Here is a 72089-nt window from a genome sequence, read left to right as displayed (position 1 = left end):
ATTAGATTTAGTATATGATCCATGCATCTCACATGAAGATGTTTACCACTCATCATATTAGTTTTCCACATATCTAACTGTTTAGACAATTCTTTAACTGTGACATCATTTGAAGAAGCATTGTCCACGGTAATAGTGAAAACCTTGTCTAATTTCCATTCAAGAAACAATCCCTAACAGCTTTAGCTATCTCTTCACCCTCATGACTAGTGATAGGGCAAAAATTTAGTATTCTTTTATTCAACTTCCAATCCCTATCAATGAAGTGGGCTGTCAAACACATATAATTTATTCTTTGTAATGAAGTCTATGTGTCTGTTGTGAGGTAAATTTTTGGTTGTGATTATCTAAAAGACCTTCTTAAATTTTGCTTCAATTCACCGTAAACTTCATAACTATCCCTTGTTATTGTTCTACAAGAAGGAAGACGAAATTGTGATTGAGTTTTTCTCATCAACTTCATAAAGCCTTCATTTTCTACAAAGCTAAATGGTAGTTCATCAATAACTATCATCTCAATTAAGGCCCTCCTAACCATTTCTTGATCAAATTTCCAAAGTGATCCTTCATCATTTTGGTAAGATTGAAAATTTATCGTTGTTTGACTATTATCTTTAACAATGTTAAGTGGGTATTCTTTCCATCTAAGAAAATGATTCTTCAATCCTGTTGTTTCATTCTTAGAAAAACTAGCAGCATAAGCTTGCTTACAATATCTACATCGTGCTTTACCAATCCCTTTTACCTCAAATTTATCAAAATGGTTCCAAACGTCACACCTATGTTGCATGGCTTTCCTTTTCTTAGAATCTTTAGTATCAATGGTATTGGTATTGCTATCTACCGTAATAGGTAAACTTTCACTTGAACTAGCATCACTTACTCTATTTTCATCTGCCATCTATACAAAATTAAACAAATATAAACACAAATTAAGAATCAACAAGTTTTAGGTCTTGCGGCAGCTAAAAGCAAAGTTAGAGTATAACCATTTGAGCACTATTTTCCAAAGATGTGTAGATTACAAATGTATTGTTCTTACAAACTCATGACAATAAATTAGATTCGGACATATTTGAGTAAAGGAAATACTTATGTCAAGACTTGTTAAAGTATCAACTATTTTTTAATAAACAAAGCCAAAGGAGCAACACACAAGCAAACTAGCAAAGTCAAAATATTTCCAATGCCTCCCCTGCTGAGGTAATTTATGATGACAATCATTCAGCTATCATTCTGTGTACAACAAATGCAGCACTAGCAATGTCTTAACTAGATATGACACGATGTGTAAATCTAAAGATCACAAATTTATTGCTGGGAAACTCTTTTTAACAGCAACAAAAAAAAAAGAAACTCTTAAAGCGCGGACTTATAAGAAACGTTGTTCTAGCAATTAATTAATCACTAATGATAGGTTAAGGAAACATAATTACACCTCAGATACGAACAATAACAGGAAGTCAGGAATAGAAATATAAAACAGTAGCAACTGTAATTCTAGTCCGCACTGTAACAATTAACATTGTGTCAAGCATCAGAGAGATTCCCATCGACAAATCAAGGTGGGCATTTAGTATTTGAAAATTGAAAGTAGAAATCGCTAGAAAGTAGAAACATACCTTTGAAAATTGAAACTATCGCAAGTTCGCAACAGCAGCGTCTTTGTTTGCCCGGAATTTGTGAGGAGTGAGGACTCGGAGCTCGGAAATAGCCATATCGCAAATCGTCTAACGCATGTACTATGAGTCTGCGACTGCCTAATGCTAAAGCTAAATTGCTAAATGCTAATGGCAGGCGATGCCCTAATCTTTAGACTTTAGAATTTAGAGTGGGCTTGGCAGTTGGGTTGGGGCGATGGGCTGGGGCACTTGAATTTAAATAAAAAAGGTTTCAGCATCAGGCGTTGGGGCTGGGATGGGCATTAAGAAAAATAGAAAATGTTTTTAAAAATTTGGTATTTCTGTATACCGAAATTTCAAAATTCTAATACCAAGGACCATACCGAAATATCGAAATTGCAATACCGAATTAGACCGAAATACCGAAAAAACTGAAACTGAAATACTGAATTAATTAGGTCCGATTCAAAATTTGGTTTTTCGGATTTTATGCCCACCCCTACTAGCATGGTCCGGATATGAACCCGGCAAAGGGTTGGGAAAGAAACTCCAGGGTATCACCAAGACGATACGGCTGAAAAATCATGGTACCACCTTTGGGCTCGGATACCAGTATACATGGCAAGAGTACAGGGAGTGGTCACCTTCATGGCGTGGACCATACTACCCTCTTGAGCAACCGGTACCCCGTTTGGAACAAGCTTTCCATCAGGCTAACACAATATAGGGAACTGTAGAAGAAGAAGCATTAGTTGGGCTGAAGGATCTGTTCTTGGAAGACGAGGACATGGATTGTTGTTCCATAATTGAGGAGGAGGAGGAGGAGGAAGAAGAAGGCCTCACCATTCAGACTGCGGCAAAGGGAGTTGTTCTCAGAAACTGGACCGCCGCACCATCCGGAGCCCACCGAGTCCCTAGGTAGCTTGGCAGAATTTATAGCCATTGTAGGCATTTTAAATTTTCAGCAATTTTGTTTTAAGATTTCTTTATTTCAAAATAAATGCTCGATCCACTGAGCCAAACTTTATTTGAACAATTTTACCAGTTTTAATCAAATGCATTTATCCTTTATCATTATTCATTACTATTTTATACTTTTCCCTTCTACAGTGTTATTATTACTTTTCCTAATGAACCAGTGACTTTGACATGTAATGAGGCAACGCAACATGAGAATAGTGATTCAGAGGAAGAAGATGAGATACCCAAGAAAATTGTCAGAGAAGTTGAGAATTTTGAGAACAAGCCTAAATATAACTTGGACGAAACAGAAACAGTAAATTTGGGAGATGTCAAGACCGTCAAAGTGACTCGCATCAGCATTCACTTGTCGCCAATAGAGAAGGAAGACCACATCCATTTTCTAAAGGAATATGAGGATATCTTCACATGGTCGTATGACAATATGACCGGTTTGAGCACATCTATAGTAGCTCACAAGTTTCCTACCAATCCCATGTGTCCGCCAGTCAAGCAGAAACTCAGATAATTCAAATCAGACATGAGTTTGAAAATCAAGGAGGAAGTTACCAATAAGATCAAAGCCAAGGTTCTCAGGGTGGTTGAGCACCCAACATGGTTAGCTAACATTGTGCTAGTTCCGAAGAATGACGAGAATGTCAGGGAATGTAATGACCCGACTGGTTGTTTTGAGCTTTTTAACGTTGCTCGCCAGTTCTCGGTCATGAAAATCCCCGCGTGATGTATTATGACTTATGTAAATCATTGGTTTTGATTTTCAAGGTAATCGGAATAAATTTGGAAGAACAGTTCCCAATTTGAAACTTAAAATTTGAAAAGTTTGACCAAGATTTAACTTATTGGTATATGATCTCAGATCGTAATTTTTATGACTTGGTTAGCTCCGTTAGGTAATTTGGGACTTAGGAGCCTAATAGGAATGCATTTTGGAAGTCCGTGGAAGGTTTAGGCTTGAATTGGCGGAATTGAGATTTTGGTGATTTCCGGTTGATAGGTGAGATTTTGATATAGGGGTTGGAATGGAATTCCGGAAACTGCAGTAGCTTCGTTGTATCATTTGTGACATGTGTGCAAAATTTCAGGTCATTCCGATGTGGTTGGTTGGCTTTTTGATCAAAAGCGTAATTCGGAAGATTTTGGAATTCTTAGGCTTGAATTTGATGCAAATTTGGTGTTTTAATGTTGTTTTGAGCATTCCGAAGATTGGAACAAATTTGAATGATGTTATGGGATTTGTTGGCTTGTTTGGTTGAGGTCCCGAGGGCCACGGGTGAGTTTCGGGTGGTCCATCGGGACATTTCATGTTTTGAAAAGTTGTAGAAATTACTGATCAGTGTTGCAGAGAAAATGGCCTTCGCATTCGCGAAGGGTTAGCTGGTGAAGGCTGGAATTTTAGCCTTTGCGTTTGCGAGGCAGGCTCCACATTCGCGAAGGGGCTGTGTGATTGGTCATCGTGTTCGCCTGAAGTGGACCGCGTTCGCGTAAGAGGAATTGGGCAGCTGAGCTTTAGGGCGTTTACTCATCGTATTCGCGATAGAGGTTACGCGATCGCGAAAAGTTAGTCTATGGAAGCATCGCATTCACAAGTCGCAAGACGCGATCGCGAAGAAGGATTTTTGGTCAAGCTGGATTGTGCTTCGCGAACACGAGGTTTTGACCGCGTTCGCGATGAAGGGTTTTGATGCGTGGGCAGAATATTTAAATAGCCATTGTCCGCAATTTTGGGGCTAACTTTCACCATTTTTGGGAGATTTTGGAGCTTTTTGAGAGGATTTGAAGAGGGATTCAAGAGATAACACCTGGAGGTAAGATTTTTGAACTCAATACACAATTCATGTGTGAATTCTACCTAATTAATCATGGAAATTAAGCCTAAAATTAAGGAATTAGGGCTTGAATTTGGAGAGTGTAAATTGGAGATTTGAAGGGGTAATTGAGGTCCGATTTTGATGTTCCTGGTATGTATAGACTCGTGAGAGGATGAGGATTTTATTGATATGACTTTTATCGGATTCCGAGACGTGGGCCCGGGGCCCAGTTTGAGCAATTTCGGGATTTTTGATGTAAATTGGATATTTTTGAGTGGGCTTTGTTCCCTTAGCATATTTTAATAGTTATATACCGATTGTGGCTAGATTTGGAGTATCCAAAGTTCGATTCGTGGGGGCAAAGGCATCGCGGGCTAGAGTTTGGACAGGATCGGGGTAAGTAATGATTGTAAATGTTGTCCTGAGGGTTTGAAACCCCGGATTTCACATTGTTATGCTATTTTGAGGTGACACACACGCTAGATGACGAGCATGGAGTCGTGCACCATTGGGGATTGTGACTTGGTTTGTCCTGTACGGCTTTTAAGTCACGTATTTGATTTGAAATCTTATGATATTCCATATTTTAGAGATTGATATTACATCTTGGGTTGTATGCCATGTTTGGGGCCTTATGCCGACCTGTTGAGACCCTTAGAGGCATTTTCACTACTTTTCCTCACTTTATTTGTTTTTGAAAGAATATCCTCAATCATGTTTTACCTGTTATTTTTTAAATCTGGTTTTATCACTTTACTTCTTAAAATGTGAAAATTGTTTGGGCTGAGCTCCCTATTTTATTGATGGTCTGAGTGATTGTGAGGTTGATGACTGAGATAGACCAAGGGTCTGATAGTGAGGTTAATGACTGAGATAAACGGAGGGTCTGATAGTAAGGTTAATGACTAAGAGAAGTCGTAGGCCTGGTTGTGAGGATTATATATTTATGGATCGGGTTGCACACCGCAGCAATATATATATATATATATATATATATATATATGGATCGGGTTGCACGCCACAGCGATATGTTGGATCGGGCTGCACGCTGCAGCGATATAGCGCTTGGGCTGTAGGAGCCCCTATGGAGTCTGCACACCCCCAGTGAGCTTAGTCGACTATATATATGGATCGGGTTGGACGCCGTAGTGATATACGGGTTGGGTTGCACGCCGCAGCGGTTACTATATGGTACTTATTGAGTGTGAGTGCTGAATGTGAGCGTGGACTGATGAGAGTTGAGTCTCGAGTGACTGAGAGGCTTGCCCGAGGGGCTGTATACATATATGAGTGATGATTTTCCCGAGGGGCTTGTTTTGATGTAATTGTTGTTTTCACTCCTCTTTATACTGAGCCACTATTGAAAATGTTAAACAAATATTTTTAAACAACTTTCACTTAAGCTGGAGTTTTTATGATATATTCGGTATTTAATCACTGAGTTGGCTTTCTTATTTCCACTAAGAATTTTTATGTTATGAGGTGTTTATGATTCCTGTTTTGCCCGAGGGGCTGTTTACGAACTATGTTTTGCCCGAGGGGCCGACTATGGTTTTCATCTCTTTTATTATAAATGGTATTGAACCCCTACTGAAACTGCTGGAAAGCATTTGAAATGATTTTTAGCAAAGGCTGGATTTTAAATGAGACGATTGACTCGTATTCTGATTTGAAAGTCTGTTGTGCTTATTGAGTTTATCATAAATGTGGATTCATTATTGAGTACTCACATTACTCCCTGCACCTCGTGTGTAGATTTAGGTATTTCGGAACCCGATACCGGGTGTTGATTGCCCAGACGCGGAGTCATCAGAGTTAGCAAGGTGGTTGCACGACGTTCGCAGCACTACTTCCTTCCTCTTATTTTCATTATTGTACTTAATACATTTTTGACTGTTTTGTTGTATTCAGACCTTGGTAGATGATCATGACTAGTGACACCTCAATGTCGGGCTTGTGTAATTATTCCGCACTTTTCTTTTAAATTTTCATTATGAGATTATTGTTTATAAATGGTATAAAAACAACTTTTATTGAAAAAGGGTTTATTCGAGAGTTGTGTCGGCTGGCCTAGTTTCACGATAGGCGCCATCACGACAGGGTCGGTTTTGGATCGTGACAAGTTGGTATCAGAGCCTAGTTACATAGGTCTCACGAGTCATGTGCAGGTTTAGTAGAGTCTCGTGGATCGGTATGGAGACATCTGTATTTATCCTCGGGAGGCTGCAGAACCTTTAGGAAAAACTTCACATTCTTGAATTCTTATCGTGCGTCCTTGATTTAGCTTGAAAAGTAACTCTTTGAATTCTTTCCACGCATTCGTATGCGTGTATGAGCGGTCGGTATCATATGTGCATCGATGGATTGTGATTCCTCGATCAAGGGGCGAGATGTGATCTCTATGTGTTGATGTTGGGCCAGTCTGGAAGACTTGAGGCAGGATTTTTTCCTATAGCTCGAGCCCTGAGCTGTTGATTTTGTGAGTGCGTGCTTCTGGATTTATATGTTCTGTTATGTCCCTATTAAGGGGAGTAATGACTGGATAGCTACGTGATGAGTATGTTATGACTGCGAGTTGTATTCATATGATTTGGAAATGACGAGAAGGGTCTGTTGGAGGATAGAAGAACTATGAGGTACTTGATTTTCATCTCGATTTGAGGTATAGCCTCGAGTTATGGGTGTGTGAAGAATCTTTTCATGTCTTCTAGTTGGGAGTGAGTAAATTTCATGTATAGTATGAGTTTACCCTCAGGAAGATTAAGTGACTGCTAATGGTTTTGACGGTGGAAGGTATACTGAAATGTTAGTTTGAGGCAAAGCAGGTGGGGTTATCTCCAGCGGAGTGTTCTGAAGTGGTGTGATCCTTATGTTTTCTGTTAGAAGATCTCATTTACAAGTAAATTATATGTGTTGGAATTTAAATTTGAGTCGCTTAAGAGAGTGAGGTTCAACTGCTACGAGAGTGAATGCGTAACTTGCATAAGATTTAAAATACCAGGTGTTCTGTGTTTCACGAGTGTATGAAGGGTTGAGTTTAAATCTCACTATGGTATTATGGCAGCAATAGAGTATATGTATTACGAGTTATTGTGTGTTTTTTGGTCTATGGCTTCGAACCAAGTGGGGGAGTCTGCTATTGATTAATTGATTGCGCAGTTATATGCTATGTTGGTTCCAATTTGAGGCATATTGGTGAATCAGTTATGGCCTATGGAGATTGAGACCGAGGATGGCTCGAGTAAAGGAAAATTTTGACAAAGGTTGTAGTATGCTTCATAGGTTTGTGAGAATCACGGAATGTGTTTAGTTGTTATTGGTAAAGGATGCTCGGTGCATAGAGTAGGAAGTTTCTTGGTTGTATCGGGATGAGGTTGCATTCTGCAGTGTCTGAAGTGCTAATGAGGCATAGGTTGTTCGGTTCTTTTGATCGGGCTAATTGTGGTTTGTGTAGAGTGGATGACTCTCGAGAATGGTTCTAATATGTTCAAGATTTTCATGTAACAATTGGGTATTTTCAAGTTGTATATGTGGCTAGAAACTGAATTTTCATTGGAAGATATCAAGACTTGTGGTATTTTTTATATTTATTATGGGATTCTATGTATCAGTATCAGGAAGGTAAAGGTACCGAATTTAGATTCGCAGGAAGTCTCTTCAGAGTAAAGTATTTTGAATGTGGTGCTTTTGGGAATATTTAAGAGAGTATTCAGTGGCTTATGAGTCTTAGACGGTGTGGTTTTGTGCTTGGGTATCGTGTGGTGAGTCTGGGTTGAGGAATTGTGGTGTTGTAGCAAGAAGAAGTGTCAAGCTAACGGTAGGTCAGAAGGAAACTCGGATAGATGGGATAGTTTGGTAGTAGGCCGAGTCGGTATGGTAACGATATGATTAGTTCTTGGATGCTTACGAGGTAATGAGTTTCTAAAGGTATTTCGCGGCAATTCTTTTGGGTTCTAGTGAACTGCGTAACTCGGTTGAGTTAGAAGGATTCAATCCTGACAGTTTAGTGTTGTGTAAATGGAACTCGAAGAGTTCTAGATGGTTTCCACCACAATTAGAGAGGTATATTTTTCCTATTGGCATGAGAAGCATGGGATGTATAATGATCTTCTCCTAGATAGGATCGAATAGAAAAGTTCTTGGTTGGTTGAGTAAGTAGTTGCTTGTAGCTCGAAGTGGATTGCGAAGTTCTCATAATCTTCATTTAGGCGGTATAGTATATGCAGTATGTTATGTGGGGTTGAGGTTGGCATGTGTAAGGTCACGGTTCAGGTTTGAAAGAAAGATCATAAATTCTTAGATAGCATGGGAAGCTTCAGGTGACTAGATGAATGAAATCACTATTTAGTGTGGCTTGATAAGGGTATACATTTCAGATAGGGCGATGTGTTTGAGTTATGGATGCTTTATTGGTATTACGGCACTATCTTGTCCGATCGTCTGATGATATTCGAGTCTACTTGGTGGCACAGAAGAATTATAGGTGTACCTCTCATGAGATGATTGAGTACTAGAGGTGTGCTATATATGCGAGCGGCGGAATTGGGATCAGATATGGTAATTCGTGTGATTTATGGACTTGGAGACTAGAAGTTCTCATATACAGGTTAGCTCGTGGTTGTGTATGTCAAAGATGTGGGCAAGTTAGCCAGATGATAGTGTTTGCTATGATTCAGTCATTGTAAACCTTCGAAGGATTATTTATCTGTTGTGTGTGACTAGAGTTGATGTGTGGTTCATTGATAGACCTATATGGATGTGTGTTTTACATCGAGACGGCTTTGTTGACTTTGAGTTGCCATTGGTGAGGGATGTGTTGATTCGATTGTTATCGAGCTATTAGTAATCAGGGGGATCTATGAATTACCTTTCCGTGTTGCGAACTGTTAGAATTTGTTGATTATAGGCATATGTGGCACGGTGTTATTAGGGCCTCTCAGCAGAATTCGAGCGAAAGAGCACTGGGTATTGCTCGGTGGATGGCGTATCGGTTATGTCCTTTCGAGTCGTGTGGTGTTATGTAATTTCCTCGCGGTGGTTATGATGATTGATTTGGTTTTAGACATCATATTGCGCACGGTTGTCAATTTTGAGCATAGTAACTTAAGGTGTCTCATGTGGACCAGTGTTTGGATGAGGTCGTGCATTGGAGCGAAGTTATGTGGAGGTATGACTTTGCGGGTTAGATTCGTGTGTTCTATTTCTATGATGTGTGACGGGTTCTCAGCCTTGTGTTGTGGTGGTATTGGTGAGCTTGTGGTATAGCTCAGAAATTTGCTATGGTCTTTGCCAAAGGAGAAGTGGCTTCATGAATGGTTGATCTGAGAAAACGATTATGGCTTACTACGTGTTTCATTTATCATTGGCAGTATATGGAAGTGTTGGAATAAGACTCTAGTTGATAAGAGGTTTCCTATCGATATTCGGTTGTTGTGTGCAGCTGCTGTAATTAGAAGTTATCGCTGCAAGCGTTTGAGCTATGTGGTATATCACGTAATCGCACCGAGATTGCAGGGTATGGGTTATTACAGCTTGTTCGGGCTTAGTCAGAGTATAGATGTGAGATTTTGATCTTGTGGATGATTTCAGAAGTGGAAATATGCTTCTAAGGTTCATGGGCTAGGTTGGACTGTGAAATTTCAGTTATATTGTGTTATCGGACCTATACAAGATAGGGTGACGTGGGATCACCTCCGGGTATGTGCATGGTAAGGTTATTCAGCGATTGGTTGGCTTTTGGAATAACTCTGGGCACGTTCGAGGACGAACGTATGTTTAAGCGGGGGAGGATGTAACGACCTGACCGGTCGTTTTGAGCTTTTCAACTTTGATCGCCAGTTCTCGGGCATGACAAGCCCTGTGTGATATATTATGACTTATGCAAATCATTGGTTTTGGTTTTCAGGGTAATCGGAATGAATTTGGAAGAACACTTCCCAATTTGAAACTTAAAATTTGAAAAGTTTGACCAAGATTTGACTTGTTGGTATATGATCTCGGATCGGAATTTTTATAATTTGGTTAGCTCCGTTAGATTATTTGGGACTTAGAAGCGTGATCGGAATACATTTTGGAAGTCTGTGGAAGGTTTAAGCTTGAATTGGCGAAATTGAGATTTTGGCGTTTTCCGGTTGTTAGGTGACATTTTGATATAGAGGTCAGAATGGAATTCTGGAAGTTGCAGTAGCTTCCTTGTGTCATTTATGACATGTGCACAAAATTTCAGGTCATTCGGACGTGGTTTAGTTGGGTTTTTGATCAAAAGCGTAATTCGGAAGATTTTGGAATTCTAAGGCTTGAATTCGATGCAAATTTGGTGTTTTAATGTTGTTTTGAGTGTTCCGAAGATTGGAACAAGTTTGAATGATGTTATGGCATATGTTGGCATGTTTGGTTGAGGTCTCGAGGGCCTCGCGTGAGTTTTGGGTGGTCCATCAGGCCATTTCATGTTTTGAAAAGTTGCAGAAATCGCTGATCAGTGTTGCAGAGAAAATGGCCTTCGCGTTCGCGAGTAGGACCTCGCGTTCGCGTAGGGTTAGCTGGTGAAGGATGGAATTTTTGCTTTCGCGTTCGCGAGGCAGGCTCCGCGATCGTGAAGGGGCTATGTGATTGGTCATCGCATTCACGTGAAGTGGACCGCATTCGCATAAGAGGAATTGGGCAGCTGAGCTTCGGGGTGTTTATTCATTGCGTTCGCGATAGAGGTTACACGATCGCGAAGGGTTAGTCTGTGGAAGCATCGCGTTCGCCAGTGGCAAGACACAATTGCAAAGAAGGATTTTTGGTCAAGCTGGATTGTGCTTCGCGAACGCGAGGCTTTGACCGCGTTCGCGATGAAGGGTTTTGATGCCTGGGCAGAATGTTTAAATAGCCATTGTCTGCAATTTTGGGGCTAACTTTCACCATTTTTGGGCGATTTTGGAGCTTTTTGAGAGGATTTGAAGAGGGATTCAAGAGATAACACCTGGAGGTAAGATTTTTGAACTCAATACTCGATTCTTGTGTGAATTCTACCTAATTAATCATGGAAATTAAGCCTAAAATTGAGGAATTAGGGCTTGAATTTGGAGAGTGTAAATTGGGAATTTGAAGGGGCAATTGAGGTTCGATTTTGATATTCTTGGTATGTATAGACTCGTGAGAGGATGAGGATTCTATTGATGTGACTTTTATCGGATTCTGAGATGTGGGCCCGGGGCCGATTTTGAGCAATTTCGAGATTTTTGATGTAAATTGGATATTTTTGAGTGGGCTTTGTTCCCTTAGCATATTTTAATAGTTATATACTGATTGTGGCTAGATTTGGAGCATCCGAAGGTCGATTCGTGGGGGCAAAGGCATCGCGGGCTAGAGTTTGGACCGGATCGAGGTAAGTAATGATTGTAAATGTTGTCCTGAGGGTTTGAAACCCCGAATTTCACATCGTTATGCTATTTTGAGGTGACACACACGCTAGATACGAGTGTGGAGTCGTGCACCGTTGGGGATTTTGACTTGGTCGATCCCGTACGACTGTTAAGTCGCGTATTTGATTTAAAATATTATGATATTCCATATTTTAGAGATTGATATTACATCTTGGGATGTATGCCATGTTTGGGGCCTTGTGCCGACCTGTTGAGACCCTTAGAGGCATTTTCACTATTTTTCCTCACTCTATTTGTTTTGAAAGCATATCCTCAGTCATGTTTTACATGTTATTGTTTAAATATGGTTTATCACTTTACTTCTTAAACTGTGAAGACTATTTGGGCTGAGTTCCCTATTTTACTAATGGTCCGAGTGATTGCGAGGTTGATGACTTAGATAGACCGAGGGTCTGATAGTGAGGTTGATGACTGAAATAGACCGAGGGTCTGATAATGAGGTTAATGACCGAGATAGACCGAGGGTCTGATTGTGAGGTTAATGACTGAGATAGACCGAGGGTCATTAACCTCATTATCAGACCCTCGGTCTATCTCAGTCATTAACATCACAATCAGACCCTCGGTCTATCTCGGTCATTAATCTCATTATCAGACCCTCGGTCTATCTCAGTCATCAACCTCACTATCAGACCCTCGGTCTATCTCAGTCATCAACCTCACAATCACTCAGACCATTAGTAAAACAGGGAACTCAGCCCAAATAGTCTTCATATATAAACATGTATATATATAAACATGTATATATATATAAACATGTATATATGTACATATATATATATATGTGTGTATATATGTATACATATATATACGTATATATACATACATATATATATATATATATATATATAAAAGTGTATATATATATATAAACATGTATATATACATGTATATATGTACATATGTATATGTGTATATATGTATACATATATATACGTATATATACATATATACACACACACACACACATATATATATATATATATATATATATGGATTGGGCTGCATGCTGCAGCGATATGTTGGATTAGGCTGCACGCCGCAGCGATATAGTGCTTGGGCTGTAGGAGCCCCTCTAGAGTCTGCACACTCCCAGTGAGTGCAGTCGACTATATATATGGGTCGGGCTGCAGCGATATACGAGTCGGGCTGCATGCCGTAGTGGTTACTATATGGTACTATTGAGTGTGGGTGTGGACTGATGAGAGTTGAGTCTCGAGTGACTAAGAGGCTTGCCCGAGGGGCTTGTTTTGATTTAATTGTTGTTTTCACTCCTCTTTATACTGAGCCTCTGTTAAAAATGTTGAACAAATGTTTTTAAACAACTTTCATTTAAGCTAGAGTTTTTATGAGATATTCGGTATTTAATCACTGAGTTGGCTTTGTTATTTCCACTAAGATTTTTATGTTATGAGGTGTTTATGATTCCTATTTTGCCCGAGGGGCTGTTTATGAACTATGTTTTGCCCGAGGGGCCAATTATGGTTTTCATCTCTTTTATTATAAATGGTATTGAACCCCTACTGAAACTGTTGGAAAGTACTGTAAATGATTTTTACCAAAGGCTGGATTTTAAATGAGACGATTGACTCGTATTTTGATTTAAAAGCCTGCTGTGCTTATTGAGTTTATCATAAATATGGATTCATCATTTTCTACTGTTCAATCTTTATTTACTCTTATTGCCTACTGGGTTGGAGTACTCACATTGCTCCTTGCACCTCGTGTGAAGATTCAGGTATTTCGGAACCCCGTAGCGGGTGTTGATTGCCCAGACGCGGAGTCACCAGAGTTAGCAAGGTAGTTGCACGACGTTCGCAACACTGCTTCCTTCCTCTTATTTTCATTACTGTACTTATTACATTTTTGACTGTTTTGTTGTATTCAGACCTTGGTAGATGCTCATGACTAGTGACACCCCGATGTCGGGCTTGTGTAATTATTCCGCACTTTTCTTTTAAATTTTCATTATGAGATTATTGTTTTTAAATGGTATAAAAACAACTTTTATTGGAAAATGGTTGATTCGAGAGTTGTGTCGGCTGGCCTAGTTTCACGATAGGCGTCATCACGACCGGGTCGGTTTTGGGTCATGACAGGGTATATGTTGATTATCGAGATTTAAACAGAGCAAGTCCCAAAGACGATCTTCCACTGCCGAATATACACATCCTGATCGATAACTGCGCCAAACATGAACTCCAATCCTTTGTAGATTGCTTCGCAGGTTATCACTAGCTCTGGATGGATGAAGAGGATGCCGAGAAGACAGTTTTTATTATGCCATGGGGTGTATACTATTACAAGATGATGCCATTCGATCTGAAGAATGCTGGGGCCACTTAAATGAGAGCCATGACAACCATTTTCCATGATATGTTACACAAAGAAATAGAGGTGTATGTGGACGACGCCATTATCAAATCCAAGAGGGCTGCAAATTACATAGCATACTTGAGGAAATTCTTCGACAAGCTCAGGAGGTACAATTTGAAGTTGAACCCCGCAAAGCGTGCATTTGGGTTTCCCACAGGAACGTTATTGGGATTCATTGTCAGTCGCCAAGGGATCGAACTAGATCCGACTAAAGTCAAAGCTATTCAGGAGTTACCACCACCTAAAAGCAAAAAGGACGTGAAGAGCTTCCTGGGACGGCTGAACTACATCAGTCGATTCATAGCACAGTCCACAGTAATATGTGAACCCATCTTTAAGATGCTAAGGAAAGATGCCGAGACAAGTTGGACCGAGGATTGTCAGAAAGCTTTTGACAAGATCAAGGAGTACCTATCCACACCACCGGTTCTGGTCCCGCCAGAACCGGGAGGACCTTTGCTACTCTATCTATCTGTATTAGATGGAGCCTTCGGATGTGTTTTGGGACAACATGACGAGATAGGAAGAAAGGAGCAGGACATATATTATTTGAGCAAGAAGTTCACACCCTATGAAGCACGGTATTCTCTGCTTGAATGAACTTGTTGTGCTTTGACTTGGACAACCCAAAAATTAAGGCATTATTTCTGTGCCTATACTACATACCTCATATCCAGTATAGATCCTCTAAATTACATATTTCAGAAGCTCATGCCTACTGGAAAGTTGGCTAAATGGCAGATAGTACTAAGTGGATTCGACATGATCTATGTAACTCAAAAGGTAGTCAAGGGACAAGCATTGGTAGATCACCTCGCTGAATATCCGGTGGGAGGAGAATACAAACCCTTGAAAACATATTTTCCTGATGAGGAAGTATAATTCTTAGGAGAAGACATTACTAAAGCATATAACGGTTGGAGGATGTTCTTTGACGGAGCCGCAAATTTCAAAGGAGTAGGCATTGGAGTAGTTTTGGTATCAGAAATGGGTCAGCATTATCCCGTGTCTGCTAAACTCATATTTCCCTGCACCAACAATATGGCAGAGTACGAAGCATGTATACTAGGGCTCAACATGGCAATCGACATGAACATTCAGGAGTTTTTGGTGATCGGTGATTCAGATTTGCTTATGCACCAAGTACAAGGAGAGTGGGCCACCAAGAATTCCAAGATACTACCATATTTGCACCATGTGCAGGAATTGAAAAAGGAGGTTCAAAAAGATAGAATTCTGACATGTGCCCAGATTCAGAATGAGTTTGCCAACGCATTAGCCACTTTGTCATCCATGATACAACATCCAAATAAGAACTGTATCGATCCCATTCCTGTGAGGATCCATAATCAGTTTCATATTGTGCTTATGTCGAGGAAGAAGTAGATTGAAAGACTTGGTTCCATGACATCAAGGAGTACTTATCAAAATGAGAATACCTGGAGCAAGCAAATCACATTCAGAAACGCAAACTCTGGAGATTGTCAAATCATTTCTTCCACAGCAGAGGGAACTTGTACAGAAGAACTCCAAATTTGGGTTTACTAAAGTGATCGACACAAAGGAATCTTCTAAGCTACTTGAGGATGTGCATCCTGGGACCTGCAGTTCGCACATGAATGGCTTTGTTCTGGCTAAGAAGATACTCAGAGCAGGTTACTTTTGGATGACCGTGGAGACGGATTGTGTTCAGTATGTCCGCAAATGCTTTCAATGTCAAGTGCATGCCGATATGCTAAAGGTGACACCAAATGAGCTCAATGCAACAAGCTCACCTTGGCCATTCGACACTTGGGGAATGGATGTTATCGGTCCGATTGAGCCCACTGCTACGAACGGACATCGGTTTATTCTAGTAGCCATTTATTACTTCACAAAATGTGTAGAAGCTTCATCTTAAAAAGTTGTAACCAAGAAAGTCGTCGAAGATTTTGTCAAGGATCGTATTGTCTGCCGATTCGGAGTTCCTGAGTCCATTATTACTAACAATGCCGCCAATATCAATAGTGATCTGATTAAAGCTATATGTGAAACTTTCAAAATCAAGCACAAAAATTCCACCACCTACAGACCTCAGATGAATGGAGTAGTAGAAGCCGCCAACAAAAACATTAAGAAGATACTAAGGAAAATGATAGAGAATCATAAGCAGTGGCATGAGAAGTTACCCTTTGCTCTGTTAGGGTATCGCACCATAGTTTGCACATCAACTGGGGAAACTCCCTACATGTTGGTTTATGGTACCGAGGTTTTCATCCCAACCGAGGTAGAGATTCCTTCTTTAAGAGTCATACAGAAAGCAGAACTCAGCAATGTGGAATGGATAAGGAGCTGCTATGAACAATTGCCCTTATCGATGGAAAGAGGATGAATGCGGTATGCCACAGCCAACTTTACCAGAATAGAATGTCTAGAGCTCTCAACAAAAGAGTCAAACCAAGACAGTTCACACCAGGGCAGTTGGTATTGAAGAAAATCTTCTCGCATCAAGATGAAGCCAAAGGGAAATTCTCTCCCAACTGGCAAGGTCCGTACATGGTTCATAGGGTCCTGACAGGAGGAGCACTCATACTTGCAGAGATGGACGGAGAAATCTTGCCAAAACCAATCAATTCAGACGCAGTCAAGAGATACTATGCCTAGATTATTTCATATTTCTTTTCTGATGTAATTGAACGACGCTTGACCTGATTCCCATTTAAGAGGGGATACGTAGGCAGCCTTATGGGTTCGGTCATATCATAATAAAATTTTCATTTCCCCCAAAACCAAAAATTGGGGCAGAATTTTGAGGGGGGTCCTCAAAATTCCGAAGCAAGTCCAGCCAACGCCATCACATGCCAGGGAATCAATAATCAGTCAAGAACTGGGGCAGAATTTTGAGAAAAATTTCCGAAGAAGATTCAGCAGGGTCCGCCATCCGCAAACAGTTAAAAATCATCTACCAAACTGGGGCAGAATTATGAGGACGACCCTCAAAATTCCAACATAAGAGAGCTGTAATGCCTTTGAAATGTGTCACAGTCGCTAGTTCATCAAAATTACTTGATATATCAAAACGCTCCCAAAATGATTCTATTTTATCAATGAATGCATATTTTTTGAAAATTCTATTTTTTCATAACGGTCAGGTGCTACCTAGGGGAACTCGAAGGGGGCTTCCAAAGCGGAGCAGAGTAAGGTCGGCAGACTAAGCAAGAACCAACCTCCCCTCATAAAACTTACGATTTTTCTTTGAACGCAAGCACATTTGATGTAACGGTAGCATTTGCGAAACCTGTATACACAAATCAAATTCACCATCCATCCGGTCATCAAACACTGAATATATCTCTAGCTAAGACATACCCTACCCTTATCTGCTCTTCGCTCTTTGCATGAGTCTAATCTCTGACTCCACGTTTGCATGAGTATAATCCTTGACTCCATACTTGCATGAGTCTAATCTCTGACTCCATATTTGCATAAGGCTAAGCACTGCCTTCTCTCTGTATGAGACTAAGCCTTGACTCCATATTTACATGAGTCTAATCTCTGACTCCATATTTGCATGAGTCTAATCTTTGACTCCATATTTGCATGAGTCTAATCTCTGACTCCATATTTGCATGAGTCTAATCTTTGACTCCATATTTGCATGAGTCTAAACCTTGACTCCATATTTTCATGAGGCTAATCCTTGCCTCCATACTTGCATAAGTCTAAGCCCTGACTCCATATTTGCATAAGACTAAGCCCTTCCCCCCTTTTGCATGAGTCTAATCTCCGACTCCACGTTTGTATGAGTCTAATCCTTGACTTCATACTTGCATGAGTCTAAGCCCTGACTCCATATTTGCATGAGGCTAATCCTTGCCTCCATATTTGCATGAGTCTATTCCTTGACTCCATACTTGCATAAGGCTAATCCTTGCCTCCCCACTTGCACGCGACTAAGCATTGTCCCTCTTTGCATAGATATTACTCTATTTCTACTACTATCCACTTGCTTTTCAATCGGGCTAAGCTCTGCCCTCCATTTCACATGACTAAGCCTTGTCTTGTTACATAACATTATTGCATATCATGGGCTGAAACATCGTCAATCTATCCGAAGGCGTCATAGTCTAAAGGCATCATTCTCATAGCCAGAAGACACCATGTCATGGCCTGAGGATCTCTCGAACTTGCATATCATTATTCAAAGGCGTCATGGTTAGGAGGCACCATTTTCATGGACCGAAAACACCATTTCATGGCCTGCGAATCCCTCACTGAACAACTCATGGCCCAGGATGTCATGGTCCAAGGACGTCATCTTTAACCGTCCGAAGACAACCTTCATGGTCCCAAGGGAATTTGCATCATGTTTAAATTTTTGCAAATACATTTGTAGCATCTTTTATCTGTAGGTAACCAGCAAGAAACTCCTATCCTAGTTGGAGCGATCTCGCTACCAGTTCCCTCCAACTGTTCCAAGCTTTAACCGCTCATCATAGCCACTTCCATACCTCGTGTCCGTTCTTGCAATAATTTCATCAGCATACTCCACGGGTGAATCCAGAACTACACATGGCCTGATTCCTGTAAAGCCAGGGATATGTAGGCAACTCAAAAACTAGAGCTCGGCCTTTGTCATTCAAAACATTCCATCCGGTCAAAATTGGCCACCATTTCTTTACCCAAAAGCTCTTTCATCCTTCCCGGGTAAAGAGGGGCAGCTATTGATACCCAATATTTTTCTATATATTTTTAAATATGCATAAATTCTTCAAAATAGCATATATATTCATATATAATCATGCACAAGGTTTTTATAATTTTCCCCATAATTTCAAGGGTTTAAATTGATTTATTTTCTCCCCATTTATTCATAAAATACCCAATAGTTATTTCCAAAATTATTGTTATGATGACTTATTCATTTAATCTCTATAATTATGACAAAATATGTTTGATATATTTTTATGCATTTTTTATAATTGCATTTAGTATTTTTCAAGCTAAATTGCATATAATTGCAATATTAGCCCTTTTAACGTATAATTACATTTTATGTGCGTAAAATTGATCCCTATATTTTTAAAATGATAATTATATATTTTAAATCATATTTGCACATTAAATTATTTTTCAAAAATTACTTATTATTTATTAAAAATTAAATGGGGAAAAGTGGCTATTTAAATTATAGTCAGATTTGGCATTTCAATTGCAGCCTAAATTGAACCCAACCCCAGCCCAATTTCCTATTCAATAACCCGATCCAGGCCCCAAACACTTCCTATCCGACCCAAAACCCATCAGATCCTGGCAGTTGATCTTTTTAGATCAACGGCCCTCATTTGTTCTTTCCTTTTTAATTCCAAATGACCCCCTAACCCAAATCATTTCCAAACCTCCGCCGCCTTTGAATCCTCTGGTCTCCTCTCTTCTCTCAACCTAACCCTAATCCCTTTTCAATCGTCGCCTCCTTCTCCGGTGACCACCTTTCAACCCCAAGCCTCCTATGGTTCCTCCATCGCCTTGCTCATCATCTCTGAGGCATTCAAGGGCCCTGGGCCATGCCGACTTGTATCTAGGGTTGCTGTTTTGGCTGCTCATGGTTTCTCTGGTGTGATTTTGGGCAAAATCATTCTATATTTGTTACGATCTATGAAGTTCTAAGCAGGTTCTTCTATCTCTACTTGGGTTTCCTTTGAAACCCTAATTTTCGTTTGTATCTCTTAGATCTGAGCCATTTTTAAATGATTAAAGCCTGTTCTTTCTAAATTCTACACTGTTCTCAAACCTCTTTTGAAAAATCATCAACTTTAAGCGTTTTACTTTCTTTTAAAAAATTAGGATTTTTTCGGAACTTCTTCTACACTTTGTTTAAATTGATTCTTTATGTTTGAAACTTCTATCCTTGCATATCTTGACTGATTATATGTTCTTACTGCTTTTTCAACTCGCCTATGTTAAAAGCCCTAATATTTTAGATCTTCTTTGTTTTGGTTCTGTGTGTTAGCATGACTACTCGATTCTTGTTAAGTTTCTGTGGTTACCGTGCTTCGAATAGGTTTTACTGAGTCCTTAGCCTACTTATATCACCTCTATGTGATTCTATTCATCTTGATTGTTCAATACTTGGCTCTTTCTATCGATATTGCTGACCTTGCCTATTTGCTACATCTGTTTGTTCTTCTCTATTTATATGTTGAAGTATAGAATCATAACTCACTCTTGATTGATACTGATTTCCTTATTTGATGGTTTGATTGAAAGATTTTCTTTTAAAACTCCAAAGTTCTACCTCGTCTGTTTAAATTGACTAATCCCCGTACCTTATTTGCTTTGGTACTTTATTCTTACTGAATCATTTCCTTAGTTGGAGTTTTCTGAACTTAGTCCTAATTTACTACCCTATGCTTACTGAATTTTGATTCTGTCCTTATTAGTCATGTACTGATTTTTCTTGCCTTATATGTTGTTGGTTCTTACCGTTTGAATTATTTCCCTTAACTCAAGGGATTACTTGCCTTGATTTTCTAACTGACTGATTCTGAATTCCTTAGTTACCATGCTACTATGATTCTTACATTATTTACTACCTGTTTTCAAACTATAAATACTCTAGTTTTTCATTAGCACAACACACGAACTCTTGGGTTCAAAACTATCTCTCATACTAAAAAAATCTTTGCTCTCTCTCTCTTATGCTACTTGTTACTGTTCTAAGTTAGTCGGCTGCAAGTCAGGGCTAACCATTTGTGCTCTCTTGTTCTTTCATTCTACTTTCTCTCCTTTTCACTAGTGTGTCCTAGTTTCAATTCAAAGTTCCAAAAACAACATGATACTCTTATTGTTTCAGTTCCTCTTGTTTCTGGTTTGCTTCTATTTGTGGTTCTATTGTGAAACTTGTAGTTAAGAGTTACATTATCAGCATGTTATTATGCCTTTCCCTTACTTTAGATCAGTATATTACCCTTTATGTGTGTTTCTGAGCATGTCTTACCAATTATCTCTTGATTGTTGTGTACTTACCATCCTATATCCCATGAATCCCCAAATCCCTATCACCCCTCAATGTGGTTGTGTTCTTCATGTTTGGTTTTGTGACTATGCCAGTGTCAGCTGTTTGTGAGCATGTCTAAACCAGTCCTAGAGCTTTGCTAGGTTATGTGTTTGCAGTCAAATGTTCTATGTGTCCCAAACCCCTTGACCCCTGTGTGTGACTACTGAATTTACTTGGTTCTATAAATTAGCTGTGTATGAACCTATCCTAAGGTGTTTGGACTTTGTTAACTACTCCAATCTTTTTTTCAAACAATCTCTGTTGCTTTACTGAATTACTTTCAAAAAAGGCTTTTGTTAAATACAGTTTCTTACTAAAACCTTTTCAACTTGTGTCCATCACTTTTCACTCTACTCTTAGTCAATAAGTTCTGCCCCTTTAGTATGTGTACTGCCTTGGTATCCTTTTGAGAACCCTCTACACTCTGGCAAACTGAGGTTGGCCTTTTCACACTACACTTGTTCAATTCTTGATTGCTAAGTCTAGGTGTAAGCATTGGCCGGGGATCCTTAAGATCCTTAGGGAACTTTGATGCACCTAGACTCCGATTTGTCTATGGAACTAAGGCCATTGGAGGCTTTGGAAAATCTGGGCCTAATTGAAGGATCCCTATATAATAGCTTCTTGATTTTCTATTTTTTTTACTTATGTAATTCATTCATTGGCCTGTAATAATTCGTAAACAGATATTGGGGTATTTAGTAAAAAGGGTGGGTAGATGCATACTTTATGGGGTAATACGGATAGAAATCCTGCTCCTAGGACCTTACTTTTAAAGTTTGTTTGCTCTACTAAATAGAAAACATGCTCATAAGACTTTACTCTTTAATCTAATTGTTTTGCCTAATAGAAATCATGTCCATAGGATTTCACTTTTAAGTTTGTTTGCTCATCAGGTAGAAATCATGTCTATAAGGTTTTACATTCTGTCATGTCTAGAAACCATGCTTATAGGTACCAAACAATCATGTCTTAAAATCAGTTCAATAATAGATGCCATGCCTATAGGACCTAATCCAAATTCAGTTATAACAAGTTTATATATGTTGCCACACCTGCAAATCGTTAAAATCAGTATTATGCCTAGATATCATGCCTATAGGGAGCTCTACTCGCAATTATGTCTGTTAATCTAATTTAGTCTAATAAATCAACTTGATTACACCTAGTTCATTTCTAAATTGGTCTTATTAAGTGTTAAGCATTTTCTTAAACAAGTTCTTTCAAACTGTCTCAATCTCATTAGATATCATACCTATAGGTATTAAAGGAGTCTATTTGTTTCTGCATTAATATAGACATCAGTACTTCGCATGTAGGCAAGCCTTTAGGGCGTTTTCAAAACTGCATTCTCCGAAACTGTCTCTATCGCTTAATGTTTTCTGATCTTAACAGGCTTTTTAAAAAGAGTCCCTAGGCAACTACTAGGGTGTAACTTCTGAGTCTAAAAAGGGGTTTGTCTGTTTCTGCATATTCACTTAGATATCCTGCTTTAGGACATTGAATAATAAAAGACCTTAACTGTGCTTGAGTCATGTTGCTTATCTGTTTGTTTGAGGAGGAAACTCTGAGCCTCTTAATTGCTCCCATTATGTGTGAAAGTCCTAAATGCTTTTGACTGTCACCTTAGAATTTTTGCCTTTTAAAACCTTAGGGGTACGTCTAGAACCACCTATAGGTAGAGGTCCTAACTCCCTCCAGGACCATTAAGAAGGGACGGGTAGCAACATGCAATAGGAATCGTTGACCAAACACTCGCTTTGCATGACCAATAAGGGGATGGGAAGGGTAGACATGGGATATGATGACTACGCGTTAATGCCACGTGTAGCCCCTCATTGAGGAGTGTTTACCGGACATTGCATGGGGTGATCATATAGGATAACCAACCTAGGACCCCTCTTTACCAAATCTTTTCTTTATTTAAACCTTTGTTTTACAACTTGTTCAAACCTTTATCTTACTACTTGAGTTATTCTAACGTACTTTACTTGCAACCTATTTGATTTAACTGTTTACTTGTAATGGACTAATTTGTGAATCTAAGTTCGTCTGGGACCCACAGTTGTGGACTAAGAGGGTTCCTAACACCTTCCCCTCGAGGTTACTTCGAGCCCTTACCCTAATCTCTGGTAATGCAAACCAACCCAAGAGTTAATCGCTCTAGGTGCCCTAACGCACCATAATCCGTTAGGTGGCGACTTTTCAAATACCCAAGGAAATGAGTCATTACACCCCGTGAATGTCAAAACCCGAACCTCTCCCTGTCAAAAAGGGGGAGGAAAAAGGGGGTGCGACAGTACTAATTTGTTGTTGTTGTTGGCCTGAGGTAATGAGAGAGAAATCTCAAATTATCTTCGCATTAAAGAATATGCGGACTACGAACTTCTACTCATCTCCCCTAATTACTCGGTTTGGCGTCTCGCTTCCATGGCGTGAGGTGGTGCCATCTACTAACTGTTGCACCCCGCACCAGTGCAACTTCTCAAGAAGTGGCTTCACAATAGTAGTGCTGGCGAGACCCATACTCGCCAGATTTTTCATCCAGTCACTTCTTCATCTTTTACTGCTTTTTCCTCATCTTTTTATTCTTCTTCCTCATTGTTTTCCGCTTCTTATTTAATCTTGATGATACCATTTGGAAGATAGAGAGGATGCCCTAAGGGAATGGTTCTCGAAGACACTGCCCCCAAGGATGTACCCCCGAAAGCAGATTAGGCTTGTAGTTGTTATATACATTTTTTTCTTTTTTCTTTGGCTTCTCTGTTTCTGTGTAAGGACCCTTCGTGGGCTTTTGTAATCATGTGTAAGGACCCTTCGTGGGTTTTTGTAATCATCATTTATTAATGAAAAAGTGTTTCTTTAACTTTGTACCTGATTTATGTCGGACTTCCTTTTACTTACGTTTATGAAGAATCTGAGTGCATGACTCTACTGATTGGTCTGAATACCGAGCCCGGGTTGACTTGATACAAACTTGGATAGTTTGGACCGACGACTTCGAATTGAGTGAAGGTGACGCCTTCATTTTTGAAACCTGGGCCTTTTAGACTCCGTCGATGATCCTCGAGGGATAATTCACTCGGGCTTCTGTGAATAAAAATAGCCTTTAGGCTTCTACAGATAGTCCCCGGATGAAAGTTCATTTGGGCACGGGCGACTTAAAAACTCGTCTTGAACTGAGAGTGAAGATAGCCTCAAGGCATTATAAATAGACCCCAAATGAGGGTACGCTCGAATTCGGATAACCCCTAGGTTAAAGAGATCGAGAGAACGTTTAACTTGATCTAAAGGCAGAAGACACCCCTAAGGCTTTATTGTTAGTTTTTGAGTGAAAGTTGGCTCTGTCTTAGGTAGCTCGAGGGCCAGAGGATTGGGTAAATAACCCGCACTTGCCATAGCTGAAATCCTCGGGGTAGGGTACCACCTCGAGGTCAAGCCCATATGAGTAGGTTTTTACAGCTTATCTTCTTTTTGACAGAGGTCCTCGAGATCAGGTACCATCTCGAGGCTTATAATGATATTAATGGCTCCTTAGAGCATATCCTTTTCTTAACAGAGGTCCTCAAGATCAGGTGCCATCTCGAGGCTCGTAATGATATTAATTGCTTCTTAGAGCATATCCTCTTCTTGATAGAGGTCCTTGAGATCCGGTACTATCTCGAGGCTTGTAATGATATTAATGGCTTCTTAGAGCATATACTCTTCTTGACAGAGGTCTTCGAGATCAGGTACCATCTCGAGGCTTGTAATGGTTTTGATGGCTCCTTAGAGCCTTTCTTCTTTTTTTATGGAGAATCCTCGAGATCAGGTACCATCTCGAGGCTTGTAATGATGCGGGGCCCTTTAATCCCCAAAGCGTCGCACGGCAGCGTTAATTGCATGACATGGTTATGAAGCGACCAAGGCAATCCCGCTGGTACATCTTCCCCAAGCGAAAAAATGGCTTAGTCAGAATTTTTAATTGGCCTTCGAAGCAGGCGGATAACCAGCGCTTGTTCCATATATAGGGTTGTCTTCCCTCTTTTGAGGATTCCGCTATTTTGAGTAGTTATCCTACTTTATAGAGTTCTTCTTTCCGATGTTAGGTCCTTTACCATTTCAACTTTGAATACCTTGCTCAAATTCCCGCTCCAATTCCCTAGTTTTACCACAGTCATAGTTGCTACGCCAGGGTCCACTCAGCAAAGAGAAGGGAGTTCCGCCTCTGGTTCCTGCCTGGTTGGTGGTGCACCATTGGTTCCATGCAAGCCAACCTCTGGATATTTTGTTTCGAGGGGGACTTTCCGTCAGAAAAACCTCCCAATGCTCGGGGTCATTGGGAGTATGCCTCGAAGTTTATTACTTTAATATGAGAGGAGCACCTTGAGTTAGTGAGGAAAGATTGTGGATGGGGGGAGAAGGTAGTATTGCGGGTACCTTCCCCGGAAGAGAGTATCATGGATCATGCCGAGGGGTTTCTGAACATATACACGTACCCCTTTACGATGGGCCCCCTTGATAGGGTCATGCTTGACTTATGTCGAAAGTACCATGTTAACTTGGTACAGGTTCATCCGTCATTTTGGAGGATAGTATTGATTATGAGGTTCTTTGCGGAAGAAGCAAGGCTTGAATTCACTCTTAGCCATCTTATCAGGTTGTACCAGCCGTTTCACCATCGAGGTCTGCTGACCCTACGATGCCGATCCACCGCGCCTTTCCTTATTGACGATGAAAAAGATGGGGATCGGGGATGGATGAGCCATTCACCCAAATACGGATTGTTGTTACTATCCCTGTGGAGTTTCTTCCTTTTCCTGAGGAATGGAATTTCACACGTAAGTGGTACACTTGTGCCTTCGTAGTTTTGCTTATGGCAGAGGTGGGCTCTGTAAATGCGCCTTTCTTTCCCTTTCTGCAGCAATTTCATGGATGTCATGCGAGTTCCCCAATCTGACAGACTGGGCTGGGAGGTTGGCGACCCACTCGACTTATAATGAGTGTAAGTGGCGAGCTTTGTCTAAGGGTAGATGGGAGGCAAAACACCACGGTACATGCTATGTGATTTTCTCCTTTTTTGAAAGGCACTTTCTTTTTACGCGTACTAACTTCGTCATCGTAGGCATTGTGGAGTTCTTCGAGGCGAGATCGTGCCCTCTAGGAGAGGAAGAAAGATCATCGGCTTTAGGGCCGAGGGACAATAATAATAATAATAATAATCAGAAAGGGCCTTCGTAGGGCAACGGTGATTACAACAAGACGAGTTCAGCCCAAAGGCTCAGAGAAGGTGTATTAACCAAACCCCTAGCACCCGAGATTTATGGTTTTAGAAAAACTATCCCTCCCCCGTTGCTGTCTTCTTTTACCGTTGAAGGTACTTCGAGGAACGAGGGTTCTCTGCCTCTAGTTTCTTCTCCCATTGAAGGCACTTCGAGGGATATTCGACGCCAGGGGCCACATATATCGAGCGATCGTATCCCAACCAGGGGTGGTTCTACCGGGGTAGATGGATCCAGACTAGTAGATGTGCCCTCAACTTTTGAGGAAGCTCAGTGGCTCTATGCTGAGGTGAGTTTTGGCCGTTCGTATTGATTTTATAGTTTTGTAATTCTTACTCTCTTATAGAGTTTCTCTTTCATAGGCTCTTAACAAGATCAAGTTCGAGTTGCTCCATCGTGAGACCAGGTTGCGAGAAGCCGTGGATGCAGAGAAATCCCTCATGCTTCTTTGAGATGAAAGGGAAAACGAGTTGGCACACTTGCGGTATGAGGCGAGTCGAAGTCTAAACTACGAAAACTACCTCGAGGAGCAGATAATGTTTGCTTCGAGGGAGTACGTGTTTCTCCTTCTACCATCTGAGGCTAATGTCTTGTTTACTTCAATTGCAGAAAAATACGGAGGGCCTGGAATGCCTTAGAGGCAAAGTTGGTCAAGCCAAGTGCGAGCGTGATGAGCTAAAGGCTCAGGTGGACACCCAGATATCGGTTAAGAAAGATGCCTTGGCCAAGGCTTCCGCCCTCGAAGTGCAACTTTGCAATGCTCATGAGAACAGCTTGGTCCGAACGGATATGATTTCAAGGCTTGAGCCTGAGCTGCTGAAGATGAAGATCGAAGTCGTGGAAACCCGGGCTGAAGCCGAAGTAATCCAAACTAAGGCTGATAAGAAGGTGGATGTCTATTTGAAGGATGATGTCGACGCTCGTGCTGAGCTAAGGGGGGCTCTCGACGAGGAGAGTAGGAATAAGGAGTATGTGAGGTGTAAATCTCGAAGCGAAACCCTCGAGGAAATTCATGCCAAGGGCTTCGATCTCTCGGGATATATAAAGAAGGCGAAGGCGGAAGAATATGATGCTAAGTTCCTTCTCTTTAATGCCGAAGATGGCGAGAAAGAGGCCAACGGACCATAGTCCCCGAGGGGGGCGTAGATTAGGCCTTTACTTTCTTGTTTTGTGTATAGTGCTTTCAAAGAACTTTGTAAATGAAGATTGTATTCTCTCACATATATGTATAAAAGGAAACCTCGCGGTTTTATTTTTCGTGCATTTCCCTTTGCCTTGATGTTTGACAGTCGTTAGCCAGATAAATTGGTCTTCGAGTTAAAAGGAATCCTCATTCATAGTATGGCCCTGGGGCTCATTAGGCTAGCCCGTAGGCTCTTACGTGCTTGGTCGGTACGACCTTTTAGTATAAGCCAACGTTTTGAGCTCTTATGCTTTTGCTCTTAGGCATATTTAGTTAACTATTTTAGGTTCAGTCTCCGAGTCAGGTTTCGACTCGAGCTCATTTGACCCTTAAGTTTTTGAATTTAAAGCTGGCCCTTAGGCTCTAACGCGTTTGGTCGGTACGACCTTTTATATGGGACGGCGGCAGTGGCTCTTACACATTGGGTCGGTACGACCTCTAGTATGGGCTGGCGGCAGTGGCTCTTACACATTGGATCAGTACGACCTCCAGTATGGGCTGGCGGCAATGGCTCTTATGCATTGGGTCGGTTCAACCTCTAGTAGGCTTTATTTTTCCCTCGTTAAGGACTTTTGAAATTATATTTGCCTGACTCTTCGATGGTTTGATAAAAACCTCGATTGTAAGTCGTTATGTGGCGATGATCGAGCACCTCGAGAGGTTTGGCTCGGTCGATGAGTATCTCGAAGACTATAGTTTGGAGCTGACATGGTCGAAGCTCTTTTGCCTATGTTGAGGGTAGCCTATTTAACTGATTCTTTTCTAAGTATTTTCAAAGTAATTAAAGGCCTGTGATTTTATAGCGACGACCGGGCATCCCCGAGTTGCTTTAGTTTGGCTAGTACAGCCTTATGACCGTAGTTATTGTGTTTGGCTGGAGCCTTTTAGTTCCCGAGTGCAGTAGTTTCGGCGTCTATATCAAGGGTATGCCTTATTAGTGGTCTTACAAGTTTGATATATAGCATTAACTTTAAGATCGGGATTATGCCTTTTGTAAGGGCTTACAAATTTTTACATGTCTTTGAGGTCTTACAGTTTTGGTCACTTGGTACAAGTGTGGTTCATGCCTTGCTTGAGGTCTTACAGTTTTGGTCACTTGGTACAAGTGTGGTTCATGCCTTGCTTGAGGTCTTACAAATATTGTTGTTGCCTTATATAGGTCTTACGAGACTGAGGCTGCCCACATAGGGTCTTATGGCCTCGGGATTTTTGAATAAGTCAATGGGGGTGGCAATTGGCGGCAGTCCCCGAGTCATCAAAAGTTTCTTGGCTCGGGACCCATTCCTTGATAACTTGGTATTACTTCATTGAGGGCTTACGAGTTCGGAGTTTCCGACCCGGTGGTCCTGTGGCATTAAGTTTCTTACGCTAGTCCCCGAGTGGTCGGGACGTTTTTGGCTTCTGGAACCATTTTTGTAATCTTAACGCTGCCTCATTGAGGGATTAGCTTTGAGTTTTTGATGCCAATCCCCGAGTGTTCCGGACGTTTTTGGCTATGGAGCCATTTTTGCAAAAAATGTTGAACTCCTTAGAGATGCGAAATGCTTTGATGGAGGGGAAAGTATTCTTCGATTACTTGGTACAAGTATACATGTTTTTGTTGGTAAGGGCTCGGTTATTCTATACAGGCACAGTTCATTCGACTGTTTGCCCGGTACATCATTTTCCTATCGAGACCCCGCTCAGCACATCTTGGCTTCTCCGAGGAGGTGACCTTCCAGGGGGATGCCCCCCAGTTTTCGCGGTTGATTGAAAAAGAAGCCTTAAATACTTGTTGAGTCTTCCTTAGATAGCATATAGATGTTGCCTTGTTAAAAACCTTGCCGCTAAAACCATTCTTGGGATAAAAACCCGGTCGAAGGAAAAGATTGCAACGTATGATTTTGGAACCTAAGGCCTTCGAGCTGGAAAGCGCTTCGGCTGTTTTGATTGGATACTTGCATTCAGGTTAGTATAAATTGTAAATGTAAAAGGGAGATGACCATACCTTAGTGTTGATGGCGCTTCGGACCTCGATGTGATTCAATCATTTGTTATGAGGACTCGGTACGGTCCTTCATTTTATTTAGTCAGGCGTAGCCGAGAATGTAGCTTGTTATCGCTATCTTACTGTTTTCTTATCCATCGGGTCCTTCTATGGTGGAGGTATTGGTGTTGGTGCCACATCGTGCACCGCAAACATCTCTTTTGCCGCATGCTGCTCCCCGTAGATGGTTTTTACCCCATCCTTTGTCGGAAATTTCATCATTTGATGGAGGGTGGATGGTACTGCTCTCATGAAGTGTATCCATGGCCTCCCGAACAAGGCATTGTACCTCATGTCTCCTACGATGACATGGAATTTGGCATTTTAGGTTGTACCGCCCACGTTTACTAGGAGGGTGATTTCCCCTTTTGTTGTTTCGCTCGCCATGTTGAACCCATTGAGGACTCGAGAAGAGGACATGATTTGGTCAAGCTGTCCGAGCTGCTCTACCACCCTCGACCTGATAATATTGGCTGAGCTACCAGGGATTCACAAGTACATGTTTAATTTGAAATGTATTTACAAGGAAAGAGATTACCAGTGTGTCATTGTGAGGCTGAGACAAGGTATCGATGTCCTTGTCACTTAATGTGAGAGCGTCCTCGGGTATGTAACCTTGAGTTCGCTTTTCTCTGGTGATGGATATTTTTGTTCTTCTGAGCATGGGTTCTTATGGAGCATCGATGCCTCCTAAAAGATCATGTGGATGACATGTTGTGGCTCATTTGTTTCATTCTTCTTGGTTCCCTCTCTTTCCTGGAATTGATTTTTGGCCCGGTCGCTGAGGATTTCTCAGAGGTGACCTTTGTTGAGTAGTCAGGCTACTTCTTCTTGGAGTTGTCGGCAATCCTCAGTCATGTGGTCGTGCGTGTTGTGAAATTCACACACTAAGTTATGGTTTATTTGTGAAGGATCTGATTGTACAAGCCTTGGCCAACTGGTGTCTCTAATTTTACTGATGGAGAATACGATGTTTGAAACATCAACATTGAAGTTGTATTCCGACAAGCGGGGTGCCTCCGTTGGCCCTGTGTGCCTATCGAATCCAGCTCTTCTAACAAGTCCCCGAGGATTCTGGCCTCGATCCATCCTCCGGTCATTGCAGGGTATGTTGCACCTTGGGGCATTTCTTCTATCTTCGGTGTATGGTTGGTATCTCTCTTTATTCGGCTTCGACTCCTTTGCCAAAAGCCTGCTAAGATATACCGAGCCCGAGAGGGCTCCTAGTTGGTCATCTTCGACCTTGATCTTTGATTGGTATCGATTGTGGACGTCCGACCAAGTCACGGCGAGATATTTGACTAAGTTCTGCTTCAGCTGCTTCGAAGCTACCGAGCTTCGCTCGTTCAAACCTTGAGTGAAGGCCTGCACTGCCCAATCATCGGAGACCGGTGGTAGTTCCATTCGTTCCAATTGTTCCATTCGTTCTATTTGAAAGAGAGATACGAACTCTCACAGCATCTCGTTCTCCCTTTGCTTGATTATAAAGACGTCGGATTTCCTTGTAGCTACTTTGATGGCACCAGCATGTGCCTTTATGAAAGAATCTGCCAGCATGGCAAATGAATCTATCGAGTTTGAGGCCAGGTTGTGATACCACATCATTTCCCCTTTTTAAAGCATCTCTCCAAACTTTTTCAGTAGGACGGACTCGATCTCGTCATCCTTTAGGTCGTTGCCATTCACTACACAAGTGTAAGCAGTGACGTGCTCATTGGGGTCCGAGGTTCCATTGTACTTCGGAAGGTCGGGCATTCTGAACTTCTTTGGAATAGGTTTTGGGACTGCTTCCTGTGGGAATGGCTTTTGTACAAACTTCTTCGAATCTACACCTTTCATAATCGGGGGTGCGCTCGAAATTTGATCGACCCTAGAATTGTAGGTCTCTACCTTCTTGTCGTTGGTTTCTATCTTCTTCTCACCCAACTCGATCCCCTTTGTGAGGTCCTCGATCATCTTTATGATGGCGGGGTCGGCTATCAACCCATTGTTGCTTGATCTTTCTGGTGCCTGCTCGGCTCGGGGAGCCCTTTCCCGAGCTACCGTGCTGGGAGTCTTTTGGTGGCTTTGTAGCTGAGCAATTGCCAACTGTTGTGCTTTTAACATTTTGAAGATGACTTGAAGGCTAACCCCTTGTTCTTCCTGAGCTGGGGTTTTTTGAGCTTCTTGTTGATCCTCCTGGTGTATGCTCTTGTTGGTATGGGAGCTTATTTCGACGTGTTGAGCGTTGCGCGAGACCAAGTCCACGGAAATTGGTTCTGGTGCATTCTCAGGGTTTCTTGGTGGTACACCAACACCTGGAACATCCACACCATTCTCTCCATGGTCCTCAAGATTGTTGTTTTCACGTGCGTTTACTAAGTTAGACATTTTGACCTGAAATCAAAGATCTTGGACAAGAAAAAGTGTGAAAGGTAACTTGCGTTATGTAGTAAAACAGCAAGAAAATAATCACTGTTATTTTTAGCCCCACGGTGGGCACCAAACTGTTTACCTCGAAAATGGTAAATACAATTAGATTTGATTTTCTGGTTCTAAAAATATGTGATCTATTTTTATGCTAGTTGTTAGGCAATAGATACTAAGTAAGAGATTAGAAAACGAGATAACAGCCTATGGATAGTGTAATACTCAGACCAAATGGCTGGAGATCGGGGCCTCGAGCTTGCGTACGGGGGGCCTCGAGCTTGCGTACGGGGGCCTCGAAGTCGAATCGGACGCCCGGTCGAGGTCAATAGATAGAGGATTAACAGTTATGATAGCTTTGATGGAAGACTTTTATGACCAATAATGAGCAATAAATGAAGAACAATAAATAGAACACAATGAATATAAGTAATAAATAGAAGTAATGAGACCAAAGGAATATGTTAGAGAGAATGTTATTGTATATTTAATATTGAGTATCAGATCCCTTCCAAAATGACAAGGATCCCCTTTATATATTAGGGGGAATCCCAATATAGTACAAATACATTTATTACCAAGATACATGGTTGGTACAGCTAATTAATGCCATAGTACGGGCTTGAACTAGCCAAATAGACTAGGTCAGCTTTTAGTTGTATGCCTTGAGAACTTCCCACTCTTTCACCATAGCTATCGATCTGCATTGGCCCGAGGTTAGACATCGGTAGACCCTCGGGTGTGAATCTCGACCATAGCCTTGAGCTTTTGGAAACGTGCTTACGAAGCGTCGTATGACCGAAAATAGGACCCTCCGATTCTACCGTATATAGAATTCTTAGAATTGAGCTCTACCACACTATCTAGAGTGAGAAGAAAGAGTGATAGTCCTAAATGCCCTTTAGCCTTCTCTTATAAGTGTGGTGAATGACACACCCATAAACAAGACTTTACTAGGCACGGCTTGTAGACTCCCTAGGACAAAACTGCTCTGATACCACTTTTGCCACGCCCTAAACCGATGGGTCGCGACGGGCACCCGGTACCTTACTCAACCGAGTATCAACATAACGTATCTTTCATATCATTCTATCATAGGTAAATAAACTGGAGTAAAGCATGAGTGAATACAAACTTATACATATGTAATACGAGCCTATAAGGCCGGCATGATTCTGTACATACACGAAACATAGGCCGACAAGGCCATACAAGTATCCATATGCATGACATCTATATACAAGCCTCTAAGAATACATAATATCATAAAGGTCGGGACAGGGTCCCGCCATACCAATCAATACATTTACTAGTCATACTAACCAAAGAAGCAACTCCAAAGCAAATGGATCGCACCAACACCTTCCGCTGAGCTGATAGCCTACTTACAGGACTCTTGACATGTCTATAAGGATCTGCGGTCATGAAACGCAGCGTCCCCAAGCAAAGGGATATCAGTACAAATAATGTACCGAGTATGTAAGGAATGAAAATTAGTAACTAGTAGACATGAGAGAAAAATAGAGTAAAAGACTCAACATGTATATCTGAATAACTTTGTGAATCATTTAATATTATAATGTCATGCATATACATGTAAATGTCATACCATGCATGGGTATATGCGTTCATAACATCTTCAAGCCTCTGAGGGCATCCCATCACATCATCTCGGCCACTATGGGAAAATCATCAACATATACCAGCTGATTAGGTGGTGGTGTGTATATAATGACGTAACCTTTTACCATATCCCATATACATATAATATACATATATACACGTATATAATACCATCTGATCATGGGTCAATATACATGATTGCAATGCATGAGAAGTACGTCAATAAAATCTCTTGGAGTGTCATAAGACCATTATGCCTTTGAATAATATCATGAAGTAAAAAAATTTCAACTTCGTATTTTTCTGGGATCCATGGACAGATGATAGAATAATATGACACATGGAGAATCAAGAACATAAGCATCTCTAGCATTTCTATGAATAGAGTTATTTATGAAAGTTGTGCATTTGCACGTTTCGTTTGCATCGTATGGATCATGGCAAAAGAAAGAAGGGATAGCCTTAACATACCTGAGTCAATCCTCTTAACAATCCCTCTAACACACGTCTTTTGCGAAGAACACATAACGGCGAGATCGAAGTAGGGAAAAATCCGTGTGATATTGTTAAGAAAGATTGCACCATACTCCTTAAAATTGCAAAATCTCACTTTGTAGACACAATCTCACAAGAATTGTTTGAAGTAACTAACGTTACTTATTGAAGAACATGATATTTTCTTGATGCTTTCTCATCTGTAAGAAAATTCTTTGATACTCATCTTTCATCCCTTAGAAAATTCCTTGATAACAAATTCTTTAAGACTCATCCGTTAGCAAATTCCTTGATAACAAACTTTTTAAGACTCATCTGTTAGCAAATTCCTTGATAACAAATTCTTTAAGATTCATCTGTTAGTAAATTCCTTGATAACAAATTCTTTAAGACTCATCTGTTAGCAAGCAAGTATATGTATAAACTAAGCATATGGAAAAGTCTTTTAATATTGGGGTTGTGGGCCCCACTCTTGTAAGACTTTGGCCACCAAAATTCCTCCAATTTAGCCACCTAGCAATTGTGATTAAGAGTCACAATTTGGAGCTATACTTGCTGCCACGTTCTTGCCTTATTACCCTTATCCAAGACTTTTAATTACTCAACTAAATTATTATTAATTAACTAGTTAATTCCTCCATTACCCAATAATTCACATAATTAAGGATTATCTCAAATTACTTAAAATACTACTTACTTTTAACACACTTTATATAACTTACTATTATGATCATGTAGTACCTTGTATGGCACTAGTCCATATATATCGGGTATTATAGCTCGGACCGTATTTTATCCCAAAATATCGAACTTTGACAAAATTCATTTTCTTCGATTTGCTAATCCTCTCACCTTCACGAATTTACTCATTACTTATTTGAAATAGCATAATTCTTATAATCTCCAAATAATCTTTTCCTTAGACTGATGTCAATTACCTTCTGACAAATTCAACGTACAATACTATAGGGTGAAACATCATCGTAATTTAATACTGCAAACCATAACATCATCGTAATGTAATACCGCAAGGCGTAACGTCCTCGTAATAAAATACTGCAAGACGTAACATAATCATAATATAATATTACGGGACGTAATATCGACGTAATATTATGGGGCGTAACAATTATGTTTGCCTATCTTATTCCCCTTAAGTGATATATATTCTCATGAATTAGGATACTGTTGTGGTTTGTTGTAGACCATGCTATTAGTTTGTTGCTATACTGCTTGTGGTCATGTTAGGCTCCTATATTAGAAATCTTCATGTGAAATTGTATATCCCTCTTACTATAATTATTTTGAATAAGGCTCACTTGTTTAAAGCCTTTTCTGACCAATTTTGGTTAATATCTTGTGCTAAACTTGATTTCGGGAAACTTAGCATATGTGTGTGTTTGTCTTGTTAACTTAATAGACTTGCTTCTTAAGCCCTCTTAGTGTGTAACTGTGTGCAGTATGCTATACCCTTTCCTTTGTTGAATGATTGCTCAACATGGTGTTAGTTCTTCTATGTCAAACTTGTTGTCCACCTAGTTGATATGTTCAAGCCCTCTTGTTTGACCAATTTTGTTCCCTTAGCTTCTAAGAATGATGATATATTTATGTAATCACTGTTAATAGACTTTAAGATTGTCAATTGGTTACCATATATGGTTTCTCCCTCTAATCCTGGTACGAGTTCTCATATGGCCCTGGGTTGTGTAATTTCTCTTTTGGGCCTGATCTGTTTATTGGGCCTGTAGTCTTTCAATATGTAATATTTGCACTTGTATTCATTATTCTGGGCCTGTAATAATTTATAAACAAAATAAATGGGGAAATTAGTAAAAAGGGTTAGGGTACTCTAATTCTCACATAAATGGGTAGAAAGCATGCCTATAGGATCTGTGTGGTCTATCTGCTATTTGCTTTACATGCTTTTAATTTCATGTGTAGAAAGCATACCTATAGGAGTTACGCGCACAAACATCACTTAACTTGCCAAAATATGTTATTTCAAGTATTTGTTGTACCTGTTTCCACTATTGTGCACTCCTAGATAACATGTCTGTAGGGTGCAGCAATGCAATATTTTTTACTTACTTAGATATCATGCCCATAGGAAACTCAAACACTTCATCTGCTCAACCTGCCTAATGCCCGCACACTGGCAGAATATTTGTAAGAACTTAGGTGTTTCATTTGTTAGCATGCTTACTTCTATGCACTCTTAGATAATATGCCTATAGGATGCAACCAGGCAATACCTTTGGATAATCTCAATACCATGGCTATAAAGATTGATAATTTAACCAGCTGCTCCGTATTGTTTGTACTGCTTCTCTTAGATAGCATGCCTATAGAGGTAAAGCTATAAAATCAATTTCAATAATCAATTACTAAATATCCTGCCTCTAGGACACTGTCACCTACCTAAGAGACATGTCTATAAAATCAGCATTGGTAATTCATGATACTGGATTGTTTTACTGCCTCATTGTGCAAATAATCTAGAGATCATGCCTATAGGTTTGTAATCTGCAAATCTGTTGCTTGTGCATTGCTAAAAAAAATCATCTAGGATATATGCCTATAGGACTCATGACTATAATATGCCTTAATTCTGAAATTGTCTACTATGTAATATAAAAATTTGCTTGCGTGCTTTTGTTGTTATGTGTGGAGGTTAACTGGGACCTTTAATTGTCTTTACGTGAAATCCTATCTGTTTTGCATGTCGCTTAGTTTTATCATTTTTGAGAAACCTAAGTAAGTCTAGAACCATCCAAATAGAGGTCCAAATCCTCCTGGACCATAGGCATGGGACGGGTAGAGCACGCATAGGATACAATTTAGAATTGAATTAGAGCGCCTTCAAGTAACAAATTCAACATAGTAATTGGATAGCAGGAGATGATAGTTTGTGCCCGCTAAATAATATGAGCAATCACCTATCTTAAGGGAGTTTGCGAAGTATTATTTATGTTGCATGGGATAATTTTTAGGCTAAAAAACGTTGGATTCCCCCCCCCCCTCTTTTCTTTCCTTTACTTGTATTTATACCCTTGTAACCATTAAGGATTTGTACCAATTCTCATGTGCTATAAGAAGACTCTATGACTTTTTTTATATATATTTTTTTTTGTTTGATCACCTAGCCTAATTACATAATCCACATAGTCTAAATTTTGGTCGGGACCCACAGTTACGGACCTCGATGAGTGTCTAACACCTTCTCTTTGAGGTAATTTGAGCCCTTACCCAATCTTTGGTGGCGTTTACTAGTCAAACAGAGTTATTTGCAAATAGTTTCCCTAACACACCTTAAAAATCATTAAGTGCTGAGTCACACGTCGAAACTTGCTTTCGCGAGAAAACGGGGCGCGACAAGAGGTAAAGGAAACTTTCCTGATTTATTTAGTCGGGGTCTGAATCGAAGTCGAAATCTCCTTTGCACGCCCGACTGAGTGCACATATCCATGATGAGAGCTTCTTTTTCACCTTCTTTGGATACACCCTACACTTATCAGTTTCATTCTTTCCAATTTGCTCTTTCAGGGCCCCCCTTTCTCCTTCCATTTTGAAGATCGGCCTTTCATCCCCCACTCTAAGCATGAGCACCCTTTCCTAAATATCCAAAATTACTTTGCCCATAGCCAAGAAGGGTCTTCCTAAAATCAGTGGGACCTCCCTATTCTCCTCCATGTTTACCACAATGAAGTCCACCGAGAACACAAATTTGTCTACCCGAACCAGCACATCTTCCACGATTCCTTAAGGTATGATTCTGGTCTAATCCGCCAGCTGCAAGGACACAGGTATCGACCTGATCTCTATAATCTCTCCCTCTAATTTTCTGAAAATAGACAAAGGCATAAGATTAATAAAAGCACTTGAATCACATAAAGATTTTTGAAATTTAGTACTTCCTAAAGAGCAAGGTATAGTAAACTCCCTGGATCTCCACATTTTTTATGGAGCTTATTTTGCAAAATGGAACTACAATTCTATGTCAGCTTGACAACCGATGTCTCTTCTACTTTCTGCTTCTTGGACAATATCTGCTTCATCAATTTAGCATAAGCTAGCATCTGTGAAAGTACCTTTGTGAAAGGTATATTCACATGCACATGCTTGAACATTTCTAAAAAGTGTCTGAATTGTTTGTCTAACTTCTCTCTTTGTTGCTTCTGGGGAAAAGGTAGAGCAGGCATGTATTTGCTCTCTTTAGTCTCATTATTTGTTGCATTATCATTTTTCTTCTTTCTCTAAGATCTAATCTTCACCTTCTTCTTCAAATCCTCATCTACCATCCTTGCACCTTTTTGACTATCATCATTTTTTTGTTTTTCCACAATCTCGACATGTCTTTCAATCGGCTTATCTGTTTGCTTTCCTATGGGATCCTCCAATTTGTGCCCACTCCTCAATGATACTACATTTATTGTCTCTTTCGGATTTCTTTCAGTATCAGCAGGGAGAGTTCCTAGAACCCTCTCAGACAATAGAGTAGCTAGTTTCCTCACCTGTCCTTCCAGGTTTCGAAAAGGCATGCCTAGTTCTTTGATAGTTGCACTATGTTCTTGTATAGCTGATCCATAAGTTTCAAGCATCTCATCTGTCTTGATAATGAAAGCCTTCATTAGATATTCCATGATAGACTGATTATACTGTAGAGGCTGATATTGCTGCCTCTACTGATTTTGAAAGCCTGGAGCTCCTTGTCCCTGGGGTCTAGAGTTATTTTGCTGCCATGAGTTCAGGCTACCACTTGGTGAATTCTAAGAAAATCCTGGGTGCCTCTGACCCATAGAATTGAAATTATTACCACTCTAGTAGTTGCCTCTATCAAAGTTTCCTATAGTATTGACCACTTCATCTGCAGCTAAGGCCTGACACTCATGCGTTGGATGACCCATTTCACATAAATCACAAACTGGTGACGGTTGGCTCTGGACATTGGCTAAGGCCAACTTTCTTATCTCTTTGGCCATGGCTTCTAATAAATATACTGGATTTCGGTGCACCTGTGTATGAACTTCCAACATATTATGTTGGATCGGTATACTTTGTTGGTTCCAGTATAATATACTGGAGACTGGAGCACCGGTGCTCCAAACTCCAGTATATTATGCTAGACTGGTATATTATACTGGAACTCCAATATATTAGACTGGAGTTCCAGCATAATATGCTGGAGTTTATACTGGAACTCCAGTATATTATGATGTAGTATTTTTTTCAGATTTTGAACAGTGTTTTCATTCAAATTTATCTTTACATGAAAAGTGACTAAATTTCAGTTACTTTTGAAACTGTGGCTATTTTTGAATGACCACTTGTAAATTTGGCTATTTTTTAATTTCTCCCAGTGCGCATAAAAAATAGGCTTGAAGGCAAAACTAATTGATTTTCCGCCACGCGCGAGATATATGTGAGTCTTTATTTGGATAAATTTTGTAACAATTTAATGTCATTCGCTCCACCCATCCTTTTGGGTAACTAATCAGTTATTTGTTTGATTAACCCTCTAACATTACAGCTGTAAGTTCCTTTTTCCCGTCAAAGATTGAACTTTAAAAATAACATTAAAAAAAAAAACGAAAAATGGATGCACCTCCGCCTCCAGATAATTGCAAAATAAAGGTCCAAATTTGTTGTCCCAAAGAATAACTCTCTGCACAAAAATCTCAACAACTGCAGTCTCTAAGTACTTCCACTTGGCAGCAGTATGAAATTCTTTTATATGATATCAGGAATATTACATAATCTGCTTTCTTTACGCCCGGCAAAGTGAACTTATCTTTTTCGCTACACGTGTCCACTCATGCACTATACGTAGCAGAGGTGGATGCAGAGTAGGAATAGCGATTTCATTTGAATCCAATATTTTTTAATATAAAGCATAAACTTACATGTAAAAAGCCATTGAAATGGTAAGAAAATTATATATATAAATTCATAACTTTAAAAATACAACGAGTTCAATATTAAAACTCTTAAAAATTAAATTCTTATATATAAAAAACCATTAAAATTGTCAGAAAATTATATATATTAACTTTAAAAATATGAGTTCAATACTAAGAACATTAAAGGTCAAACTCATAAAGCTTACATTTTTAAAGTAATGAATTTATAAACCTATGACACTCAGCTATCACAAGTTTACCTTCACAACCCTTTTTAAGCTCTTTCCTTTTTCCTTTTTTATTTTTTTATCTGTTGGCTATATACCACATATTTTTTTGAGATGGTAAGACAGTTGAATATGCGTACCTCTGCTAAACATTAATTTATCAATTGATACCGTGTGATTTTTGGTTTTCTAGTTACTGAGGAGACTAGTTTTCGAATGTACACAGGCAGTAGCTCATGTATATCAGCCCTTCGCCTTACATGGTAAAGAAAAACAAGAGAATGAGAGAAGGGAAAAACTCAATGGCACTTATCCATAAAAATTAGTAATCACTTTTTGTTGTGACAGTAAATAACGGATGATCTTCAGTCGAATTAGAATCCTACACTTAACTGGCGGGAGGTTTAACTGTCAAGACTAACAAGCTGTAACTCTCATCCTTCTTTTTTCATTTGAGTTCAGAAATTTTGAACTACTCGCCCTTTCTTGCCCTGAAAATACTGGTGAAATTACTAAACTTGGAAATGCAAAACCTACTTCAAAATAATGTTTAATAAAGTTGTTGCAGGACAAGCAAACCAAATCATAATGATTGGAAGTGCAGCTCAAGATTTCTGACTTGTCAGCTTTATGTTTCCATATTAACTAGGAAAGCAGGAAATACATATATTTTTGCCTCAGCTTCCTGCCAACTCAAAACTATACTTCATAGGAAATACATATATAGCAAAGAAAAATTACTGTACTTCATAGGAATCCAAATAGTAATAATATTAAAATGCCTAGCAACTTTTTCTATGGACATTAAACAATTTGTTTTGACAACTCCAGGGATCAGTCTATTAATCAATTGCGGGCATTGTATTAGAGAATAGAGATCAAAAATTCAGATTAAGTCGGTTTCAATAAAATAGGTCCATCAATGAGAAGTAGCATCTCAAACATGGTAAAGAATGGAACTTCAATCATGTAAAGGGCCAAATGAAGGCAGGCACGTTTGCAAGGAGAAAATTCTCCAAGACAAGCTTCTAAGTTCTAACTGATACTACAGAAGACACAATGTTAGTCAAAACCACAATTGAACACAAGCACAAAAGATGACAAGCTATCAACAAAATGCTCTTGTACCAGAAACCCATCTTGTGATGACAGACCAGCCAAAGCTTACCCTTTTCTCGTCGCTTTACATTTCTTTTCCCTCAATTTCACATGCATCATTCTTCAGCTCCTTCAATCTTCTGTAACCCTTGTCGGTACCAAATAACCTAACAAAAGAAAGAGATCCATCAAATCATTCACAATAACAAAAAATATTTTTTGTTCAATTTTTCAGGCAACAAAAATAAAAATAAACACTTTCAAAAATTTACTAGATACTATCACTGAGATAGATTAGCAGTCAACACGTTAGAGGAGTATGGAAGCATTAGCAGCTTATAATTGGAAAAAAAATAAACAAAGAGCATGGAAATTGATATCATAAACTTCCGATCTCTTATTTCCCGAGGCTTCATATTCATGCCAACTCCTAATAGAATTAAGCGGCTCTAAGATACTTTTTTTAGCCTAGTGGGACACATTTCTGTCAACACTAAACAATCTGCTCTCTTTGGATTCAAGAAACTGAAACTGCAAAACAGATTTATATTTTGCTCTGAATGCACAAGGTAATCAAGTGCTGCTTCACGATTGCCAAGCCTGACAACTCTATTTCCAGAGACCCACTCAGCTATTTTATTTTGAAGTTACAAAATCTTCGCTTATGGTGCACAAGAATCACATTTTGACAGATTCATATCTCAACATGTAAACCAATTCCAATTAAGAAAGTCTGATTTTAGAACTTTAGAATCAAAATATCTGAGGCCAATCCAATTTGAGGCATTGCCCCTCTGCTTTCATGAGGAGAAAAGGTCAACTGATGCAACTGCTGCAGAAGATCGTACAAAGGCCAAAATTGGATGCGCAAGCTTAAGCTCAGTGTGGAATTAAACCAAACTGGTTTAGAATTTACTAACCAAGAGAAATTACTGTACAAACTTACAATGCGATGAAAACATTTTTGACCATTTGGTCGAAAGTGAAACAACTTCCTTTTCACTTCTTCCCAAATAAGATACCAAGCAATGAACTATGATTTATAAACCCTTTGATTTAAATAAGATTTTGAGTTAGCAGTATGTCATGTTTTGTAGGCACACTGTATGACTGTTACTTCAGAAACAATCATAGTCTCCCTTAAAGGGCTTGCTCCACTTGGAGCAGCAGCAAGTAGAAAGTAGAAGAAAGGAGAAACCGCACTAAGAAAATTAACACACCGCCATATTTTGCCAGTCTTCCATTTTTGTTATATATTTCTTCTTCTTTTCATCTTTTTTATGGAGGGGTTGTGTGACAGCAAAGATCAGCCTCCTAAAGTGAGGTAAATGTACCTAATTCTGCTAAGAAAATAGAAATTTGGTTTTGCTATATATTCAACACCACCACAGAACATGATCTTTAGCATTTTAGCATATCAAAGAAGAAATCGACTTTCTCATTGTTAAATTATAGGAGTAGTAGAAAATTACCAGTCCATGTAAACAAACGTTGATGAATAGTTTCCAGACTTCGTATAGAGCAGCCGGTGATGATAGTCATGAAAATCAGCGCTGGGAACCAAAGGGAGCAGTTTCAAACATCATTGGAAAATGTAGAAAAATATAACAGCTATTCTAAGAGTAATATCTGCACAGACCCTCCATATAATGGCAGGAAGTTTGAGAGGCTCCAAGGGAAATGGTAACCACAGTGTGCCTCAACTGTCTCAAGGACTCTAAGCACCATCCACAACCATAATGTTATCAAATGGGGCCCAGTGATGGCTGGACCCACTATTGTAGCAAATCCAAGGAAGAGAATTTCAGCAGGGTGAGCATATTCAGAAGTCAATCCAAATGGTGTTGCATACCTGTGAATGAAACAAGCACCAGTTTTGAATGAATGGACAGAAAAAACACAAATCAAAATATTGATTCAAAAACACTACTCTTCACTGACTCGTGATGGACGCTGTGGACATGCTTGTAGAGCCATTTAGTATGTAATATCCTATGTCCCCAATAGAATACAAAATCCTCTAGGATAAAGTAGAAGAATACTTGTGTTGAGATCACTTTCCTGCAGAAGCAAAATATTTGCAATTCAGTCCCAAGACATCAACAAACAACCAAGCAACACCTTCCACACCCCCACGCCCACCCAAAGAACACAAACAGAAAAAGAAAAAAGGTTAGAAGACAAAAGAAACAATATTTGCGGCTGATAAAATCGTGTATCTGTCACCATCACCAAACTTTGAGATAATCATATACAAGTATGTCATTGCTAGGCTTTAGTACATAAAGAACCTGAAAGTACCAGGACGGCAACGGGAGAGTACTTCGCATCCCCATTAATCTAAAGACCGGATATGATGCCATCATAAGTGGGAGATTAACACAGAAATGATACAGCAGCAGGCGAGTGATGCATTTCTCCTGAGCTGCTGGGCTATTATTTTTTGTCTGCAGAAAATGAGAGGTCAGGAACCCTATTATTGAAATTCAGTAAGATAAGATCAAAACAGTACACTCAATCCATCTGAGAAGGACATTTTAACTATTAGCTTTGGAAACAGCAGAACCAGCTTCTAATGTAAGAGAAAAGATAAAAGAAAGAAACAAGCGAAAAGCCCTCTATGAACGTTAACAAAAGTCTGATTTATGAGGAATTTGGATGTATGTCAGAAATAATTGACGGTCTACGAAGGTCTACTGGAAACTGTAGGGGTAAGGTCTACATACTCACTACCTCCCTAGATCCCACTTGTGGGATGATACTGGGTTTGTTGTTGTTATTGTTGTTAATTGTTGATAGAAAATATAACGTGGTTGATGTCTTTTTGTGTAGGAAGAACAGCAAAAACTGACAAATAAAGTTTGTTTGTCATACAACAAATGGGAAGTGGCAACTTTCTAGGTAAAACCGATAATCTCCTTTCTGAAGCGCTACCTGCTATCTACTTGACCTTTGGCGAAAAAGGCCAGTCTCATTATGTTAGACATATTATGATATGCATGAACAAGAAAGATATTTTGCAGTCTAAAAATTAATCAATTTAAGAGAAATTTCCATCTTATTTAAGATCTGTCCTGCTCAAAGCATCTTAATAAGAAATCTGAAAGGGGGTGGGGGGGGGAGGGGGGTTGTGAGGCAGAAGAAAATAGTCAAACTGAAGACCTTAATGGATTTTGAAAGAAAAACAGATACACATTTTTGTGGAGACAGCACAAAATTGACACTAAGACAGCTTGAGAATGTTTAATGAAGACAGATAACGAATTTGACACTTAATAGAGTAAAAAGGTGATACCTGAATCTTGTATTTGCTCAACCATCCCGCCCTTTCGAGAAGAATGAAAGGAAGTCCAGACAAGAAGAAGACACTTTCATGAAGAAAGAAACTTCCAAGACAAGCCAATTGAAAGTCGCTAAAATTTGTAATCAGATACTGAAACATCAAAAAGAAAAACAAGTGGCTTAGGTATTTTGCACTTTATAATTACTATATAATGATGCAAAACAGACACTTGAATTTCACTTAATTGGAAACAGAGCAACACCAAACTGCAAACTTGACTATGGTATTTTTTTCAAGTTCAGCACTACATAACGAGCAAATACGGAAGCAGCCGCTGCACGTAAATCCATAGTTATTTCGTAACCAAGAAAAACGAACTTTAACCTTCAAAATGTCTTTTTATGTTAGGCTGTGCTAGTATCAAACATTACTACGAGAAGTGGTCCAGGAAATGGAAAAGAAAGGAAAAGAGTAAAGAAAAACACCTAACAAGGCTTAGCTAGTTGTAGTTTAACACCCCGTTTCTTCACCCTGCTTTTTTCTTTTGCCCCAAACCAAGTCAACGTGTCTAGCTCTCTCTCTCTCTCCCTCCTCTAATTTACCTCATCAAAAAACAAAAAGTTCTCTCTCCTTCTCTAAACCTCAAGACAGCTCATGACGACTCTTCAAACACCAACGAGGACTATTTGAACTAAGACATTAGTCCAGATTTCTTTGTGTCGGCTGTATTGACTGGTGTGGGTTTACATGGAGCGCAGATAGTACACTAGCCTGACAAGTCACACCATGCCACATACCGTAACGTGATATCTAGATTATTATAACATTTATTATAAATAAGGGTATTTTTTCATAAAAGAACACCAAGTCAGTGCTATGTATCTGTACAACGAGTTACAGCTCTGGGGATCTCAAAAAATTCATAAATCTATCAAATTTCATTAACATCTTCACCCAAACTTCCCCCCACCCCAACCAGGGCTTTGTTAAGTGATAATGAAGTACAATGTGGGATGTGGTGTCACTGCACGTCATCAGTTCGAGCTCTGCCACTGACTACAGCCTAGTATATAAGTGGGAGCAGGGTAGAGGCTGGACCCATACTCCCCTGAGTTTTGAACCTAGCCAAATACCCAGAAAATTCTTGGTTATCCCAAAAAAAAAAAAAAAGAAGTTGATAAGGCATCTAAATTTTGACAGAATTCACTGTTCTTGATTTCCCTTCGAAACCGCAGTCATTCCTCTAATTCCACAAATCCCACATAATGCATAACATAGTAGTTCCCCAGAACTTTTTAGCAGACTTCTAGACGATGGAGCCTATTCAAGTTCTTCCCCTAATGTTTTATTCATCGTATTGCTACATATAGTGCTGTCCCTCTCCATGCAGAAAAGAGATATCCAGAGGAGCTATAGTTCTCTATATAGCATTCCAGGAATCCAGGGATTTTTTTTCCAATTCCTTTTTTTTGGTAGTAAGAATTTGATAGTAAGACTTGGGTGTTGTGTTCCAATCTTGGTACATTTCCATACTAGAGAATCAGCTTTTGGACGTAAGAATTGAAAAAGTTTAACCTTGCTAAGATTCGATTTACATTGTCAAGATTGCAAGCTTTAGCTCGAGCCTTGTCAAGCTCGTGATCATTATACAGCCTCCAGAATTTCAGGTTATGAATGCAAACTAGAAGTTTGGGAATTCCTCAATAAGTGGGATATTTCCAGGCCGATAGTCAGACCAAAATTTAACTATCCATCTCCAACCTTCAAAACTGGTATGTGTGGTTAACTACCCCAAAAGCCTCCTTGGCAAATTACTAAGTTCCATAAACTTAACTCCATGAGATGGTTTATCGTTAACTTCCTAGGTATATTTCACTCGTTATATCCCAATTAACCTAATTCACATCCAGGGGGATTTCAGCTACTACTTCATGCTTTTACACCCGATCTAGCTCCAATTTCCACAGTTCCAAAACAAACAGAATTATATCATTCCACCTTCCCTTGAGCCCACTTCAGCGGGTCTTATAACCTAATAACTACAAAATTATCAAATCATCGGTGTTTGAGCTCCAACTGCTTCAAACTGGGTACTGATACATATCTTTGTGCTCTATAGCGCTCACTCACTGCACAACGTTCAGTTGTTAATTATGTGTGCCACTAGTCCAGCACGTGTTCCTTATTGTCTCTTAATGCAAATTAATCTTGCTTACTTTCTCCCCTAAAGTTGCATTGCCTATATGAAAACGCCTATAAGTCAACAAAATCTCGATCATATTTGTACATTGCAGTTATATCTTCAACAATCAACTGCAGTAAAATAAAAAACCTTACTAAAAAATAGAGAAATACAGAGAACAATTGGTGCTTCAGTCCAACAACCGAACAACCAAATCATGCATGGAGAAATTATTCATTCCGCATGAAGATTAACGATAGAAACAATGCTGTGCCACTCATGCAGCAAACTAATGCAAATCCGCTTGCACAAACAGACAGATTCTCAAAATCGGTGCATTAGTTAGATCCATATCAAAATGCGGTTAAACGAAAAGCGAAACAAGTACAATCTAGGGCTAGTACATTCTTAGCACTGATTATCAGATTGAAATTGCAGTAAAAAAGAAGAGAGGTGTTACCGTCCAAGCAGATTCGATCATGGAAGCCATGGTCAAACAATGAGGATTGACTCGATCTCCGGCCAGCCAGCCAGCCGCAGAGAGAGAGAAGGAGAGAGAGAGAGAGCGCTAGAAAGTGTGTGTATGTGTGTGTGTGTGTGTGAGAGAGAGAGAGAGAGAGAGTATATAGGGCAGGTGTTGTAAAGGGGCGGGGCGCACTAGGGAGAGAAAAGCGGGTCCATAAGAGAAGAGACAGACTGTCAGAGGGAATCTCAGCTGACGGCCTCTTAGTTGAATATGCGATGCAGAAAGACAAACACATGTGCTTTTCAAAAGTTTTTACATGCACACGATGTCATCCAGTCAGCCACTCAATCAAGTCGGGGTTCAAACCAGCTTGCCCACACATTACACTGCTCCACCAAATACGAAAATAGAGGAACAACATACATGTTCTGCCACGTTGGCGCACTCTGACTATTAAACTTTTACTATATGAAAAAAATCTGATTTAAAAATAAAAATCTGATTTCGTTTTTGTCTTTTCCCAATTTAAAATCTAATCTCCAAAATCCATTTCAACTTTCACTATTCACCATGGTCATGTGTTATATATTAATATCTTTCCTTCTTAATTTGTCCCAGAAAACAATGACTTTCTGATTTTATAAATTATTTAACTTTGACATTCTCATTTTATCCTTTGAAATCTTACTTTAATATAAATTTTGTTTTCTGTTAAGAGATAAAGATGAACGAGCATGTGGAAACTCTTTGGTAGCAATGGTATTATTTTTTATGCTTTGGCTATGTGCTAGCTTATGGACAAAAACTGTTTCTTCGCTTCTTAGTCAAAAATCATGGAAATAATCAAATAATTTTCATATGAAGGAGTGTCTCAGACAGCTTGCCACAATTATCGAAGGACTTTATTCACCTAACACTTAGGTAAACGAAAAGAAATTACCTAATATTTAGGACTAAGTGCAACAATAATCACATTTAAGCCCGTTATTTAAAATATATTCATAATTATAATTTTTTTTAAGATTAGCCAATTCACTCAAATTTCAAGACTAAGTATCTTGAATTTGGAAATTCAGGACTTCTGTCATGAATTTTTGAGATGCTAACTGATATTCAGGATTAAGTGTCCTGAATTTCTTAACTACTAATTTAAAATTCACGACATAAGATTCAAACTTTTGGGCACAAATTTCGAACTTTAGGACACGATCTCCTGAAGTTTGAATTTTGAGGTTTAAACTCTAGGACGCCCTGAAGTCTGAGCGAATTTGGTTAATTTTTAAATACATTGTAAATTGTGAATATATTTTAAACAACATACTTAAAAGTGGCTAACTGGTGTCATTTTCACTAATATTTATTGTATTTGTTGGAATTTAAACCTAAAACTTTATGATTATTTTCTCACTTCATTGACATTAAGGATTTGGGTGTAATTGAGTATAATTACACAGTTTGGCATGTTTGTTTGGCCAAGTAATTACTTGGTTAGCATGAAATTGGGTGTAATTACACTCTCCAATTCTCAAGGGGAAGGTGAGAATGGGTGGTAATTATACTGTTTAATTACTAGGTTGGTTTTTAGTTTCTTTCCTTTTTGTTTTTATTTTAATTTATTTTCTTTATAACTTTTTATTTCTATTATTTTAATTTTATTCGTACTGTTTAATTTCTTTTGAAATTTTAAAAAATATTTTTTTTGTACATTATTTATTTTTTATTTCTCTTTACTTCTTGTGATTCCATGTAATTGCTTATATTTTATTTTTTATTTATTTTATTATTCTATTTTTTGAAACTACACCTTCCAATATTAGAAATAATGAGTCATTAACAAACTTGGCATATAATGAGTGATGCAATTAAAGTGGAATTTCGTTGTTGAATGTGGTTATAAACTTATTATGTTTCCTAATCTTAAGTTGTAGTGGAACTTCTTATTATTATGTTGGAATTTGACATATGTTAAACTAATTTATTTTTATTTTTTGAATTTTGAAATTGTGTTATATTCATGATTCCAATTTACTTGTTTTAGCAGTATTGGCTCATATTGTATGTTGTTCATTTTTTTAGTTAGAATTGATAGATTAGTTTTGTCAAACATTTGAATAATGTTATGACAATATATTTAATAATATTATCTAATTTTATCAAACATGAATTCCATACTATTTTTACAAAACGTATAGTTTTAGTTTTGTAAGTATCTAAACTAAATATTATTAATTTGAAATATATATATAAATTATTTTTACAATATTAGTTATAAATATATGATTATTAATTAATGTATATTCACGAAAAGATACACATCTTCAATATCAAATATAATATCATTTATACTTATAAAAAATTATAGGCGTATATTTATTATATTAAATTTTAAGTTTTGATAAATTACTTAATTTAAAATTAATTTAACTGTGTAAATACACTTGTGCAACCAAACAGTAAACTTGTAATTACATTGTAACGACTATGACAAACAAACAGGTCGTCGTAATTACACAACTGTATAATTACTAGGTTGTGTAATTACTATCATAATAATTAAACCAATTTCAAAACAGACCCCAAGTCATACCTTTAGGCGCAATTGAAAAATAAGACAGAGGTAGCATTTTTTTTTATAATTTTAGAATAACTGAAAAACTTTTATAAGTATTACTCCCTCCGGTTCACAATAAGTGACCAATTTGCTTTTTTATTTTGATTCAAAATAAGTGTCCAGTTATGTAATCAAGAAAGAATTCAATTTGTTTTTACAAAATAACCCCTATGTACATATCCCTAAAAAGTTTTCTTACTCCTTACATTAAATGTTTAATTAGGGGTAGTTTAGTCATAGTAGGTATTTTTGTATAAAATTTAGTATTTTCTTATTGAGCGTATTAAAAGCAAATTGATCAATTATTGTGAACCGGATGAAGTATTCTACTAAATGATTGCTTCTTTCCCAAAAAGGAATAATGGAGCTCGCGAGTCACGACGGACAAAAACACTATATTATTTATGGAACTGCAAAATCACTTCTTCAAATGTTTTTATAAACAAAACTACCTATTTAAAAATTGACAATAACGTATCAATAATAAAAACCTTTTTGCGTGAACAATAAAATCCTTCGATAAAAAAATGTTCAAAAGTAGTTGAAACTCGATTATTAAAGAATGATCTGTTTCACTCTTCAAATATATAATAGCATAAACGGGATCCAAAAAGTATCACTTTACTTGTATATACAATTTTCTGAAATTTCTAAAAAAAAAAAATCAAATATATCTAAATAATCAAAATTAAGTTTTGATATGATGTTTTTAACTTCTTCTGTTTTGGTTTTTAATTATTTTTTCTATCATAATTTTGTATAATATGTAAGTCAAAGTTCAATGTAAAATGATGCCTAAAATGGTAACATATAGAATAGAAAGTTAATACGTAATCAGAGACTGGGCCTGCAGGACAATTTCTCCTTAATCCCTCGCCCCAAACTTTTGCTTGTCAATTTGTTATAATGTCAAATGGAATAAAACAACAGCACGTACCTACACAATAGCAAGTTGTACATTTGTTCCCAGAGAGAAAATTATGGCAATAATCTACAGAAATGCTGGTTTCAAGCACATACTTGTGCAAAATGATTTGAAAGTGCCCACACAAGGTTATTATAAAAGGTGAGACAATCCAATCTCATCCAGCAAAACATATTGCCTCAGCCATTTGAATATCAAATTATTACATACTGCAGGTCGACAAAGAAAATTAGTGCATATGATTACGTTGATCCGCCAGATAATAAGCACAGCTGAAGAAAACGTTACACCACGGCTTTGCTACTCTGTAACAAGATCTTGCAGTCTTCAACATAAGCACTTGGAATACATAGTACTTCTTCCCACTCTAAGCAACAGCTTGCATCAGTTCATCAAGAGTTGCAAATACAAATGCTATAGAAGAAAATAAATCATTTGATTAATTAGATCAAGCGATATGGAAGATAATAGTATAGAAGAATTCAGTGTAGAATGATATACTCCATAAGTAGAAATAAACGACTGAACAAACTCTGAATCTATACAATACAGCAAAAACTGGCCAAGAAGCTAGGGAAAATTTCTGAACAAACTAAAACCAATTTTAGGCAATATACTTTAACCGAACAAACTTAAAATCAATTCCGAGCATTGGGCGACATACTTTAGCCAGTAGCTATGAATTTTTTTAAAGATTTAAACAATAAATTACATGAAGCTTCCAATAAAATAATTAAGCCACAAACATCATCTCTCCTAAACGCTTGTACAGGAATCAGCATCGCAAGTTATAGCTTACCGCTTGAACATAAACTTACAAGGTAAGACAAAAGGGCTGCATATCAAGCATTTGCGCCAGGATCACTGATCACACCAAGGAAATCATCCTTTATTGTACCGATGCAGAACTGCAAAAGAGATGGGAAAACCAACAGATATGAGGGAGGCAACAAATGTCCATGTATGACGTAACACAAGCAAATGTATAACTCGCATAAGTCCTTGTTTTCGCTTGAAGTTATTATGTTCTTAATTCTTCATGTAAGGTTCCCTCATTCTGGTGTCAAGTTTCACTTTTGTGCATTGATTATATCAGCAGCATTCTTGTTACTTTGATAACAATCGTAATGAAAATATTTTTTCACGCTATCCATATATGCTCCATTTCTTGGAAGAACCCCAACCTGCACAGTTCTCTTGGTCTCAAGAGCTAGTGATTCAGTCACATAACTAATCAGAACACAGTTTGGCATCTAGATACCCTTAATGAGTAAATGTAATGTACACATGCAGACATGCTAAAAGTCTTATACATTGTATCTCAACAGTGTGATGCCTTATTTTGTTTGGGACTATTGGTCATGAGTAACAAGCATAACAACGGCAAGATAATAAGAAAATGAAGCGAAAGGAACATTATGTAGCAGTAGAAATCTTACAATAATAGAATACAAGAAAAGAGGTCATGACTCGATAGTCGATTAGTCGATATTAAAAAACTAGCAGTGTCATAGACTGTAACAGCCATTTGTCAAAACCAATAGGATCATCTTGAGAATTTTAAATCTCGCAGGCAGTGATTCCCGCCCCCTTCCTCCCAAAAAAAAAATAGAATGGGCCATCTTTATATACACAGAGATGAACCAGAATTTCAGGGCATCACTCAAGATTTCTGAAATTTCACAAGGTTATAAGGCAAGTCAATAACATACAATTTCTGTGGCATCAACACGAGTTCCAATGATCTTCAATCTAACTTCACTCTCCTTCTGAATTTTGACCTGAAAAAGATGAATTAATCAAATCACTTAAACATCACAGGCTGAAAATTTCTTAAAAGGAAGAGAAAGCTTGGTGAAGCATGAAAATTTTCATACGGAGCCATCGGAAGTTGTATAATTTGGTACATCTCCTGACTGAAACTCCATGTCATCTGGTATCAACTGCACGAAAGCCAAGGGTCACACACAAAAAGAGATAGACAAAGGCCAAAGTATAAGCTTTTACATGCATCAAATAGCCTGATATATATGGCCATTATAGACAGAAAAGGACAGATCCTTTATTTTTTTCAATATACTATCTCTTCAACACATACATCTCCAAAATAGAAAATGGTATTCCCTCCGTTTCAATTTAGATGATGTAGTTTGACTTGGCAAAGTTTAAGGAAAAAAAAGACTTTAGAAACATGTGGACCTAAAAGCTTAAGGAACAAAAGCTTTGTGAGGCCATGACATTTGTGTGGCTATAAAAGCTTTTCATTAAGGGTAAAGTGGGTAAAATGAAGAGTTTAAAGTTAAATTGTTTCTAAATATAGAAATATGTCATTCTTTTTGGAATGTACTAATAAGGAAAGTATGTCATTGGAGGGAGTAATAATTAGGATTCATTAAAGAAATCGAGAATCCATGCATGGGACATGAAACCCTTCCTGCATGAGGCACTAATATATTTTAACGTCTAATTATCAGGAATCATTCAAATTAAGAACAAAAGTTCGTTGCTTTTTCTTTCCATATAATTCAATTGAAGCTGCAGCCCTATCCATCTATCCATTTGATCCAACTTTATTTGTTCCATTCCAATAATTCTTATGCGGTTTTATACCCTTTACCTATACATCACCTACAAAGATACTCAATTAATAATAAGCAAGAAACATAACACAAATAAAAACAACTATAGTGGCCAAATAGCATAGACTTTCCAGAAAATGGGCCAAAATCCACAAAGGTCACACCATAGTGACTCCACATCATTCTACTGGTACTGTAACTACTAGAAGAGCGTCACAACCACCAAATTACAATAGAGAGAAGCATTGTGCATTCATTTCAAATAACTTTCAAGTGTATTTCTGTTCATGCCAATCTAAAATGACCAACTGAACTGAAAAGAAAAGAAAAGAAAAGGAAAGGAAAGGTAAGGTATTGGGCTCCATGTCCTGCTCATTCTATTCTCAAGATAAGATAAATCGACTTTGAAAGTATCCTCCAAAAGCTTAGCACAAATTTTAATCAATACAAAATACATGGTCAATAATCATTTGCATATATATACACACATTTGTTCTCCATCCAACAAAAGTGACAAGTTCAGAATACAATATCATGTATCCACTGTCCCAACAAAAAGTGACAAGTTCAGAATACAATATCATGTATCCACTGTCCCAACAGAAGTGATAAGTTCAAAGTACAAGAGTCAAACTAATGAATAGTCAATCTCAATTCAAATTATTTAAATATCAAAATAGTCATTAAAAAGAACCCTTTCGAATCACCAAATTTAAATAGGTCATGTTATTAGCAAAAGGGGGCATGCTACTTCCCAGTTCAATGATAACTTTTAACTAGAGATCCCCTTTACTCATAAAAAATAAATAAAACTATAAACTAGAGATTCAGATTAGAATAACCATTTGATAAGACGATTCCTTTTCACTATTAACTCCTCCAATCGTTTTACTGAATTAGCACAAAGGAAACAAGTATACAGGACAAAAAAAATTAAAGAACCTCCATTTTACCTTTCAAATTCTAACTGTTGTGTGACAAAACTAGCACAATAATGTTTTGTAAAAGAAATATGTGCCACACGTAATTAACCTGTGAATAGAGCAGAATATGTGCTAGTTTTATGCCAAGCTAAGATAATGGACCTCAAAAATCACGAAGAGAGCAATATATTCCGGTGTTTAACATTCTAGAATAAAGAACCAACTCACATGGTTTGAAACGAAAATCTGCACAGGCCCTGCTTCAGCAAAAAATCCCATCTGCACTGATCCACAATAGTAAAATATCTACAGGTAGAGAAAAAATCTGTTAAACTAACTTTCATTTAAGAAAAAAAATATCTTACCTTGTTAACCATGGTTACAACGGCTTCCAAAATCTCACCTTTGAAAGGTCGAAATACAACACATTGATACTTCACCGGGAAAGTAACAAAACCAGTTCCATCACGAATTAGACCTTTACCGACGCTTTCAATCCCAGTAATGGCCACAATGAAACCGTGCCGACCGCTGAAGAATCCAAATATCTCAGGAATCAATATAGCATAAATATTGAGCTGAACACCAAAAAGAGAAATTAAGTCCATGGATGCTAAAAAGTGCCGCATCCCCTACTACTTTGCAAAATTGGTGCAGAGAGTATACCAACATTTACAAATGTATATAGTTTAATAAATAAACATATATATGTATATAGATATAAATAATACATACTTTCATATACGGAAAAGGTCCAAATTCGGCCATGTACTATCCTAGATTGTTCAATTTTTCCCTCCATTACAGTTTTGGTCCATTTATGCCTTGTCGACAGCAAATTGTCTGCTCCATTGTAAATGGATGTACTCCACATGTCAAACTTTTCAAGAAAAAAGGTCCCAGTTTACCCGTTAACTTTTTTGACTATGAATCTAAATTATTCTCAGGTAGGAGCTGAGCTCCGTCTGGAGTCACGGGCAAAAACGGACTTTTTCATAGCGGCAAGGGTAATATTAAGCCCAGTAAAAATTTCGTAAGGCTTTAAGACTTTAACGTGCGCCACTTCGATTTAAGATAACGTTTTTCTTGCCAAGGCTAACCAAGGACGAGCAAAATATTATACAGGCATTGTATGAAGTGCATAATGATATTTGGAAATAATTGGCTTGGGCAGAGGATCACATGAAGAGAAAGAGAAGAAAGAAAATTTTAAGGCAATGTTACAGCATCAAGAATCGAATGTTACACTATTGCCAGGAAAAAAAATCGAGGCAATACTGCAGCATCCAAAAGATCGAATGTTGCAGCATTCAAGCAATTCTATAAAAGGGCCATCTCGGTCAGCCTTCATTTTTGAAGCTAGGCATGGTTCCTTGCGAGGTTTTTCACCAGAAATTTCCTTCCAAACATAAAATTTAACTGGAAATTGTTGATTTATGATAGATTAAGTTTGTTAATATGAATCTTAATATCCAAATGTGGATTCTTTCTAGAATCTTCATCTTCCCAAAGAATCTTCAAAGTTGGGAAATTTCAAGATTTGTCTACAAAAAGGTAACCTCGCTACTCCATTGTTATATATCGTGTTCTAATAAGCTTATAGAACATGTTTATAGAATAAAATTGGAGCTTAAATAGAGATTGTTTGAACCCTAGTTATGGGTCTTGGAAATTGATTTTTGGGTAGAGAAAACGGATGGTTTGAACCCTAGTTATGGGTCTTGGAAATTGATTTTTGGGTAGAGAAAACGATGAATAATGATGGGTTGATCTGAATTGTGTCGTTTTGATTTTCTAATGAAGCGACTAGATTCATAAGACATATAATGAACGGATTGGAGTTAGAAAACGAGAATCAACATCCAAAGGAAAAATGTGGATTTCTCTTGAATCTTTAGGAATTAAGCATAAATGTTGAACATTTAGTTGATTGAATTGGCGTTGTTGTGATATGATGTTGATGAACATTAATTCATATGTGTAGATACAAATCATTTGTGTCGAACAACTTGTTCTTAGACAATTGGAGATAGCGCTAAAGAATAGAAGGGCATATCCAAGGTATGTTGAGCCGAACCTTTACCTAGCATTGTTTTTCTGAAACTCCACGTCTTTCGACGCATATCTACATGTCTAGGTTTTTTTTTCGAAAACGTAAATATATGATTGTATGGTACAAGTAATCATGCATTATCCATATATGTTGAAATGAAAATACGCAAATGCTATGTTTCACAAAGTGTTATGACTATATGCATTTTCAAGATTTCAAATGAACATGACAATATGATTTTCAAATGAAAATGACTGAATTATGAATGTTTCACGTTTTAAATGAAAAGGAACATTGTGTTAAAGTTTTCCATGAATATGAATATGACTATAGCTTTCAAATGATGAATGCAAATGGCTACGAAATGAAAAGAGAATGTTTGTGGCTATTGAGCCTAATTTATAGATTATGTTTAAGGGCCAAAGGTGTCAACTACTATGAAAGGGCCAAAAGTGCCAATGCTTTTATAAAAGGGCCAGAGGTGACAAATAATATAAAGATATATTGAGAGTATCTTTAGAGAGCCGAAAAGGTATTGGTAAGTAAATCGAACACCCAAAACTACACCTTCGGTTGTAGAAATCTAGTCGTACCGTGGTTTGGACTGGACGATTAGATACTACGGTTGTACCGTGGCTTGGACTGGACAACTGAAATTGCTAGCAAACTAATATCGATCCACACGGCATTGTGATGAGATGGCTTAGCCGATAGGGCTGAGATCAGACTGCATGCCGTTCACATGGTGGTTTAACAAAATGTTGGTAACTAATGAACTGCACCAAAAGTTATAAGTTTCTTTACAAATTCAAACTTTATTATGGATTATGAAATGATTTCAATTGCTAAGAGGATCTTTTTATGAAAATGTTGATGAAATTGATTACTGTTTTAATTGCATAGTACCTCTTCATGTTCCCTTTGTATGTTCTTGTCCTATTTTTATGTGAGGGAATTGACGATGCATAAGAGTACTTTTCAGTATGTACTTATGTCTCTTTGGCTGCAAAGACGGATCTAGAATTTTAAATTTATGGGTTCCTACACAAATCTTAAGTTAATATACAATAATAACTGGAATAACGAACTGGGTTCCAAGCTAAATATTCTTATATATTTAATGAATTTTTCAATACAAATACCGGATCTAGACAAAAGTTACTAGATTCACGAGAACCCGTATCTAACTCATTGGATCCGCCCCTGTTTGGCTGGGGTTGATACTTTTGGACGGCGTGGATCACCCGATACTTTCCTAGTGGGTATCTTAGAGTCTAGTGATTTCTGCATTTAAATAATCCTTGTCATAGAAGCTCCGGGTACACTGTGTATAAAATATAGGCATGGTAAACATGAAATTATGTATAAGGTTTTGAAAGGTTTGGGGCGTGACAATTAAACCAAAACTTAACCCATGCCAAAGTTGCTCAATTTCAGGGGTCGATTTTACCCTTTTCCCTTTCATATATACAGACTTCTGAGTTGAAAGCAGTGCACTCGCACCTGATGTCAAAGATTGGACCCTAACATGCACAAAAATAATGTTGATTTGAGAATAAATTAGGGTTTAATCAAACCTGCAAGTTCCTTCGACATCTTTCATGAGTTTTGAGACGAGCTTTTCCCGAAGGTCACGGCCAAAGTGACGAGGATGCAGCTGCATGTTTCTCTCCAATACTATGTGAAAAAACATGTCTGCTTTCAAGAGAGAGTACAGAAAGCAGAAGCTACAATTGGCGTATGTCGTCTTTATGTGCGACGGTTGAGCGAGAAAGCGAGGTGAAAGTGACCGTCTGCGAAGAACAAAAGAGGCAAGAAGATTTACTAATGTTACTTTGGGCTTGGGAAAAGATCTGCTGGTCGGGTTATGTGAGATCTGGGCCCAATGGAGAACTCTCACTCTCCCAAGTTTTTTTCCCCTTTTTCAAACATACTCTCAAGTTAAATCAAGGGATGTTATGAATACATTGAATTTGTGAATGTCCAACAACTCATTCATGAACCATTTAGGATAATACATGAATATATTTATTACACTCATTTAATATCTTATAACTCTCAAGTAAATTATACACTTATATACAATGTTTCTGATTCTACAAAAGACATCAATAAGATAGACTTGAATATAATTTGATAGAAGAAAAGTTTTATCTATATTCCTTGGTTTATATTGCTATTATTTTATAATATATTATCAACACGAGTTGCTCAAATCATAGTTACTTTGCCTGCTCCACGGGGCTCTAATTTCATTCCCGTCTTTTGAAGTTGAGTCTACTTTTTCATCCGATATGTATTTACAGTTTTATTCTTAGCAACTTTTTAATATATATATATATATATATATATATAAGCTATACGGTAGAAGGCTATTAACTTTGATTTTGTGCCGGTTTCAATTTTGAATGTATGTTCCACTAATTGCTATCTGATCCTAGTTTAGTCTTGGTAAAGATAAAGTATACAATCATCCGTTAAATATTTAATATAAAGAATTAGCATATTAGTTAGAATAAAGATGAATTTTTTTTTCTCTCTCTCCATGTAACCATGACTATATATGCTTTTGAATTAATACCCGTTTCTTCATTTTTTATTTCAAAAATTTTTATTTTATTTTGTAAAATTTGCACATGGATGAGGATATTTATCGTATTAGTTTACTGCCACGATCTAAAATTCACTAGTCGTGATGGTACCTAACCCAAACCGCTAGGTAAGCCAACTAATAACTATCTAATTTCAATAATATTAATAAGATAATTAAACAAAGGAATTATCTGAATCTTATACATTTCTCAAGGACTGGTAATACAAATCATGAGCTTTTAAGAATAGAGTTTACAAGGCTGATATGAACTAAATACACCTTCTATTTGAAAAGTACATAAACAGAATTTTAAAGTCTAAGGCTACCATGAACAAGAGGCAGCTACAACAAGGATGCAGGTACAACTTCCAATCTAGCTCACATCGGACACAGCAACATCGACATCCGAAATCTGCACGCAATATGCAGGAAGTGTAGTATGAGTACAACCAACTCCATATACTCAAGAAATAACAAACATAACCTTAGGTTGAAAGTAATGACGAGCTGGAACATGGTCGGGTCCAACACCAATAGCCAATCAACATTTTATAACAATGTAGAGCATATAAATAATGAAGCAATTCAAAAGTAAAATACTTAGCTTTTTCACAATTTTTCGAAAATAATTCCGTTTTTCAAGAATAACAGTGAAAACACGAATTCTTTACTGAAATTGTCGAAAAATATGAGATAGTTTGAAAATTATAATTTTTCCAAAATCCTTTTCACAATAGATGAGATGCTTCATTTTTTTTTCAGATAGCAAGTGTGAGATACCCCTCTACGCCCACATATCAATGTGTGTAAAAAAGTCATGAATGATGTGATAGCGTACAACATGATAAAAAATACATCTCTATGTTGTATGTCATGTGTGCATGCCAATGTCATGTATCTCACAGATGAATCATGTACTCATACTCTCAGAGTACTCAATCTCACTGCCTCATACTTTCCACTTATCATGATCAACCACTCGGTACTGTATATGGCCAATACGGCCTAGGAAAATCCATCCCGGAATATATACAACACTGACTATAAGTCACCCAGTACCAAGGAAAAAGGGCAATCCAACCCCTGTAGAGAAATCCATCTCCAAGTATTAAGTACTTCGAACAAATCCATGTCTAGAGAAATCCATTCCTCAATAGTATCATCCGCGCTCACTGGGGGTGTGTGCAGACTCCGGAGGGGATCCTTCAGCCCAAGCGCTATCATAAATCAATATAATCGCTGCGGCGTACAGCCCGATCCCATAACTGTCACTCATAATCATGCTCTCAGCCTCACTCAGTCATCAAGCTCTCCAGTTTCACCATGGGCTCATAATGTCATGAAGGCTAACCTGGAACAATGATATGATGTATCAATAAATAACAACTGAGACTGAGATATGATATGAATACATGAATATGACTGAGTACGAAATATCAATGAAATCGGTGAGATGACCGCACGAAAACGACCACTATGGGTCCTAACAATATCAACATAAAGCCTAAACATGATATCTAGCATGATTGACAGCTCAATTACTTTATCACATGGTGAAAACATAGATATCAACAAAATAGGGCCACTATACAGTGCCATGGAAACAACAAAGTCATAATTCACAGGGTACACACCCACACGCCCGTCACCTAGCATGTGCGTCACCTCATCATCAATCTCATAGCATGCAATTCGGGATTTCATACCCTCAGCACTAAGTCTAAAAGAGTTACTTACCTAGAACAAGCCAATTCTAATACAGAGCAAGTCAAGCGATGCTCCAAAATGCCATCACGCGCGTAGCGACCTCCGAACGGCTCAAAACTAGCCAAAGCAACTCAAATACATCAAATAAAGCCCCGGGAAATAATTTAAAATGATAAAGATCGAATCCTTAATCAAAACCCAAAACCAGCAAAAAGTCACACCCGGTCCCGCGCCTCGGAAACTGACCAAACTCACAAAATCCGACAACCCATTCAATTACGAGTCCAACCATACTAGTTTTACTCAATTTCGAATCCGAATCGATGTTCAAAACTTAAAAATTCACTTTATGAAACGTTAGGCAAAAATTCCCAAATTTCACTTTGAAATCATCAATCAAATACCAAAAACGAAGATGGATTCATGAAATATAACCAAAACCGAGTAGAGAATACTTACCTCAATCCATATGGTGAAAATTGCCCAAATCCGAGCTCCCCAACTCAAAATATGACCAAATGAACAAACCCTTATTTTATATATTTTTTTGCCAGTTATTCTGCCTCGTTTCTCGTGCCTAACAATCCCGAAACTTGCTTTTGATGCTTCCAATGGATTTCCTGTGAAATTTTAATCAAGTTAGGCTTTTGAATCACTTCATATAATGAAGGAGATATATTGGTTCCAATATTTACAAATAGTGCAGATTGTTAAATAAAAATTCAGTGACAATTTCGTAATTAATCTGAAAAATCTGGCAACCCAAATTCTTAGTTAAATGACCATAAATTCCTCATACAATGTCCAAATTGGACGATTCTTTTTGCTATAGATCCATAATTATGATACGGATCTAATGCTTCAATCAAAATAGAAATCAGAACTCATTTGTTTAATATGATACCATTTATGCTTGAAGAAACGACGTCGAAACATAAGAAAAATGAGCGCAATGCAACCCAAATCTATCCAAAACTCACCTGAGCCCCTCGGGACCCCGTACGAGCATACCAATAAGTTCTATAACATAACATGGACCAACGCGAGGCCTCAAATCATGCATAACAATATTGAAACGACGAAACGCGCCTCAAATCAAACTTAATGAACTTTCGACTTCTAAAAACTAGCGCCGAAACATATCAAATCAACTCGGAATAAACTCAAATTTTGCACCAAGTCACATTTGATATTACGAGCCTGCTCCAACTTTCGGAATCGGAATCCGACCCCGATATTATCACGACCCCAAATACCCCGGTCATGATGGCGCCTATCACAGTACTAGGCAAGCCAAACCAACACTTACCATAACGAATTCCTTTTATAAAATTATTTTTCTAAAACCAATTAAGTCTCAAAGCTTTCATAATTAAAATGAATATTCAACAGAAATATGCGGAAAACGGTATGAAATACACTAACACAGCTTGAATTCGGTGTCACTAGTCATGAGCCTCTAAATACAACCAAAACACTATCTAGGTAGTACAATATGAGTCTGAAATACAAAACACTAAGATATGAAGGAGGAAGGCAGGGCTTCAAACACCGTGCAACTACCTTGCGATCTCCGGTAAAGCTTTGAGAGTGTTGGATGCTCTCACTCTGATGCTCGGGCACCTGGATCTGCACACAAGGTGCAGGGAGTAACGTGAGTACGCCAACTCAGTGAGTAACTAACGTAAATAAGGTCTGAGTGCAGTGACGAACAATTAAAGATCATATAAGAGTTTTCAACAGAAATATCAAGTCAAAATCAGTAGTAGCAGTTACCTCATAAAACTTCAATTTCAATTAAAATACTTTAAAATCATTTATTCAATATTTTTCAACAAAGGCTCAGTATAAAAGAAGAGTGAAAGCAGGAAAATGTCATAAACAGGCCTCTCGGACAAGGTATCACTCATAAGTATAGCCTCTCGAGCAAGCCTCTCAGTCACTCGTGACTCATCCCTCGACAATCAGTACTCACACTCAGCACTCCGGCTCAATAGATATCTCATAATAATAACAGTGATAACTGTTGCGGCGTGCAGCCCGATCCATAGTATATAGTCAACTACGCTCACTGGAGGTGTACAAACTCTGGAGGGGCTCCTACAGCCCAAGCGTCATATCCCTGCGGCGCGCAGCCCAATCCATAATATATACTCCCTCTGTTCCAGTTTATGTGAACCTATTTCCTTTTTGGTCCGTTCCAAAACGAATGACCCCTTTCTTAACAATTTAGCTTAAACTTATAATTCTACCCTTAATGAGAAGCTTTTATAACCACACAAATACTCTGAGCCCCTTTTTGATTTGTTTAGGACCACAAATTCCAAAAGTCTTTATTTTTTCTTAAACTCCGTGCCCAGTCAAATAGGTTCACATAAATTGGAATGAAGGGATAAATATATATATAATATCGTTGCGGCGTGCAGCCCAATCCATAATGTATATATAATCCTCACCATTAGGTCCTCAACCTCTCTCAGTCATTAACCTCACGGCCACTCGGGCATATCACTGAAAATCAGGGAAATCAGCCCAAACAATTTTCATATATTAAGAAGTAGAGTGATGAAACCGGATTTAAGCAATAAACAAGTAAAACATGACCGAGGATATGCTTTCAAATAAATAGAGTGAGGAAAGTAGTAAAAATACCCCTAAGGGTCTAAACAGGTCGACACAAGGCCCCAAACATGGCATACAACCCAAAATATAGTATCAATCTTTAAAATATGGGATATCATAAGATTTCAAATCAAATACACGGCTTAATAGCCGCTACGGGATGGACCTAGCCACAAATCCCTACCGGTGCACGCCCACACGCTCGTCACCTAGCATGTGCGCCACCTTATTTATCAAAACAATACGAAATACCTGGGTTTTTGATCGGGTCCAACCCTACACCACTACAAAGTGGCAAGAGCGGTCGATGCAACTTTTACCCGAGATGGTCGGGATCGAATCCACAGGGAGCTAGATTGATTGGGATTTGGATTCATATCTAAACTAGCAGTGTGTAGTGCTCTTAATTACTCTTTCAATCATAATTGTTATTTGTTACTTCTAATTTTATACTAATGAGATGCTAAATTAGACTAAGAGTGAATGCTTGTAAGGTTTTCTAAATGATTAAAGAGGAACTAGGGAAGTGACTTTCTCCTAGGTGAATATTTGACGAGATCTAAGGCCTAAGGCAAAGTTGTTATGTTGGGGATTGCGATATAGCCAATGCATAGAACTACTCACTCTATACCTCTCGGTAGCTTGAGTGACTTTGCCCTAATTGACTTTCTCAAGAGCAATTGGGTATCAAAAATTGTGCAAGCAATATAGGCTCAAGTCGGGTATTACTATCCTATCTTAAGGTTTAACCTTTTAATTGGGGCTATCAATCTCTTGGTTACACCACAATTCCTTATTGGACTGATTTTGCTAGACTCAAACTCTCTTTCTCAAGAAGAGCCCAAGTCAAGTAGGCACAAATTAGTGTTTGCAACCACTAACTCAACATGGAAAACACAAATCGGTCCATATATCAACTGCCCATAAACATCTAAGCCTTAAATCAAAAGACCCATCAAATACCCACACTAGGATTGAGCCACAACCCTAGATAATGGATCTAGCTACTCATAATAATGGAATAAAACAGATAAATAGATGAAGAATAACCCATATAATTTGATTACAAACTAAGAAATTGAAGATTCAGTGTTAAACTAGCTACAAATTACTCAAAATGGAACAAAACCGTCGTTCGCGTGCTCTGGATTCTAAAAGATGCCCTAAAAATGTGAAAAGAAAGTATTTATACTAGGCCGAATTTTCTGGACAAAAATACCCCTGACAGAGGTCTTGCGGACCGTGGAAAATGCACCGCGGCCACGATGAGGCTTTTTGGCTTGACTTTTCACTCTCTGAATCTGGCCACCGCGGACCGCATAAAATGCTCCGGGGCCGTGGTGGCTTCACTGCGGTCTGCACAAAATGCTCCACAGACTGCACTGGCTTCAATCGTCCAAACTCCTAACTCTCTGAATCCCCACTACGCGGATCGCATAAAATAGATTGCAGCCGCGAGAAATCCTCTACGGACCGTACTGCTTTAAGCTCCAAAAGTGCACCTCTCTAAACTCATCCACCGCGGACCACAATAAATGGTCTGCGACCGCGGTGGGTCTGCTGCAGCTGTAGTGGATTTTTTGCTGCAGCAGTTCCTTGATTTGTTCTTGGTACTTGTGCATGTTTCACTTCTTTTTGAGCTGGTTTTGACTACTTGTCACTTTTTTGACCAAACTCTGCAAACAAGTACAACATGTAAGCCTTTGGGACTATTTGTATACATTTTTAATCCAAAACTCAAGTAAAAAGGAGTGTAAAATGAACTAGAATCCCTAGTTATCAACTTCCCCAAACTTAAGTTTTTGCTTGTTCTTAAGCAACTAAAATAAGTCCCACCTCCTTAAGAGTAAAACCAAGAAAATTCAGCTGACCTAAAGTGACCTCATCTAGCATCAATTAGGACTAACAATTGCCCTCAAATCAAATGAATCATTAACAACATTCAACCTTTCAAGCACCATGGTTTTAGTGCGACACAAGAGCATCAAGAGTTAACTCAACCCATCAAGGAAACTCTTTCTACTACTTTGGTCATTGTGGAACCCAAACTCATACTCCTCAAATCTCCATAAGCAAACCTCACTTTTAGGTTGTAGCACTTATAACGAGGATTGTGGGAAACACACTCATCTCTCTCAAAGAAAGGTCACAAGTTCGGCTCTAAGTACTATAAGCTTGCCCCTTATGTGAGTCACCACTAATGTAAGCTTCATTCAACTCAAAATTATATAGGGCTTTTATGGAGATATAGTGAAGGCTTTTGGTTCAGGGTAGGAAATATTTGGTCTAAGTAGGTTCCATCTTCCCTTAAGCACTTCATTTGCTTCATTTTGGCACACATTCTCTCGACTTTTTGAGTCATTTACTTCTTTCTTAGGGATTAGAGAGAGACATTGTCATTTTTTCTTGTTCATTTCAAAACTTTTCTCCTTTCTAAACTTTCCACACCTTTTATCTCTTTACTTTTATTGAATCCCTTCATTTCTTCTACATTGTTCATTCTTTTTGACTTTTTTTGATTTTCTTTCTTTTTCATTGCCTTTCCTTTTCTTCATTTTGTACCTTTTATCACTTTGTTGCATTCCTCCTCTCTCCCCCCAAACTTATGCTTTTGCCTTGTGCTAAGGAAAGATCGGCTGCCAAGAGAGGGTATTTTTAGAACGGATAAAGGCTTATATCATGGTCTTTGAAAGAAAAAGGGTTATGGCTCAAAAGGGTTGACTAGGGATATTATCATTGGTAGTCTATGGAAGTTTTCAAGATATCATTCGGATCAAGGAGAGCCTATAATCACTTCTCAAGTCAAACTACACTTAGGATTTCTCCTAGATAAACATTCAGGGCAAGTTCTAGACTAATGGCATAGGACTTGGACTTGCAATTCAAATTCTCACCACACAAGCTATAGGATTGCTAAAGAGATAGAGTCGGGGGCCCACAACAATCTTAGCTAAGATTTGAGCAACATGAATGGTCCCGAAAAACCACTTGATGATTATCGACCAACACAAGAGTTTCAAGGTCTTTTACCATCCTATACACAACAATTTGTTTTTGACCATAAGATCAAAGGCAAATGTGTTAGGCCCAAGTAAAGTTTTGCTTGAGGCACTATTACTCATTAGCTACTATTTACACAAAAACAAAAAGAAAACATACTCAAACCCTTAAGAAGGTTGTCATGTCATCCATCATCGGGAAGAGCCACCCGGTTCACACAAATTCCACCTTTGGAAAGATCTGTGACTTTAAGAAAACCAAAGGCTTATTGCACACAAAACTCAAAATAAGAAGCTACGAAAATGAAGTAAGAAGCTATGAAAGAAAATGCGGAAAGTAAAATGAATATGTACAATAGGGGGTTTAGAGGAATATACATAAGGGGGAAATGAATATAACATCAGAAAGTAACTTTATATACAGACCAAGGTTGCAAAGTACGAAAAATGCAATAAACTAGTAATATTATATACATACCAAAAGTGAAAAGAAAGTAGTATCATATTTACAGCCCAATGTCATCAAAATAGGCTACCCCCTCAAATGAAAGCTAGCATTGTCCTCAATGCTAACTAACCAAAAATAGCTCAATAAAAGATAGAGAGTAAAGAGAAACTCCATATTGGCCCTCCGTCTACATGGGGTCATGAGCTTAAGTCCATGGGTCATGTGACTGCTCGGGAACCTGTGACAGGATCCCGATTCCCTGTGTCTGCACTGGGACCTGAGACTGCTCTGGGGCCTAAGGCTGGCTAGAGGAACCTCCCTGCGGGTCCTCCAACCTATCACTACATCATCAGCTCGGGGGATCACCCTCTTCCTCTTTGCTGGACTCTCCATATCCTACTCCGGCTTAGGCTGGGCTGCTGGAATCGAGTCATGCAATAGCAGCTCCAATGGCAAGTGATCAGCCTTCAGTTTATCCACTTCGACCCTCAACTCCTTCACAGACTCCTTTGATGCTCGAGTCTTTCTCAACTTTTTTGTTTCCTTTGCCAGCTCTTTTAGTGCTTTTCCATGAGTACCTACAGCATCTAATATCAACTTATGGTTCTCCAAGAGCTTCTTATGGTTATCCAGAAGCTCCTTAAGAGTCTCTTCCACTGAGGCTGGGACCTGTGGCTGTGGGGGTACAGACTGGGCTGCCACCAAGCTAGAAAGCACAAACAACTTAGAAGTAGCTGTCTGTTTGGCTCAAATGGTGGGCAGTCAATGGGTAGGCTAAGGATGAGGGGATATCTGGAACTGTGGAAGCAGAGGGTCCTGGGGCAATGTCTGGTGTAGTTGAGGGAGACTGAGAAGAAGCTACTACTACTACTGGCTCTTCAGACTGGACAGTAGAAGCAGTGGCTTTGCCTTTAGGATCTTTGGGGTTGTCATCACTCTTAAGGTTGTACCAGGAAAGGGGCGCCTTTGGTTTCACCTTCACATCAAACTTCCTTTTCTCCACCTCCTGGTCCTCAAAGTACATGGTCAGGAAATTTGGGAAGGGGTAAGATCTATCACCTTCATTCACCACCCTTGTAATCACCCTGGACAAAACATTCCTGATGTTGATCGGTACCCTGCCATGATAGAAGCCACCAATATAGCTCGGGAGATAGGCAAAGAATTCTCATGAGTGGTGGGGTCTAGCCTGCTGCAAACAAAGGTCTCCCACCCTTTCTCCTCGAAGTTCAGGGTTCTCCTAAAAATTTGGACTCCTGCTGTCAACCATGCTGGGGTGGTACCTGGAAGTGCCAAGTACTCTACTAACCACGGACAGGCATCCTCACCCAATGCTACCTTTTCTAGGTATAATGTTTCATCTTCCTCTGGAAAGCCCAAGTAGTCATTGATTGTCTTTCCATCAAACTTCACTGTCAAATTTCACACCTTAGTCACTTTCGTGCCCTTTTTGATGTGGGCAACATTAGCGTAGAACTCCTTGACTAGGTGCTCATTTGCCTCCTCAACATTGCCTGTGAAATAGTCCTAGCCCAGTCTCTCTCTGAATTGCCTCTTCACATTGGGGTTGTGAGGCATAAGATCCTTGTCAATGAATCTCCGTTCAAGTATCAACTTCCTCTCAGGCCACCACTCTCGAAATTTATGGTAAGCAATCTTACTGACAAATCTTATTTTCCACACCTCGGGGTTTCTAGTTCTCTCCATGCCCCTAGGTTGTGGCACACCCCCTCCCTCTTTATCTAGAACCTCATCATCGACGGGATCCTCTCCAGGTGATGAACCAGTAGGTGAAGTAGATGTTGCACTGTCACTGCCCTCAGCTGAGCCCTCAAACGACTCAGAAGAAATTAGAACTGAAGCTTGAGCAGTAGGAGTGCCCGGAGGTGTATCTCTCAATCTGTGCCTCTCCGGCCAGTCAGGAACATACTCTGGCACTAAATCGGAGTTAGATACCTCTCGGGAGGGCAAATACTCACTTCCTTCTAAATGGGAAGCAGCTCTAGCTGCAACCTTTATGGACTTTCTGGTGTCCTTAATTGCCTGCCGTACTTGGGGGGCTATTTGATCATTCCTCATCCCCTACCCCGGAAGGACTCTCCTTTGCCTTTCTGTTTGTCACCTCTGCCTCATGATTTAACCATTGTCTGCAAGGAGAATTCATTTAGTATTTGTTAGTATCAAAACCAGAAGGAGCAGTGAAGAGTATGATTGTAGACAATTGACAGTGTAAAGCAGAACTGCAGACCGCGGTCTATAAAAATGCAATGCGTCCACAAAGAGACCACCGCAGACCACACAAAATGGAATCGCGGTCCGTATTGAGGTGGGGGTCAGAATACCCACTCTCTGATTCAGGGCACTGCAGGCCTCAAGAATTGTAGTGCGGTCGCGGTAAGGCACCGCGGACCACAAAAAATCCACCACGGCTGCGGTCCTCAAACCTTACCTCTCTGATGTTTTACCACCGCGGTCCGCATAAAATAGCATCGCGGACCGTAGAGAGGCACCGCGAACCGCAGAAAAACCATCGCAGTCATAGTAAGCAAAACTTAGCAATACCAATCTAGGGTTTCAACATTCTTCTCATTTTTAGCCTAAATTCACATATTGTCAACCCACTAGGTGTTCAATCATCATTCATAGCTAATTAACCCTAATCTAAACAACTTATGCAACTGTAAGCTAAAAATTTAAACAAAAAGGAAAGAAGAAGACATAGAACTAACAAATTAAAAGAAAATAAAACACAATTAAAGACTAGGGCAAGATTAAAAGTACCAGTAATGAGATGCAACACAGATGAAAGTGAATCACTGATTGAATTTGTGCAGTTAGGCATGATGAACAATGCTTTTTTTTCTATTTAGTGAGCAAATGAGCGAAAAGTTTTAAATGAAGGCCTGGGGTCTTATTTATATAAAATGAACCTGGGACCCACTATACCTACCCACTGCGAACCACACAAAATGCACTGCGGTCTGCGGTACTCAAACATATGAAGCACTGGGGAGGCAGTCACTGCAGACTGCGAGAAATGCTCTACGGTCGCAGTAGGGCACTGCAGACCACATAAAATGCATTTCGGTCGCGGTGACAATCTTCAGAGAACCTCCACTTATTACCATTCAACACTGCAGACCGCAATGAGATTTTTCCCCCGCAACAAGGCCATTGCGGCCACGAAAAATGCATTGCGGCAGCAATCCAAACTTCAAAGAGTGCATCATTTTTCCACTTTGGTCCTGCACCGCATCAAAACAATCCTACACACATCTCACAACCAGTTAGACCAAAAACAAATCCTATACTAAAAAGAAAATCAAAGAAAAATAAAAAGGAAGACACATAGGTTACCTCCCAAGAAGCGTCTGATTTAACGTCGCGGCACGGTGCAGGTTACCATCAAATCACTTTAGATAGAGCAGTGCCACCACGTGGCTGTTATCAATCTTGCCAAGGTAGTGCTTGACTCTTTGCCCATTAACTCAGAACACCTCCCCATTTTTGTTTTTCAAGTCACGTGCACCAAAAGGAGTCATAAATACCATTTCAAAAGGTCCATTCCATTTCGACTTAAGCTTTCCCGGAAATAGATGTAACCGGGAATTGAACAAGAGAACCAAATCACCTACTTTGAACTCCTTGCCACGAGCATACTTATCATGAAGGTACTTCATATTGTCCTTATACAAGGACGAACTGGAGTAGGCATGGAATCGGAATTCATCAAGTTAAGTAAGCTGCTCTACACGAAGATTTGCTACCACATCCCATTCAAGATTCAGCTTCCTCAAAGCCCACATGGCCCGGTGTTCTAAGTCATCCAGTAGATGGCAAGCTTTTCCAAACACCAACCGGTATAGAGGCATACCAATCAGAGTCTTGTAAGCAGTCCTATAAGCCCATAGAACATCATCCAATTTCTTTGACTAATAGGTCCTATTTGCATTGACTGTCTTTGACAATATACTCTTGATTTTCCTATTTGAAACTTCAACTTGGCAACTCGCCTGAGGATGATAAGGAGTAGAAACCTTGTGATTGACACTATACTTTGCAAGCAAAGTGTCAAAAGCTCGATTACAAAAATGAGACCCTCCATCACTTATGATTGCTCGAGGAGTGCCAAACCTAGTAAAAATGCTCTTCTTGAGAAATGCAACAACACTCCGGGCCTCATTGTTGGGCAAAGCCACACCTTCAATCCACTTTGAAACATAGTCAACTGCCACTAGAATGTATGTGTTCCCACACGAACTAACAAATGGGCCCATGAAATCAATGCCCCATACATAAAAAATATCAACTTCAAGAATGGTATTGAGAGGCATCTCATCTTTCTCCGAAATTTCACCCTCTCTTTGACATTTGTCGCATCTGTTCACAAGTTCACTTGCATCTTGGTACAAAATTTGCCAATAAAACCTACAACTAAGAACCTTTGAAGCGGTCCTTGACCCACCGTGATGACCACCATAGGGGGAGGAATGACAAGCCTCTAAGATACTCAATTTCTCCTCCTTCGGGACACACCTTCAGATCACACCATCCGTGAACAAGTATGGCTTGTCCCAATAGAAGTCCAAACTATCCCGTTTGAGATTCTTTCTTTGGTTAGAAGAGAGCTCACACGGGATTATACCGGTCACAAGGAAATTAGCAACGTCCGCAAACCATGGCATACCATTCACCGACACATACATGAGTTGCTCATCGGGAAATGAATCATTGATCTCTAGGCCATCACGAGGCCTCCCCTCCTCTTTCAAGTGAGATAAGTGGTCCTCCACTTGGTTTTCACTACCCTTCCAGTCCACAATCTCCAAATCAAACTCTTGAAGTAACAAGACCCATCGCATCGGCCTAGCTTTGGAATCCTTCTTCGTCATCAAGTACCGCAGTACGGCATGATCGGTATGAATTGTAACCTTGGCACCTATGAGATACTGCCGAACTTTCTCCATTGCGAACACAATTGCCAAAATCTCTTTCTCAGTCACCGTGTAGTTCACTTGAGCATCATTCATTGTCTTGCTCGCATAATACACCGGGTCAAACATTTTATTCATTCTTTGACCCAAATCGCCCCAACCGCAATATCACTTGTGTCACACATGAGCTCAAAAGGTAAGCTCCAATTGGGTGCGGTAATAATAGGAATGGTGGTCAACTTGTGCTTGAGAAGTTCAAAGGCTTGCATACATTCCTCATTGAACACGAACTTGGCAT

At 38.8% G+C, this 72089-nt stretch overlaps 2 protein-coding genes across 2 annotated transcripts; both read right to left on the bottom strand.

Moving 5' to 3' along the window:
- Window positions 1–41253: 41253 nt before the first annotated feature.
- LOC104232522 (methylsterol monooxygenase 2-2) lies at window positions 41254–47632 on the bottom strand. The gene is made up of 7 exons (XM_009785742.2): window positions 47392–47632; window positions 44762–44899; window positions 43768–43913; window positions 43408–43527; window positions 43106–43318; window positions 42939–43019; window positions 41254–41633 (listed from the first exon to the last, which is right to left on the bottom strand). The coding sequence occupies exons 1-7, from the start codon at window positions 47419–47421 to the stop codon at window positions 41552–41554; spliced, it is 810 nt and encodes a 269-aa protein (XP_009784044.1). The 5' UTR covers window positions 47422–47632; the 3' UTR covers window positions 41254–41551.
- Window positions 47633–50892: 3260 nt separating this feature from the next.
- Window positions 50893–58426, bottom strand: LOC104232520 (DNA-directed RNA polymerase II subunit RPB7). The gene is made up of 7 exons (XM_009785741.2): window positions 58066–58426; window positions 54801–54966; window positions 54664–54714; window positions 52811–52876; window positions 52646–52714; window positions 51752–51841; window positions 50893–51347 (listed from the first exon to the last, which is right to left on the bottom strand). Exons 1-6 carry the CDS (start codon window positions 58179–58181, stop codon window positions 51776–51778), a joined length of 534 nt encoding a protein of 177 aa, XP_009784043.1. The 5' UTR covers window positions 58182–58426; the 3' UTR covers window positions 50893–51347; window positions 51752–51775.
- Window positions 58427–72089: the final 13663 nt, after the last annotated feature.

The sequence above is a fragment of the Nicotiana sylvestris genome, chromosome 6 (genome assembly GCF_000393655.2).
Source record: "Nicotiana sylvestris chromosome 6, ASM39365v2, whole genome shotgun sequence".
Classification (NCBI taxonomy): Eukaryota; Viridiplantae; Streptophyta; class Magnoliopsida; order Solanales; family Solanaceae; genus Nicotiana; species Nicotiana sylvestris.
This window is presented reverse-complemented; position numbering and strand designations above follow the sequence as displayed.

Bases quoted from the DNA above. Each gene is read 5' to 3' on its own strand.
- LOC104232520 (XM_009785741.2), bottom strand. From the start codon at position 58,181: ATGTTTTTTCACATAGTATTGGAGAGAAACATGCAGCTGCATCCTCGT. The intron at 54,715-54,800 runs GTAAGATATTTT...GGATCAGTGCAG, and splicing joins TTGTAACCATGGTTAACAAG to ATGGGATTTTTTGCTGAAGC. The intron at 51,842-52,645 runs GTATGTTATTGA...TCTCTTTTGCAG, and splicing joins GTGTTGATGCCACAGAAATT to TTCTGCATCGGTACAATAAA.
- LOC104232522 (XM_009785742.2), bottom strand. From the start codon at position 47,421: ATGGCTTCCATGATCGAATCTGCTTGGACG. The intron at 43,020-43,105 runs GTCTGTGCAGAT...TTTGGTTCCCAG, and splicing joins TTCCTGCCATTATATGGAGG to CGCTGATTTTCATGACTATC. The intron at 41,634-42,938 runs GTAATTTTCTAC...TTCTTTTGTTAG, and splicing joins ACGTTTGTTTACATGGACTG to GTTATTTGGTACCGACAAGG.